Raw genomic sequence first — 72,089 nt, 5'->3', positions numbered from 1 at the left:
GCAACCCATTGAGGATTATCAACCGATGAAATTTGAGTTCCCCGATGAGGACATCATGTTTCTCAAATCGAAAGATTGTGAGGAACCTATCCCGGAGGAGGGGCCTGACCCTGAGTCCGAATGGATTCTGATGTTTGATGGGGCCGTTAACGTGAATGGTAGTGGAGTTGGTGCTGTTTTGGTTATGCCGAAGGGATCCCACATTCCTTTTGCTGCCCGACTAACATTTGAATGCACCAACAATGTGGCTGAATACGAAGCTTGTATCTTGGGTGTCGAAGAGGCGATTGACTTGCGAATTAAGAATCTTGTTATTTATGGAGATTCGGCTTTGGTTGTGAACAAGGTTAGCGGGAAATGGCATACGCATCAATCCCACTTAATTCCATACCGGGATTATACGAGGAGATTGTTGACGTTCTTCACCAAGGTGGAATTACGCCATGTGTCGAGGGAAGAAAATCCTTTAGAAAATGCCTTGGCTACTCTGGCTGCTTTGATTAAAGTGCAGTGGTGGAATCAAGTTCCTAGTGTTAAGGTGGGACGGCTGGATAAACCGACTTATGTGTTTGTTGTCGAAGCAACGCCTGTCGATGAAAAGCCGTGGTATTATGACATCAAGCGTTATCTGGAGACCCAAGAGTATCCCGAGGGAGCGTCTAAGAAGGACCGAAATACTCTGAGGACGTTGGCCATGGCGTTCTATCTGAATAAAGATGGGGTTTTATACAAGAGGAATTTTGATTGGGTTTTGCTCAAATGTGTCGATGACAAAGAAGCAAGCCAATTGATGAAAGAGGTGCACGAGGGATCGTTTGGCACCCACGCCAGCGGGAATGCGATGGTGAAAAGGTTGCTAAGGGCTGGATATTACTGGATGACAATGGAGGGTCAGTGTTTCAACTTCGTGCGGAAATGTCATAAATGCCAGATTTATGCTGACAAGGTGCACGTGCCTCCAAATCCGCTGAGTTTGATGTCGTCTCCGTGGCCGTTTGCTATGTGGGGCATTGATATGATCGGAAAGATCGAGCCTATGGCTTTGAATGGGCACCGGTTCATATTAGTGGCTATTGATTACTTCACCAAGTGGGTGGAAGCGGCGTCTTATGCAAACGTGACGAAACAGGTCATGGCCAGGTTCCTGAAAAGAGACATCATTTACAGATATGGGGTTCCCGAAAGAATCATCACTGATAATGGTTCTAATCTCAACAGCAAGATGATGGTAGAACTGTGCCGGGAGTTCAAGATCGAGCATCACAATTATTCTCCTTATCGTCCAAAGATGAATGGGGCGGTCGAGGCGGCTAATAAGAATATCAAGAAGATTGTGCAAAAAATGGTCGTGACCTATAAGGATTGGCACGAGATGTTGCCATTTGCATTGCATGGGTATCGAACCTCAGTGCGTACATCTACTGGGGCAACGCCTTTCTCGCTTGTGTATGGGATGGAAGCTGTGCTACCAGTTGAGGTCCAGATTCCGTCATTGAGAGTCCTGATGGATGTGAAATTGGAAGAGGCTGAATGGGTAAGGACTCGGTATGAGGAGTTGAGCCTGATTGAGGAAAAAAGGCTAGCGGCCATTTGTCATGGGCAGTTGTACCAGCAGCGAATGAAGCGTGCTTTTGACCGAAGGGTGCGACCTCGTGTGTACCATGTGGGAGATATGGTGTTGAAAAGGATCCTTCCTCCTCAGAACGATCGTCGGGGCAAGTGGACACCCAATTATGAAGGTCCATTCGTGGTCAAGAAGGTTTCCTCTGGCGGAGCCTTGTTGTTGACGACCATGGATGGTGAGGATTTTCCATCCCCTGTGAATGCGGACGCAGTTAAAAAATACTTCGTATAAGAGACCCGCTGGACGGAAAGAATAAAATAGTCCAGGCAAAAATGGGCATCTCGGAGAACCAAAAAAAATGAAAATGAAAAAGGTTCGGGAAAAAATTAGGGATAAAAAGAAAAAAAATATACACCCGGCAAGTCGAAAACCCCACAAGGGCGGCTTGGGCAAAAAAGGGTATCCCGGTGGACTGAAAACCTGAAAGGGCGGTCCAGGCAAAAGAGGGAGTGAAACGAACAACTGCGTCTAGCATGGTCGTTTGTACTTTGGATATGACACATGGATAATCTAAAAGCGGAGATCGGTCGGAAGCGTCTTGTTTCGGAAGGCAGAAAGCGCGGAGAGTCTTGAGGACATATGGGTTGTAACCGGGTTGGAACTTGATGAGATCACGGGTTCACATTGCCATTAGGATAGGTTTTCCTTTTATGCGCAATTACCTCTTTTCAGGGATTGCTTCCTGTATACCGCTCAGTTACGAGCCACCTTTTTCAATTAATAAAATGCATATTCAGTCAAATAATTTTGTTTTTATTTTCATTACCGCTTTGATTGCAAAAACATAAGTTTATTTTGATAAGAATCTTTACATTTTGGGATGTAGGGGTCTCTTCCAATGCATGTTTAGAGAATTGAAACTTGAAATCTTATTCGGAAGGTAGAGTGACCTGGGTGTTGAAATTTTGGCGCGCCTGGGGCACGTTTTATCTGACGATCTCTTTTGTAGGTGTTGTTGGTTATTTTCACTCACTTGCAGGTGGTGGTGCGAAGCGTTTCTTTCTGACGAAAGATTCCCTTGAGGTCCAATCAGGGACGAGGAAGTGAAGAATGGTGTAGAGACGGAGAAAGAATTGTGACGATTCTAGAGGGTTAATCAAGAAGTTTCTTCAAAGTCTGAAGACTAGAGAGTTGGCACGAATCTAAGGAGGTCGATTTTCTTGAAGTAGGGAGAAGTCGAGAATACAAGGTGATGAATCGGAAAAGATCAGATGAGTCTGGGAGTTCTCAAAGGTGGAAAGTTGACACTATGGTTAGACGGTGAATGCCAGTGTTCGACAAGTCGACGGGTGTTCCGTGTCAAATATTCCGTATCTCCCCAGCGGGTTCGAGGTCGGTGTTTCCTCAGCAGCCAGGCCTGAAGGTTGCTGTTCCCCCGACAAGGGTGTGCGTTGGTAGTTTTTTCCCCAGTGAAGTCGCCAAGCAGATCGAGTTCAGTGGAGGTCATCCCCAGTGAGGGTTACTCTTTCTTCGGCATCAGTGATATCCCAAGCAGGGTTGGAGATTGGAGCGATATCGAGTTCCTCAACAGAGTTGCTCGTGTCGTCCCCTGAGGGGGATACTTTTTATGCATTCATCATTTAGAGAAGCATAGCATATTGCATAACTAATTGCGTAGCATTTCCATGGTTATGGAGCATTACGCTGTAAAACTCATGCATCGGCATTGCAAGCATAAGCTAGTCTCAGGCCGTGGTTACCGTTTGAGAGTTGGTTTAGCTGGTTGGTGAAGATGTTACTCTGAGGAGTTGGGCATCGTGATTTTGAGTCAACGGTATTCCCCAGTAGCGCGATATTGGAGGAAGAGGTTCCATCGTGCGGAGATGGAACTGAAGATTGGAGAACGTTACGCCATCAGCGCGGAGATAGGGGTCCACCAGGAGAAAAGGAAGTGCTGCGCATTTTCTGAAGAACGGGGTTCAACTGGAGATGGAGATTGGAATTGAAGATTGTATCCGGGATGAGGTCCTCAGGATTGTCTTCTGATCATGTGTCACCTTAGACTTTGGCGAGGCCAAGAGAAGTCGGTATGGGTGTCTTCAAGGGAAGAAATGCACATGTTGCCTTCCTTTTGTGAAGGTGTACCCTCTGGTATGTCACCATCAGAGTGGTGGTTGGTGTTATTTCCGACGTTGCCAACGGAATTATCACAAGAGAATGGAGAACAGGGTTCAAATGGAGAAAGGGAGACACAGGGTGTCTTCTGGAGAATGGGGTTCACAATGACGATCGAGAGTTATCGTCAGGCGACTGGGGTTCAAATGGAGAACGGGGTTCATTGTTTGGCAGCAAGAGTGACAGGAAGTTTCTTGCGGTTCAAGAAAAGCAAAAAAAATAAAAACAAAAAAATAAAATTTCCAAGTGGAGCGCAAATTGTTCGTTTGTTCTTGGTATTCAACCACTCTTCACCCTGATCATCTGGAAGCCGAGGTTGTTCATATCGACAGGTTCATAGTGGATTGAATAGGGGTAGCTATAACACCTCAAAATTTGCCCTCCTCTTCTTGAGACTAGTTTGGGGCATTGCATTTCATGTTTTAGGGCATTAGGCATTGCATGTTGCATCTCATATGAAAATGAGAAGGTCATCCTCCAAGGTCTTTTCAAAAGATGGGGAAGTTAGGTGATTCAGGCCTGAGGGTCTCTATGAATTGATCATCAACCATCTGAGGGTATGGGATCCAATTAGGGTTTCTTTATTCTTCAAAGGTTTTGAGCATCATCTTATCTGCAAGGATATATCACCATCATCATGGTTCTATCATCATCAAGGGTTTCAGAGTTCATCCTCAAGTTCCTCTGGATTAGGGTTGTAACCTCTGGTTAACCCTAATCAATGCAGTTCTTCCAACTAGGGTTTCTCAAAGAGATGGGGTATTTTCTTGGGATGAGGATCACATGATTGTTATAAGGAGCTTACATGAGCTAGGGTTTCATTTTGAAGCAATTTCACCAAGTGGTAGAGGCTCAAGTTGATCAAGACATTTCAAGGTCATCTTAGGACCAAAAGTCAACTGTGCAGTCAACTGAGGGCTATGAGGTGGGGAAATGAGTTGAGACACCTCAATCATGTTCAAGTGGGGTCTATTCATCATTCTAAACATCCATCTTAAAGATTCAAAGGTCATGGCAAAAGTTACTAAAGATGGAAACTGACCTATAATCCAAAGTTTCCAAATTTGGCAAGTTTTTGGTCCACTTTCAACTTGACTTTTCAATATCAAAGAAGTTTCAAATGGATTTTTGGTGAAAATGAAAGTTGTAGATCTTTGTCTCCCCTTTCTAAAAAGACCTAATTCATGTCCATATGATGGATGGTTGAGGAGTTATGGTCATTTGATCACAAAGTGTGCATGGAAATTCAAAATGGCATAACTTTTGATGTAATGCTTCAAATTGGTTCATTCTTTTTGCAAAGTGCTTCTCATGTTCAAGGCATCTCAAAATGACATCATTTGACTCAATTGTGCAAGTTAAGCCTCAAGGGATCATGGTCAAAAGTCACATTGTTTCACATTTGTTCTAAGGATGATGTCATGCTACAAATCAAAATTCACAAAGAACCAAGGCAAGGCTTCACTTCAGCTTTCTTCATAGACCATATTTGAGTGAAATGAGCCCTTGCCATGCATGAAAGAGGCGTGTATGTTCATTGTTTCACACATGTTCATAATGAAGCAAATCTTCACCATTCATTCTTGGCTTAAGATGCAAGCTAAACAACCTTCAAATCCTGACCCTTGGTTGCTCTTGAGTGGATTAAGATCCTAGCATGGGGCTGAGCACGTGCATTATGGCCATGGGAGCTCAATTTGCATTTTTGCAATTTGCATTATAACTCACTAATCATGATTAATAAATGGATAAAATGATTATCAGTGTCATTAGCAAGAAGTATAAATAGAGAAACCCTAATCACAAGCTTGATAACTGCATTTTTCAGATCTAGAATTCAAGAAACTCTCTCAAAATCTCTCTCTTCGAATTTGCATTTTCTTCACACAAAACTCAAAGATTATTGCAGATTCTTGATCCTCATGCTTCACTGAGCAAGAATCATCCATCGTTTGGTGCAATTCCTCAAGAAATCAAGCAGTTCAAGTGCATTATCATGATAATCGGATTTGGAAATCGAGGTGCATTCAAGAGGTTTCATCCATTTCTGTTTGCATAAAGCTTCAAAGGAAGTTCAAAGGAGTTGATCTGGAGCAGCTGAGCTCGTGAAATCGCAATTTCAGAGATCTCCATTCCAGGTGATTCCATTTTCACTCTTTCCTTTTGCTGATTTTAGGTTATAGGATTGAAGATCTTGTTGTGTAGATCATGAATATATGATTAGAATTGAGATTGAGTGAATATTAAGGATTTCATTATGATTGGAAGTTTGGATCTGGAAACTTATTCTCTTCGAATTGCAAAACCTAGGAAGAATTAGGAGAATCTAAGGTGATATTTGGAATCAGCATGGAAAAATGAGTGGAATGGTGGTGGTCTGGTGAATTTCTGGGAATTTTTAGGGTGACGCCGTCGTGGGAGCCACCGGGGACTCGTCGGAGAAGACGACCGGAGCGGAGCTCCGGTGTCTGTGTCATGGCCTGAATGCCACAAGTTGCATCGACCTGAATGTCGGAAACTTCTTCGATCTGATCATGAAGTTTTTTCGGTATTCATGCCTGTCAGCATCGACAGAAATAGGGAAAGATAATAGAGGCGGCGCATGGGCCAATGACACTTGTTGGGGATAATAAAGGTAAGTCATGAACAATCTTCAGTCTGAGTACTGGAAACAACTTCTGGCTTATCACTTGGGATACCGAGAATGTTTTATGCTTACATGCGTATGTTTGAATTTTTCAATGGCGTAATGCTCCATGAAAATGGAAATGCTACACGATTTGGGAGGATGCAATGCAATATGATTCTACATGCAGGGATGCGAAATGCTGGGTAGAATGCCAAGCTGAGGCAAGGGGATCTGCTGGGGAAATGATCACCATCTTTTGAACCCTGGCAAGGCTGCTGGAGATGCACAGCGCAAAGAATTCTGTGGGGAAATGACCCGCCACACGGTGTTCTAGCAATGACGAAATACCGAGATTCTGACTGAGGAGAGAACGGCATTGAAAACCTGCTGTTGGGGAAAGCGATAGTGGTTCTGGCAACCACGATCTGCGAGAGATGACTCAGCAGGGGAAGCAAACACCGATACGGTACCGAGGTTCTGCTTCAAGGAAAGAAACCATGGATCTGGCATTGGGATTATCGATCTGGCCTCGAACTCTGAGGAACAGCCGCTTCTGCTGGGAAGATACAGTCTGGCACTATCAACTCCGCTAGGGGTATATAGTCTGACACTGTCAACTCTACTGGGGAGTGTATAATCTGAAACCACCGCTTTGGGGGAGGTACAGTGGTGAGAACCTGCTGGGGATTGAAGAATCCAACACTCTGATCAGCTCTGCAGGGATAAGATACCGAATTCGTCTGTTGGCGAAAAAACATTCACGATCATCTGCAGGGGATTTTAAGGAAATGCCCCGAGGGTACCTGTTCTGAATAGACGATCCAAAGCACTTAAAATTTACAGCAATTTTAAATGTTTATTAAGCATGTACCTGTAAAGCTCTTATGTGTCATGATGCAATGTTTATAAAAAAATTCGGACGTCATTTTTGCAAACAAAACAGAAAAATGAAAATGAAAACAGAGATATACTGGATAACATGATTTTATTGATTGAACGACCTCTGAATAGGCATTTACATCAGGAAGCAATCCCTGGAAAGAGGTAATCGCACAACAGATAAAAACAGACATTAATCTAATGGCAATGTGAAATGGATTTCTATTGGGTTCCAATTCTGCTATGACTTGCTCGTCTTCAAGATCCTCCAGATGATCAGCTTTCTGAAAGAGTGATTGGACTGTTTCCTATCCTTCAAAAGTTTCCAGTCATTGACACGAGATGAGATTCAGAACTACTCAGAACGCAGTCATTCGCTTAATCCCTAACTTTTGCCTGGATCGCCCTTTTCGGGTTTTCAATCCACCGGGATACCCATTTTTGCCTAAGTTACCTTTTCAGGTTTTCAACTTACCGGGTGTAAAATCTTTTCACTTTTAATCCCTAATTTTTGCCCGAACCTTTTTCATTTTCTTGGTTCGCCGGGATGCCTATTTTTGCCTGGACTACTCTTTTTATTGTCCAGCGGGTCTATTTTATGCGAAGTATTTTTTAACTGCGTCTGAGTTCACCGGGGAAGTGAAGTTTTCACCATCCATCGTTGCAAGCATTAAGGCCCCACCATCAAAAACCTTGGTGACAATATACGGTCCATCATAGTTAGGAGTTCACTTGCCCCTGTGATCTGTCTGAGGAGGAAGGATCCTTTTCAACACCAAATCTTCAACCTGGAAGCATCGAGGACGCACTTTCTGATCAAAGGCTCTCTTCATCCGACTTTGATACAACTGCCCATGACAAATGGTTGTCATTCGCTTCTCTTCGATAAGACTCTTAGAGAAGGAATCTCCACTTCAACAGGTAGGACTGCTTCCATACCATACACAAGGGAGTAAGGGGTTGCCCCGGTCGATGTACGTACTGAAGTACGGTACCCATGCAAGACGAAGGGTAGCATCTCATGCCAATCTCTGTACGTAACGAACATCTTCTGCACAATCTTCTTTATGTTCTTATTTGCCGCTTCAACAACACTGTTTATCTTAGGGCGGTAAGGGGAAGAATTGTGATGCTGAATGTTGAAGTTCTGGCACAACTCCTTCATCATTTTGTTGTTGAGATTAGAACCATTATCAATAATGATTCTTTCGGGAATCCCATAGCGACAAATGATTTCTTTCTTGATGAATCGGGCAACCACATGTCTAGTGACCTTCGCAAATGACGCTGCTTTGACCCACTTGGTGAAATAGTCGAAGGCAACAAGGATGAAGCGATGCCCATTGGAGGCGGTCGGCTCAATCTTTCCAATCATATTGATGCCCCACATAGCGAAAGGCCACGGCGAAGACATCACATTCAAAAGATTCGGCGGCACATGCACCTTATCAGCATAAATCTGGCATTTATGGCACTTCCGAGCATATTTGAAACAATCAGATTCCATGGTCATCCAGTAATAACCTGCTCTCAACAATTTCTTAGGCATTGCATGTCCGCCGGCATGAGTACTGAAGGAGCCTTCATGAACTTCCTGCATTAACATGCCTGCTTCGTGTCTGTCCACGCATCTGAGCAAAACCATGTCGAAGTTCCTCTTATACAGAACATCGTCTTTGTTCAAGAAGAAACTGCCTGCCAATCTTCTCAAAGTCTTTCTATCATTGTTGGATGCCCCTGCAGGGTACTCTTGATTCTTCAGAAAGCGCTTGATGTCGTGATACCAGGTCTTGTCATCAACTACCAGTTCAGCAGCAAACACATACGCGGCCCTATCAAGGCGCATAACATCGATCCTGGGAGCATGATTCCAACGGGTCACCGTGATCATGGAGGATAGAGTGGCAAGAGCATCTGCCATCTGGTTCTCATCACGAGGTATGTGATACAACTTTACTATTGTGAAGAAAGTCAACAGTCTTCTCGTGTAATCTCTGTAGGGGACCAGAGTAGGCTGGAGAGTGTTCCAATCACCATTCACTTGATTGATTACCAGAGCTGAATCTCCGAAGATGTCCAAAGTCTTGATTCTCAAATCAATGGCTTGCTCAATACCCAAGATACAGGCTTCATACTCAGCTTCATTATTGGTGCACTCGAAAGTCAGACGAGCGATGAAAGGCATGTGGGCACCTTTTGGAGTTGTAACGACAACACCAATTCCACTTCCTCTGGCGTTGACGGCCCCATCAAACATTAAAGTCCACTTTTCGTCTGGATCAGGTCCCTCTTCAACAACTGGCTCTTCACAGTCTTTCATCTTGAGGAACATGATGTCTTCATCCGGAAAATCAAACTTCATCGGCTCATAATCATTAATCGGCTGCTGAGCAAGATAGTCTGACAGAATACTCCCTTTGATGGCTTTCTGGGATGTATACTGGATGTCGTACTCTGTCAGTACCATTTGCCAACGAGCAACCCTTCCGGTGAGAGCTGGCTTCTCAAATATATACTTGACTGGATCCATTTTGGAGATCAGTAAGGTTGTGTGAGACAGCATGTATTGTCTCAATCGCTTAGCAGCCCATGCAAGTGCACAACATGTTTTTTCAAGCATTGAGTATCTCGACTCGCAATCTGTGAATTTCTTACTCAGGTAGTAGATGGCATGCTCTTTCCTACCTGTCTCGTCGTGTTGACCGAGAACACAACCCATGGAATTGTCTAGTACTGTCAAATACATAATTAGCGGTCTCCCTGGGACCGGAGGCACAAGGATAGGAGGATTCTGCAAATACTCTTTTATCTTCTCGAACGCCCTTTGACAATCATCATTCCACCTGATAGCCTGATCTTTTCTCAACAATTTGAATATTGGCTCACATGTGGCTGTTAGGTGAGAAATGAACCTTGCAATGTAGTTCAACCTCCCTAAGAAACCACAGACTTGTTTCTCTGTTCTTGGCTCAGGCATTTCCTGTATCGCTTTCACTTTGGCCGGATCCACCTCAATCCCTTTTCCACTAACAACAAAACCCAGTAGTTTTCCAGATCTCACCCCAAAAGTACACTTGTTCGGATTAAGCCTCAGCTTGAATTTCCTCAAACGCTCAAACAGTTTCTGCAAATTCACCAAATGTTCTTCTTCTGTCTGAGATTTGGCAATCATATCATCAATATAAACCTCGATTTCATGATGAATCATATCATGGAACAGAGTCACCATCGCTCGCTGATATGTTGCTCCGGCATTTTTCAGACCAAACGGCATCACCTTGTAGCAGAAGGTGCTCCATGGGGTTATGAATGTTGTCTTCTCCATGTCTTCTGGTGCCATCTTAATTTGATTATAGCCAGAAAAGCCATCCATGAAGGAGAATACCGAGAACTGAGCCGTGTTATCCACCAAAACGTCAATGTGAGGTAAGGGGAAATCATCTTTAGGACTAGCCCTGTTCAGATCCCGGTAGTCAACACACATCCGTACCTTGCCATCCTTCTTAGGTACCGGAACGATATTTGCAACCCATGGCGGATAATTTGTGACTGCTAGAAACCATGCATCCAACTGTTTTTGCACTTCTTCCTTTATCTTGACAGCCATCTCTGGTCTTGTTCTTCTGAGCTTCTGCTTGACCGGAGGACAACCTTCTTTGAGCGGCAAGTGATGTACCACGATGTCTGTGTCAAGCCCTGGCATGTCCTGATAAGACCAAGCGAAGATGTCAACATACTCTTGCAGCAATTCAATCAACCCCTTCTTCACATTGTCTTCCAAAGCAGCCCCTATCTTGATTTCTCTCTTGGCGTCCTCGGTGCCGAGATTAATCACTTCAACAGACTCTTGATGCGGTTGAATGACCCTTTCCTCTTGTTTTAATAACCTGGTAAGTTCTTCAGGGAGTTCACAGTCTTCATCATCCTCTTCTTCAACTTGAAAGATTGGGTTTTCAAAGTCGAAGCGAGCCACAGCAGAACCGTTATCAATAGGATCCGGTGATGTGCATCTGCATGAGTGATGGTATGTGCTTATGAGTGTGGAAAAAAGTGGAAACTAAACAAAACATTGCCATTTTTTTTTGAAAAACTGCAAAAATAGAAAGACAGCGAACGAAATATTTGAATGCAAAAAGACGTCCTTTAGTGATGATAAAAAATGCAAGTGTCACATAGATGAGCCCTACAATGAGTCATTACGCCCTGGCGGGACGTAAGACTTGGATATGCATGAATAAACAAAGAAAATTACTCCTCCAGACAAGTGGCTTGGACAATCTCCTCAGAAGACCAATTGTTGAGAACTTCACCCTGGATCCTCGGACGCACCCAGTTATCGATGTCGTAATCACTATCCCCATCTTCATTGTTGACCGCAGAGACTAATTTGACTTCTCCTTCAACCATGTTAACGTTGGCTCCACCATGCTAGGGCATGGGATTGTTGATGACATTATGAGCTGGTGCAAAGTTAACGGCCTTTGAATCAATGAGGTCCTGAACTACGTGCTTAAAAGCTTTGCAGTTCTCAATATTGTGGCCAGGTGCCCCAGAGTGGAAGCTACACCTAGCGTTGGCGTCATAACCCACCGGAAGCCTACCAACGGGAGGAGCCAGAGTGCGCAACTGCACAAGTTGTAGTTGTTGAAGACTAGAAAGCAACTGAGCGTACGACATTGGAAGAGTGTCGAAACGCCGGTCCATCGTCCTTGGCCTCGGTTGATAGGCGGGTCTGTTACCCGGTTGTTGTGGTTGGTACTGAGCTGGTTGACGTTGTGGTTGTTGTTGTTATAGTGGTGCTGCAGCTGGAATGGTCATAGCCGCAACATACGATTGCTGATGATAGTTCTGAAAGTTATTCCTCCGGTTATCCCTGTTCTGATAAGAAGATATGGCACTTACATCCCCTTCTCTCCTCTTTTGTCCCTGAATGAACGACTTCTTCACCCCTGATGAGGATCCATCTCCACTCTAGGTCTTGTATGTCCTCAGGTAATTCTCCACCCTCTCTTCGGTAGAGACTACATCAGCAAAATTGGAGGCATTGCAACCCACCAGGCGCTCCAAATAAGGTCCTGGCAAAGTGTTCATGAACATGTTAGCCATTTACTTCTCCAACATAGGAGGTTGAACACGGGAAGCTGTTTCTCTCCAGCATTGAGCGTATTCTCTGAAGCACTCATTACTTTTAAGAGACAGATTTTGAAGTTGAGTTCTGTCCAGAGCCATGTCTGCATTATACTGATACTGCTTCACGAAAGCCTCAGCCAAATCCCTCCAGCAACGGATGTGGGCTCTGTCCAGCCTCATATACCATTCCAGGGATGCCCCAACTAGGTTGTCCTGGAAAAAGTACATAAGCAACTTTTCGTCATCGGAGTATGCAACCATTTTACGGAAATAGGCTTGCACATGGGTCTTCGGGCAAGAGTTGCCATCGTATTTGTCAAATATCGGGACCTTGAATTTCGGTGGCACTCTCACACCTGGGACCAGCCCCAAGTCAGCAACATCTACTCCCAGAGGATTTTGTCCTTCCACTGCTTTCAACCTCTCTTCCAATCTTCTAAACATGGGGTCCACACCATGACCCATACCAAAGTCTTCCTGCAGCAGGGGGAACTGATCGTCCTGATCATCATGAACGGGCTGTTGACCGGAGGTGACATGTAGGATTGGGATAGGCCCCGGTCCATTGGGTCCATTAGCCTCTCCAGCTGGAGGATCAGTCACCGTCTCTGGTTGAGCAGGGGGATTCCTCTGTATCATCTGCCTGAGCTCTTGTTGTCCCTGAGCCACCCCTTGAACCACATCCATGAATTGATTCATTCGGATTTTCATCTCGGCGAACTCTGCCTGTAGGCTTTCCATTACTCTCTGTTGGTTTCTGCGGGTACCATACCGGTGAATGCCTGGGTCAGCTATCCTGCTGATGGAACACCAAACAAACTGAGAACACTATGGCGGTACCTGTTATGCAAGACATGCTAATGAATATGTAAATGCAATGACATGTTTATCAATTCCAAAGGTATTCTACCTCCTTGATTCCAGTCTCTCAATAGATAAACGATGTAAAAAAAAAGACTAAGCCGTTGATGAGAACCAAGAAAATTCCGACTAGAATCAAGTAGAAGATATAAACCCCACAGAAATGGATAAACATGTGTGAATGATTATGAATGCAAAATGATGTGATGCAAAATGATGTGAATGCAGTGCAGTGGCATGGGAATCAGGATCGATGTATCTGCTTGAACATCTGTCAGGTTGCACTGTCTGGAGAGAAATTAAGAGCACACCAAACAAAGGTCATGGGATGGATCATGTTATCCTTAATATCAACCACCCATTTTGGTGGATTATGGTTTACACCTTATCAACACCCAAGTTTCATTGATATTAAGGATACCTGATCGGATCAACCATGAATCAAGGGTTTGTTGCAAGTCACGAGTATGGAGTTTAGGTTAAGAACCACCCAAAAGGAGTGTACAAAGGTTTAAACCTGCCAAACATGTTCTACAAAAGGTTCCCATAGTCATAATCCCATCTTTCGGATATTATTGGAGGAACGACTACTCGTATTCCAAAAATATTCTCAAGAGAGACTCTTATGAGTGTAGTATCGCGTAACAATCGTATCAAATCTTACACTTGAACGACTTTCGCACTACGTCCTACGAATAGGCCAAGATGGGTTTGGTAAACTAAGGTCCTCGGCTTCTAAGGTCTATATTGGAAAAAGTAATGTCTAACCACAACTTACTTGTGTGACATTATTGATCTCAACATGACCTCCACCAAGTGAATGGGCTTGCAAGTCAACTTGTTAAGGAATAACTCCACACAAGTCGACAAGACTATGCCATTCTCCTATCCTAAGTGCACTCGAGTTCAGGTATAGAACTCATCTCACAAAGATCACCAAGCAGCCATAGCTAGCCAACAGATACAACAATGATATGTACACAATGCAATAAGGTAAAGCAGGTAAATAAATAACTATACAAAAGCATGAACACCCAATAAACAAACAAACTACAAAAGCTAGGAGGGACTCGCTTAGGGAAACCGGGTCCCCCAGTAGAGTCGCCAGCTGTCGCAACCTGAAAAATACAGTGTGCGAAAAACAACCGGCGAAAGAAAATGACAGAAGAGTCGCCACCGTGCGTTATTTATCCCAAAGGAGGGAAAGGAAACGTTCGAAGTAAACCTGAAAAGAGGAAAGGAAAAGACAAGGTCTCGCAACCAAATCTTGGGTTCGGGAGTCGGTTATGCGAAGGGAAGGTATTAGCACCCCTACACATCTGTAGTACTCTACGGGATCCATTTTTGTAGTTCTTGTCTAAAGGGTGTGAGTTTATCTTGTGCTGTTTACTAAAAAAGGGGGTCAAAAGAAAATGACTCGCGCGGATGTCGCATCCACTGCATACGTATCTCATCTGAATATGAGAATCAGAGTCTTCGTAGCTCGGCTACCTAGGGGTTAAAGGGAAGTGTGCTCGCTAAGACATCGCGTCTTATGCCTACGTATCTCATCTGGAATGAGAATCAGAGCAAAACGTAGTTCGGCTAACTACGGGGTTATGGATTGGGTTTTGGACGAACCACGTCACTACGCAATCTATCGGATGCTCGACCTTTGGAGACTTACTCACCTGTAGTAGAAGGAGTAAACGTGTGTTTAGGAGAAGAAAAATCAATGAAGGGTTAGGGTTTGGGATGCTCATGCAAAAAGACAGTCCTTGACGAAGGAACCGCGCTACATGCGGGGATACGAACACATACAAAACAAACATGTATAAAGTAAATGTGCCAACAAGGCAATCAAAATAAATCTCCCAAATGGTATCCCACAAGCAAAGTGGAATATCCAGCGAGCTATCCCTGCAAAAGTCATGTGAGCCTTCACAAAAACTCAACAAAAGGATTAGTGAAACAAGATAAGGATTAGGAGAAAACATGCTATGACAAACGTAAGTCAGATTAGAGCAAAACAGTATGGTTTTTCATGGATAACAGTATGGTTTCAGAAACCTCAAACCCTGTGGCATACACTTCAGAAATTAAACGATTAAGCATTCAAGGCATTATTTATACATTCATACATAATTATGAACCCGTGGGCAAAAACCTAATGAAATTCATCCATCATACCTCAAACATTCAGAGTATTCAACTTCAAAGCACAAAGGTAATGAGAATAAGGGCAAACCTGATTGGAGAGATCGGTTGAAATCAAATGGCACGACTGGATTTGCAAACCAATGTTAGGGTTTGCTTGAGCTGAAAGTGTGTGAGTCAGAATGAACCTTTCAGAGTTGCCTGGAGGTTGCTCTGAACTCTGTTAGCTCTTCTCTCACTATCTTTTCCCCCAGGGTTCTTCTCTCACTATCTTTTTCCCAGACAGGGTAATAGGAATAGAATCAAATTTTCTTTCACTAAAACTCTGAATTTATAACCTGATTTTTGTGGACCTGTGGGCTCAGATGAGAGAGGCCCAAGTCCAAAATTTTTCTTTTATTTATTTATTTATTTAATTTTTTTTTCAAAACACGTGGGCTTCGCCTAGCGAGCATGACAGCTCATGAACAAACCTTTGCTCCTTCAAGATTAACGTTTTGACTGACGAATAGACCCCTGTTGTAAGTAACTCAAGTCTTTCCCTTGTGTTGACTGATCATCTAAATAGAGCTCACAAAGTGTCCTGGATGATGTTCAAGCTTCTTGGATCCGATTCCGATTGCCATGATGAAATGCAAATGCTAAATGACCTAAAAATGAATGCATGCATGAGGTGTAAAGCGTATGCTTCCAGGAAAAATGAAGGGTAAATTTTGGGGTATTACACGGAGGAAAAAGGGTTTCTATATGACATTCTTGTTTGTTGGATTGCATCCCATTGGTCAGATCTTTTCAACTCTTAACTTTTAATTTTTGTCTAGGATAGTCCCTTCGTCTCCCCCCACTTCTTTAATTTCAAAATTTCTCCCTCTTTTCAAAAACCTTCTTTTCCTGTGATTTCAAACATAGACATGTTTTAATGATTAGAAACTTTGGCCTTAGGCCATTGAATTTTCAAATCTTTTCCTTAATCAAATTTGTAAATAAACTTAACCATGTTGACTTTAATTTCAAAAAGACAAAAAGAACTAAAAACCCCATTCAATCTTTGGCCTTTTGTGCCTATTCACTTAAACTTTTGTTAAAATCAATTCACCAACTTCTTTGAAATTTTTACCACGAACTACGGGGTTTTTATCCCTAATTTTTATGTTGGTACTGTCGCAACGCGAAAAACAACCGGCGGAAAAAACAAGTTTATAGAGCCGCCACCAATGCTATTCATCCTATGACGGAAAGGAAGCGCTGGACTAACCTAAGAAAAGGGAAAGGAACGGTCTTACGACCAGAGATTGCAAGGCACTAGAGTCGGTTACGCAAGGGGAAGGTATTAGCACCCCTCACGTCCGCCGTACTCGACGGGATCCACGCTCAAAAGAATAGGAAAATGTTGCTGATAAACTGCTCAAAGAATGCACACACAGGAATAATAAAACAGGTGAAAGGAGATGGAGGAAACGGACTCGGCAGGATATCGCATCCTGGGCCTACGTAGTTTGTCAGAAACAAACATCAGAGTCGACGTGGTTCGGGGAACAGGCTCGCTAGGACATCGCATCCTATGCCTACGTATCTCATCTGGAATGAGAATCAGAGTTGTCGTAGTTCGGCTAACGCACGCCGAAACAAAACACAACACAGAGACGCTGAGACGTCAAAAGAAACTCAACAAGGAAACGAAATGCCAATAGCTGGACTTATATCCGACTCTAAACAAAAGCAAACAAGGAAACGGAATGCCAATAGATGGGCTTACATCCGACTCCAAGCACACACAATAGGAAACAGAATGCCAATAGATGGGCTTACATCCGACTCCAAACAAATAAACAATCGCTAACCAGCGAACACCAAAGGTTCTCCAATTGACAAACTAAAAGGGAGTCTGGAACTCGAGCCTAATAGCTGTCACACAAACACCAAGAAGACGCTGAGACGTCAAAAGAAACAAAGAGGTTGAACACACAGACTAAAAGGGAGTCGGGAACTCGGACCTAATAGCTGTCAGGCAAAACACACTCAAAAAAAAGAAGAAGGGTGCCCGGAGAGATCTCGCACGATCTCCTGCCTACGTATCTCATCTAGTATGAGAATCAGGGCGACGTAGTTCCCCTTAACAGGGGAGAAACTCTCCTAACCAGAGATCAAGGGAATAACAACTAAAAGGGAGACTGACTCGAGCCTAATAGTCGTCATGCAAATAATAACCCTAGGTTGAGGTCTATAACAAGAGTTTGACTCACACAGGAAGTGAGTCAACTCAAGTCTATCTCTACGTACGTTCAACTTCCTCAAAAGTTGATCATACGACTCCTATAGAAAAGGAGATAAGAAGTGGAAAGCAGATAAACATATCAAAAGTAATCATCACACTCTATATACAAACAAGAGGCTCAGACAAACTGGTTGGGCTTTAGTCAAGGGGTCATATCAACCTCGACAAACAAGCCAAAACTGTATGGGTGTTCTGAAGCTCTTAACCACTAACATTGAGAGTTAGGGTGAAGTTGATGAAAGGTAATGAGGATGAGACCTCATGCTCTTAACCTTGGCCTGGGTGAGTTCAAATCCAAGAAAGCGTGGGGGTCCAGAAAGAGGGACCCTATTCCACTTGATTGACTCTACACAAGGATCTCGGTTTAGGTTCAAGAGCATCAGCACGTAGTGCGAGCATAATGAACGACTCAACGACTAATAGGGGATTGATTTCTAATCCCTTCTATCTGTCAATTTCCTCTTCACTTAGGAGGACTTAACAAGTAACATGCCTCAACAAGGAGGTCTTTGGCACAAATATAAACAAACACAGTCATTGCCTCTTAAGGAGGACTTCAGCCAAACGCCTGCCAAAAAAGCGACAGGGCTTCCAGACTACATGGAGTTAGAAGGCTAAACTACCTCAGTGGTGTACCAACCACACTCCAAAGCAAAAGCAAATCAAGCTAGAAGCGACTAATGTACCTGTGTAAAAAGCCAAACAGTTAATATTGTATTCAGAAAACCAAACAGACAACAGTGGAATCATCCAACAATTATACACAATGCAAGTCTCAAATGCAAGCACTCAAGTGAGTTCATCACATCAATGGACCTACAACATAACAAGAGTTAGTAATCAAAGCAAATGGCATCTCAAAGGATGAGGCCACACCAATCATTAGGGCTAAATACCTGAAACACAAACACAATTGGTGAGTACAAACCACTAGTACCAAGACTAGGGTCAAAGGCAAGTCAAATGACCAAAACAGAAGTCAATATTTCACATGAAGCATATTCAATAAAACAAAAAAGAGTCCTCAAAAGGACCAAAGCCAAATCAAAAGGCAAAGCCATCAATTAATCAAGATAAGGCAAAGGCAAACAATGTGATCAAAATTGGACATCAAACATAGAAAATCCACATTAAAACAGAAATGTAACCAATGATCATGAAATTTTTTATACAGGCTCCTCGTGTTAAGAATGAACATCATACAAAAACTCAACTCCAGAAGAGATCAAATGGCATATGAATGAAAATATACAAATGCACCATACAAATTGTGACACAAATTGTCACACTACATGTCCATGTGTCCAAAACAGTGGTAGAACATGATAAAAATGCCAAACCAATTCTCCAAAATCAAGACTCATGTTAGGATTAAGCATGTCAAATTTCAAGCCAATTGGATAAATCATGAGCATTTTACAATCAAATGAATGCAACATATCAACATGGCATCATGTGCAATCAAAAAACCACAAATAAAAATCCAAAACTCAAAAAATCATGAAATTAGTATCAAAAAAATACTAGACATAAAAAAAACATGTGAAAAAAAACTAGGATCAAATTGGATCATTTGGCTATTTTTTATGGATTTTTGAAGTTGCATGAAATATATGGATTAACATGAGATAATTGGAGGTGTAGGTGTTTAATTGGCTGCATTATATGGTAAAACACTAGCTGGTTACAAATGTCTTGACTGATGTCATGACATGGTATGTATGTGTGACTACATTGTAGGTTAGAATATCTAACTGTACTCTGATGTCTTGACTGATGTCATGACACACTTGAGTAGTTACTGCAGGATTAGCTAACACAGGATTTATTGAATGTCAAACTGGATGCTGTGACATTCATACCTGTCAACAGATACTAAGGAATAGAACAGCTGGTGTTCTGTTAGAACTTAGTATTTATTTCCAGTCTGGTTATCAAGGAAAGACCAGACCTAGCATAAGGCCTACTGACTGAATGTCAAATTGGATGTTATGACATTCATCATTGACAGCAGCTACTGAACATTAGACAGAGTGGTGTTCTGCTATACTTCAGCATGTAACTTAGTTTGTTCTTCAAGAGAATAACAGAACTAACTTAAGGCCAAATATGTAAATGTTAAGTTGGACACTTTAACATTTATTAATGTAAGCTGTTACTCTAGTATGGTCATTTTGATCATGTACAGGTCAGCAAAGTTGTACAGTCTGTTTTCTGGAAAAACAGACTCAGCATATGGACCTTGATGTCAAGCTGAATGTCGTGACATTCATTCCTGACAGCATATGCTATATTGTAGGTTGTTCAGTTTTCTGTTTCAGCTTTTCTTGGGCTATTCTTCAGGAAGTCAACAGCTTAGAGAAAAACCAGGAAACCAACAACCAAGTTGCATTTAATGAACCTAACAAATAGCCTATTTGTTAGTAACCTAAATGTTGAATTTATGGGAACTCGTGTGACCTTAAATTCAGGAGAATACAGGTGCAAAAGCCCAGGTACTGCAATATAAAAAGGAAGGCGTTCCTTCATTCAGTTTCGGGAATTTGAGGCGTGAAGATTAAGTGTGTCCATCATACTTCACTGCTGTATTTTTGTGAGTCTTGTATTAGACATATCTTGTAAGCCAAGCCATTGTCACGTTGATGATTGTTTTGGTATAGGGTGTTCATTGAGTTGTAAGTGTTGTGTCACTCAAAGCTTTTAAGCGTGAGTGCTGTGTATCTTGATTAAAGCTGTGAAGCACAATCAAGAGTTGTTTTGAAGTGTGACTTCAAATTGTCTTTAATATTGATTAAAGGTAGTAATCACTGAGGTGATTGAGGGGGAGTGAGTAGGAACTCTGATCTTAGTGTAAGATTGAAATTGCATTGGGTAGGGATTAAGTGATAAGTTGTAAACGGGTGAGTTTAGCTTTGAATTGATACTACTAATAGTGGATTTCCTCCCTGGCTTGGTAGCCCCCAGATGTAGGTCATGTTGGACTGAACTGGGTAAACAATTACTTGTGTTATTTATTGCACTTGCGTTTAAGTTCTGCTTAATTCCTGTCTGTGCAGAATTGGATGTCATAACAACCCGTGTGACATCTAAAGTCTGATAACTAGAATTTCAATTGGCATCAGAGCAGGCACCCTGCCTGTGAATTTCTGGGTGAGATCTAGGGAAGTTACTTTCTAGTACCATGGACAAGGATATAGGACACTCAAACAGACCACCCATGTTGGATGGCTCTAATTATGATGACTGGAAGCCTCGTATGATAGCCTTCTTAAGGTCTCTAGACAGCAAAGTCTGGAGAGCTGTCAACAAAGGATGGGAACATCCAATGAGGACAGGTGAAGATGGAGTCAGTGTGCAGATTCCTGAAGAAGAGTGGGACAAGGAGCAAGAGGCATTAGCTCTTGGAAATTCCAAGGCCTTGAATGCATTGTTCAATGGAATCAGTAAGAACATCTTCAGGCTGGTACACCAGTATGAACTAGCTAAGGAAGTTTGGGATACCCTCAAGGTAACTCATGAAGGTACTTCCAAGGTGAAGATGTCCAAACTTCAGATGCTGACCACCAAGTTTGAAAATCTGAGGATGAAAGAGGATGAGACTATTCATGACTTTCACATGAATATCCTTGAAATCGCAAACACCTCTGGTGGACTAGGTGAGAAAATGGCTGAAGAGAAACTTGTAAGAAAGATTCTCAGGTCCTTGCCTAGAAGGTTTGCTATGAAGGTCACAGCCATAGAGGAGGCACAGGACATCTGCAATATGAAGGTGGATGAGCTCATTGGTTCTCTTCAAACCTTTGAAATGGGCTTGTGTGAGAATGCTGAAAAGAAGGACAAAAGCATAGCTGTTGCATCTAATGCAGTAGAGGAGTCAGAAGCAGGATATACTGAAAGTGATGAAAGTATATCAGAAGCTTTAGCCATGCTTGGGAGACAGTTCAACAAGCTCATAAAGAAAGTTGATCAACAAGGTAGACCTAATGTCAAGAACATCCCGTCTGACATAAGGAAAAGATCAACTTCTGAAGAAAAGTTCAACCAAGGCAAGGGAATCCAGTGCCATGGATGTGAAGGATATGGTCATATTAAGACTGACTGCCCTACCTTCCTCATGAGGCAAAGGAAAGGGCTATCTGTCACCTGGTCAGAAGAAGGCACTGAGAGTGAATCTGAAGGAGAATCTGCCAAACATGTCACTGCTCTGACCAGTGTCTGTACCTCAGAAGATAACTCAAGTGGAGATGAGCTCACCTTGGATGAACTTGCTGCCTCATATAAAGAACTATGTGTTAAAAGTGCAGAAGTGTGTATCCAAGGAGAAAAGCATAAGAAACTCATCAAAGAGCTAGAAGCTGAGAAACTAGAGCAGCTGAAAGTCATAGAGAGTCTGAAGGGTGAGATTTCTTTGTTGACCTCTAAGCTAGACCAAATGACCAAATCCATCAAAATGGTGAATAAGGGATCTGACACCTTGGAAGAGATCCTGAAGATAGGACAGAAGTCTGGAACCACTTCTGGGTTAGGCTTTGGGAAAAGATCCTCAGCTGAACGCAAACGCCCAAAGGGAAAAGTTCAGAAATCCAAAGGGAAGTCACATCCAATGTCTCAACATCGAGGAACCAGAATGAGCAATCATCAGAAGAAGAAGTTCAAGAGATGGAGATGTCATTACTGTGGTAGATTCGGTCACATAAAACCCTTCTGCTATAGGCTGCATGGTTACCCAAACCAGACCCCACAAGATAGGCCTAAGAAGAAGGTGTCTATGCATAATGTCGCCATTAAGAAACAAACATGGGCGGCTAAGCAGACACCTCAGGCCAATCCTAAGCAGCAGGCATCTAAGCTTCGCTTCTCTCCTGAAAAACAACAGTGTGTTGCTAACCTTGCTCACACATCTTCAAGGGCTCATATCAGACAAGACTGGTACCTTGATAGTGGCTGCTCAAGGCATATGACTGGGATGAGCAACCTAGTGGTGAATCTACATCCTCCTACCACCAAGTTTGTAACATTTGGTGATGGAACGAAAAGAGAAGTCATGGGTGTTGGCAAGTTGGACTGTCCTGAAGCTCCAAAATTGAGTGGTGTACTGTTAGTAAAAGGACTAACTGTGAACCTCATCAGCATAAGTCAGCTGTGTGATCAAGGGTTTCGTGTTCAGTTTACTAAGGAGCTTTGCATTGTGGCTAATGGTGACAATCAGGAAGTTATGAGAGGAACCAGGTCCAAAGATAACTGTTATCTGTGGGAACCTAAAGTCTCTAACTTTTCTACAATATGCTCCTCAACCAAGGAAGAACAGGAGGTGAAGATGTGGCATAGACGTCTTGGACATCTCCACTTAAGGGGAATGAAGAAGATTATATCCAAGGAAGCAGTCAGAGGGATCCCAAAGCTGCTTATTGATGAAGGAAGAGTCTGTGGTGAATGCCAGGTGGGCAAGCAAACCAAGATGTCACATCCGAAGCTGGGACATCCTACAACTTCTAGAGTTCTGGAACTGTTGCATATGGACTTAATGGGACCTATGCAGGTTGAAAGTCTTGGTGGGAAGAGATATGCCTACGTGGTGGTTGATGACCATTCCAGATACACGTGGATAAGCTTCATCAGAGAGAAGTCAGATACATTTGATGTCTTCAAAGACCTGTGCATCAGACTTCAAAGGGAAAAGGACAGTTGTGTGGTCCGAATTAGGAGTGATCATGGTACGGAGTTCAAGAATTCCAAGTTTGATGAGTTTTGCTCGTCTGAAGGAATAAGTCATGAGTTCTCCTCCCCTATAACTCCCCAGCAGAATGGGATAGTTGAAAGAAAAAATAGAACTATTCAAGAATCTTCCAGAGCAATGATTCATGCAAAGAAGCTCCCCATGCACTTTTGGGCTGAAGCAATGAATACCACGTGCTATGTTCACAACAGAGTCACCTTGAGAAAAGGAACCTCCTCCACTTTGTATGAAATATGGAAAGGCAGAAAACCTACTGTGAAGTACTTTCATATCTTTGGAAGTAAATGCTACATTCTCACAGATCGTGAACAGAGAAGGAAGCTAGATCCGAAAAGTGATGAGGGTATATTTCTGGGATACTCCACTAACAGCAGAGCCTACAGAGTGTTCAACTACAGGACCAATGTCCTGATGGAATCCATAAATGTTATTGTGGACGATAAAGAGGAAGGAACCGATGTCATGGAGGATGTTGAAACATTCCTTGACAGTTCAACTGACATTCCAGTCAAGTCTGAAGAAGTAGAGGAACCTCCTCCTGAATGTGAAGTAGATGCAACCACCAAAGTGCCATCTATCAGAATTCAGAAAGACCACCCTAAGGATCTTATCATAGGGGATCCCAATAGTGGTGTGACTACCAGGTCACGGGGAATAAGCTCAAATTCCTGCTTTGTATCCAAGGTTGAACCAAAAAATGTGAAAGAAGCCCTGGCTGACGAATACTGGATCATTGCCATGCAAGAGGAACTTGAGCAGTTCAAAAGGAATGAAGTATGGGAGCTAGTTCCAAGACCTGAAGGGACCAACATCATTGGTACCAAGTGGATCTACAAAAACAAATCTGATGAGAAAGGAGTAATTACTAGGAATAAGGCAAGACTAGTGGCTCAACTGGCTGACATATTTACAAAGGCTCTGGATGCTACTCAGTTTGAAAACTTAAGGAGCAAACTGGGAATATGTCTCTCTGAGACCTTATAGCAACCACTGATGTTTGGGATGTATTGTTTAATATCTCTGCCTATTAAACAATTGGTACTATGCTCTGATTGTTCAACAGATCACAGCTATGCTACTTGCAACAAGTGTGGCTACAAGAGGGTAAGGAGACACCCTACCGTGAGAAGGCCAATGTACCTGCAGGAGTTCAAGGATGCTGTTCATGCAGGAGTGGTTCTGGATGTCAGAAACAAAATCATGGCATCTGATATGGTGGTACCTACTGTAAAGCAAAAGTGGGTGATTACTTGATCAAAGCTGTGAAGCAAGATCAAGTGGATGCTAACTTGGTTGAAACTGTGGAGTAAAACCAAGTCTGTAACTCCGTCATTATTCTCTGGTTTTGTTGTTGGCTTTGGCGACATTTTTGCCAAAAAGGGGGAGTAATAACCACCACCCCTGACAAACAGAGTGGGTCTCTACAACAGACTCTCGTGACAGATTCCCTCCCCTGCAGCTGCTGTGTGTTGAAGTTTAGATTTTAGATTTAACTTCTGTATGAGTGCTGCTTCCATGTGTGTAAGTGTGCTGCCACTCTGAGTGTATTAGCTAGTATTATTTCCTGCTAGGTGTGTGATTCCGCTGCTATGAACTCTGTTATGGGGATCAAAGTGTTTTAGCCAAAAATTTGCCAAAGGGGGAGTTTGTAGGTGTTTAATTGGCTGCATTATATGGTAAAACACTAGCTGGTTACAAATGTCTTGACTGATGTCATGACATGGTATGTATGTGTGACTACATTGTAGGTTAGAATATCTAACTGTACTCTGATGTCTTGACTGATGTCATGACACACTTGAGTAGTTACTGCAGGATTAGCTAACACAGGATTTATTGAATGTCAAACTGGATGCTGTGACATTCATACCTGTCAACAGATACTAAGGAATAGAACAGCTGGTGTTCTGTTAGAACTTAGTATTTATTTCCAGTCTGGTTATCAAGGAAAGACCAGACTTGGCAGAAGGCCTACTGACTGAATGTCAAATTGGATGTTATGACATTCATCATTGACAGCAGCTACTGAACATTAGACAGAGTGGTGTTCTGCTATACTTCAACATGTAACTTAGTTTGTTCTTCAAGAGAATAACAGAACTAACTTAAGGCCAAATGTGTAAATGTTAAGTTGGACACTTTAACATTTATTAATGTAAGCTGTTACTGTAGTATGGTCATTTTGATCATGTACAGGTCATCAAAATTGTACAGTCTGTTTTCTGGAAAAACAGACTCAGCATATGGACCTTGATGTCAAGCTGAATGTCGTGACATCCATTCCTGACAGCATATGCTATATTGTAGGTTGTTCAGTTTTCTGTTTCAGCTTTTCTTGGGCTATTCTTCAGGAAGTCAACAGCTTAGAGAAAAACCAGGAAACCAACAACCAAGTTGCATTTAATGAACCTAACAAATAGCCTATTTGTTAGTAACCTAAATGTTGAATTTATGGGAACTCGTGTGACCTTAAATTCAGGAGAATACAGGTGCAAAAGCCCAGGTACTGCAATATAAAAAGGAAGGCGTTCCTTCATTCAGTTTCGGGAATTTGAGGCGTGAAGATTAAGTGTGCCCATCATACTTCACTGCTGTATTTTTGTGAGTCTTGTATTAGACATATCTTGTAAGCCAAGCCATTGTCACGTTGATGATTGTTTTGGTATAGGGTGTTCATTGAGTTGTAAGTGTTGTGTCACTCAAAGCTTTTAAGCGTGAGTGCTGTGTATCTTGATTAAAGCTGTGAAGCACAATCAAGAGTTGTTTTGAAGTGTGACTTCAAATTGTCTTTAATATTGATTAAAGGTAGTAATCACTGAGGTGATTGAGGGGGAGTGAGTAGGAACTCTAATCTTAGTGTAAGATTGAAATTGCATTGGGTAGGGATTAAGTGATAAGTTGTAAACGGGTGAGTTTAGCTTTGAATTGATACTACTAATAGTGGATTTCCTCCCTGGCTTGGTAGCCCCCAGATGTAGGTCATGTTGGACTGAACTGGGTAAACAATTACTTGTGTTATTTACTGCACTTGCGTTTAAGTTATGCTTAATTCCTGTCTGTGCAGAATTGGATGTCATAACAACCCGTGTGACATCTAAAGTCTGATAACTAGAATTTCAGGAGGGAAAACAAAATTCAAATAATAAAATCCACAAAGTGCATTCAGCAGGACTCGAACTCATGCATGGCAGGTAATTAAAGGCGCTCAAAATGAAATAAAAACATATGCCAAGGCAAGGAATCGAACTCAGGCGCCTAAGGTAAAATGCGCTTCAAAAATAAAATTCACAAAAGCAATAATGCCAGGAATCGAACACAGGACTGGGATGTTCAAGCGCGCTGAAGGAAAAAAAATTGACTGGAATTCAAAAACGCTCCAAGCCAGGATCGAACGCGCGTATGCTATATCCAAGATGCGCTCAAAACGCAGCGTTTAAGCCAAACCCTAGCATTCAATACCAGGCGGCAGCGGACGGCTGAAACAACCGTCTTCTCCGGCCAGGCAGGCGGAGCGCCGCCACAAAATTTTCCAGAATCTTGCAAATTTTATATCATTGGAAAGGTCTTTTCACATAGATCATGAATCTCACACTCATTTAGCCTAATTCCTAACGAATCAACCGGATCGAAGAGAAACATTTTGAGCATACAAACTTTAATTCATCATATCTTCATCAATACTTATCCATTTTTAATTCTAAGCATATCAGAATGATTAGCATCAAGAAATCTACATGATTATGCACATAAAATAGCAAAAAGTGAAGGTCGAAAATCCACCTACTTGGAATGGCAGTGTTGAAAATCGTGTCCTCAAGCCTCCTCCAGCTCCAGATCAACCTCCTGAACCTTGATTTGAAGCTTTGAATAAGAATAAATGGTTGAAAGCACTTGGATCTTGCTCAATCTTCAAGTTCCATCACCATGTCCATGCATTTGAATAGCTTCAAAACCAACTCAATTTCCACGAATGATGAATGATTCCTGCTCCAAATTCCATGAGGATGATGAATCTACAACAATCTCGAAGAGTTGTGTGAAGAAATTTGAAATTCAAGGAGAGAGAGTTTTGGAGGGAAAAATGAATTCTAGATCTAGAATTGTGATTATCAATAAATTCTGTTATGATTTTCTATTTATATGGTCCCCTAATTACACTGAAATCAAAATTAGGCTTGTGCTAATCATGATTAATGAAATATGGAGTGAAAATGCAAAAAATGAATAATGCACCCTTATGCCCATGCAACACGTGAGTTTTCTCATGCAAAAGCTTGGATTCACTTAAAACCAATCAATAATCATCATGGAATGATCAAATTGCTTGTATAATCCACCAAATTTAAATTGTCAATTTTCCCTCCAAAATGCATATGAATGAACACATGATCATATGAACTTTTTCCATGCAAGGCAATGGTTGATTTGGAAAGTATTGGTCAAGACAAGTATTTTGCAAAAAGAGTGGACCAATTTGGAGCTTTGGATCAAAAGTTATGCCATGTTGAACTTCCATGCACACTTTGTGATCATTTAGCCATAACTTCTCAACCATTCATCAGATGAACATGATATAGGACTTTTTGAAAATAGGAGAGAAAGATCTTCAACTTTCATGTTCACCAAAAATACATTTGAAGCTTCTTTGATGTTGAAAAGTCAAGTTGAATGTGAATCAAAAACTTGCCATTTTTGGAAACTTTCAATTACAGGTCACTTTCCATTTTTGGAAACTTTTGCCCTGACTTCAAAATCCTCAAGATAGATGTTTGAAATGACAAATGGACCTCTTTTGAACATGATTGAGGTGTTGAAACTCATTTCCCCACCTCATAGCCCTCAGTTGACTGCATAGTTGACTTCTTGGTCCTCATATGACCTTGCAATGCCCTGATCAGCTTGAGCCTCTACCACTTGAGGAAATTGCTCAGAAATGAAACCCTAGCTCATATAAGCTCTTCAACATAACCATGTGATCTCCATCTCAATAAAATACCTCATCTCCTTGAGAAACCCTAGCTGGAAGAATGCCATTGATTAGGGTTGACCAGAGGTCAAAACCCTAATCCTGAAGAAACTGAGCATGAATCATGAAACCCTTGGATGATGATAGAACCATGATGATGGTAATATATCCTTGCAACCAAGATAATGCCCAACCTTTGAAGGATCAGGAAAACCCTAATGGAAGTCCATGCCCTCAGATGGTTGATCATCAATCCATGGAAACCCTCAGGCTTGAACCATGTAACTTCTCCATCTTCTGAAAAAGACTTTGGAGGATGATCTCCTTATTATTTCCACATGATATGCAAAATGCAATGCCTAATGTCCTAAAAAATGAAATGCAATTCTAAACTAGTCCCAAGAAGAGGAGGGCAAATTTTGAGGTGTTACAGGTACGTAGGCATAACACCAAATATCTTGTCAAACAAAAATATAATTAATGAATTATTTTTTCTCATCCCCCCACTCTATATTTTATCAAACATCATTTAGACCAAAAACATATGCACACAAAAAAGGGCTCCCTATGAGTACCTAGGACACTTTGGATGCTAACACATTCCCTTCGTGTAACCAACCCCCTTACTTGTAATCTCTGACATTTTATTATTTTAATTTGAAAACTTCTTATCTTTGGGTTTTGTTTGTACTTTTCCCTTTTCCTTTGGAAACAATAAAAGCGTGGTGGCGACTCTGGTTTTATTGACGTCAAGTTTATCCATAGCTTGATGTTCATGAATTTACCGCTACATTATGGCTGCTCCGACTTGTTTGATTTTGATCTTGAAGTTAAATGAACCTTACACGTACGCTGTAGAGTAAATCAGGCTAGCACTAGTTCACATCCATTAGTGATACCGATTCTGACTCTGTGTTTTCTCATTCTTTGTTTGATTCTGATTTTGAGTTTAACATGGCTGATCAAAGAACTCTGAGAGAACTTGATGCCCCTTATTTGAATTATAATGCTTTATGTATTGAATATTATGTTGTTGTTGTGCCTTTCAAATTAAATCTGGTTTAATACACTTGTTGCCAAGGTTTAATGGTATTGTAGGTAAGGATCCGCATAAGCATATGAAGGTATTCCAGGTTGTGTGCACTACATGTTTGAGACCTGAAGGAATGACAGAGGGTGATATTAAGCTCAAAGCATTCATGTTCTCAATTTAAGGAGCTGAAAAAGATTGGTTATATTATCTTGAGCCGAATTTTGTCACAAGCTAGAATGATCTAAAAAGAGTGTTACTAGAAATACATTTCCATGCCTCAAGAGCCGCTTCGATCAGAAAAGATATATGTGGTATTTGACAGGTTGACATGGAGTCATTGGCCGAATATTGGAGGAGATTCAAATAGTTAGTGTCGAGTTGTCCTCAATACCATATTTCTGAACAATTGTTAATTCAGTACTTTTATGAAGGGTTGTTATCTATACACAAAAATATCTTGGATGCTTATAGTGGAGGAGCCCTTGTTGATTAGACCCCAACTGCAACTAATACCTTAATCGAAAATATGTCACTCAACTCACAATAATTCAAGCCATAAGCAACTATGTGGCTCTAACAAAAAGAGTGCATGAAATTCAAGCTTCTTCTTCCAACAAGGCTTTAGAAACCAAAATTGATGAGCTTTCTTCATTGGTGAGACAACTAGCAGTAGGAAAAAATCAAACTGAAAGATTATGTGGCATTTACACCTCTTCTGAACACCTAACATATGCGTGTTGTATCTTGCAAGAAGGTGTAAATTCTGATTTGCCTCAAGCATATGTAGTAAACTTCTACAATCCTCAAAGCAACAACTAGTATAAGTACAACAACACTCCTGACCTATCCAGTAACAGGTACCATCCCAACTGGAGAAACCATTCAGACCTTTGGTATGGGAACCCATCCACACAAGAACCTAGTTAACAACACTTTATGCTACCGTTGCCACCACCACAAAACACCCCATAAGTAACCACCTCAGCACCTCCCGGACCTTCACTAGACGACCTTGTCAAGCAAATGACTATAAATAGTCTCCAATTTCAGCAACAAACAAATTCTAGTATTTAAAATTTGTAGACACGGATTGGACAACTTTGTGAGTGCAACTTTTCTTTTAGATAAGTTTTAAATGATGTCATAACTATCAGAAAATTTAGCATTTTTGTACATTGGACGGTATCAACTGATTCTAGGTGTGTACTGTGCATTTTAGCATTAGGAAGCATGTTAACATGTTTGGAATTGATTAGAAAGGATTCATGCATTAAGAAAAGATTTTTATGCATCAAAAATTGAGTTTTTGTGTGAAAAACACTTCATATGTTGACACATACGACTTTAGGTCGACCAATAGAAACTTTTCTTACACAAAGGTCGACATATAGAGTGTACAGGTCGAGTATGATACTGCATTATTAAAGCCTCTAAGTTATGTCTCATGTGTCGCCTTGTCAGGTCGACATATAGGGAGCACATGACCTTTACAGGTCGACCTATGCTTCAAACAGGTCGACACATGACTTGTATAGGTCGATAAATGGTTGGTATAGGTTGACCTATAAACCTTAAATCTTGAATTTTTTTTCACTCTTTTCAATTCCCCTTGCATTACTTTTTTTCCTTCAATCACTCATGCATATAAATACTACATACATGCATCATTCTCTAGTAAGATTTCTAGAGTGAGTAAACATACATGAATCCATGATTTCAAAGAATTCTCATCATCTTCAACTCCATCTATGCATTCACACAATCAAACTACACATAATTATTTTTTGATTGGGTTCCATCTAGATTAGGGTTGATAACATCTAATTAGGTTTATTGTACCGAGAATATTGGGTTGAGAACTTTGAGGGATTCAAATCAGAAAACGAAGTTGGGGTTTTCCTTCAATATCGCTTAGGGTTTGAAGTTTTGGACAAGATTGTGCAATTTGGATCCGATCGAGTGAAAACCTTGGGACAAGGGGTTTCTTGCAAGGGAGTAGCATGAGACGATGAATCGTGTTGATAAATCTTGGGTTTCAACAAGTGTGCGTTTGGTATTAATTCAACCGGGTGAAAGCCTTGGGACAAGGATTACATTGCAAGGAAGTAGCAAGAACAGGTGAATTGAAGTGATATTGTTGGATACATGATCATGCATTTTGGACTAATTCATCCAGGTGAAAGCCTTGGGACAAGGGGTTCCTTGTAAGGAAGTAGCAACAACATGTGAATTGAAGCGGCATGGTTCGTTACTTGATCAAGATTGATAAAGGGTTTTAGGTGGTAGAGTCAACATCAAACTTAGGGTTTGTAGAGTTTGATTTCTTCATCTCTTGTATACACTGTCATACCCCAAAATTTACCCTCCCCTTTTCCAACTTTTGCTCAAGTTCCTTTGCATACATGGAATCATATCATGCATCATCATAACATTAGCCTGACCATTGCATCTTGTCATTGACTCATAAGCATGGCCAATTTCTTTGGTTTGATCTTAACATTAGGATTTTTCACTTTGTTTAACTTTTAAACTAACCAGAGAATCATAAGAGATAATACTTGTTTGTTCCTTTGTCCATGTAGGTGATCATGCCTCAATTCAAGACAAACCATTGGTCATTTTGGTCAAGGAAGATGCAAGTTGTTGTTCATTGATTCAAGGGTGGTTCATATGTTTATTTCCATTCCATTTAATCCAATATTCAAGCAAAACCGTTTTGTGAGAAGTATACATCATCATGTGAACGTCTCTGTCAGTTTTAACATCCACGCAAAAACGAACTTCTCCATTTTGGTTGAACGTGGTATCAAGCAATTGAATTCTTTTGATCTTTTCACCCCCTGCAATGTCTTTATCTAATCAACGGTTCAAGGTCCTGTTAAGATGTTCGAACGTATCTACATTCCAAAGTCGGATCTTCATTGGAGGTTGCAATGTTGAAAAAATTAAACCGACATTTCTCTTGTGAATATAAGGACATATATATGAATATGAAGATATTTTAAAGAAAAATGGAAGGAGAGCGAAGAAAAATGAAATTAGATAGTAAGAAGATGTGTGAAAAATTATGGGAGGGTGATGTGTATTTATAGATGGAGTGGTTAAGCAGTACCTACATGCATTGGCGCATACATAAAGTGGACTATGCATGCACCATTGCATGTGACACCTACACATGCATGCACCACTTCTAGTGACTCCATGGTCATGAATGCGCCAATGCATGTGGTGTCAATGGATAATATTTTCATTGAATGCGTCAATGTACCTGACGCATATGTTAAATGTTTTTGAAAAAATAGTTATTTTGGTAAATATTTTCAAATAATAATTATTTTAAAATTTTAATTAAAAATTTTGATTATTTAAAAAAGAAATCCAATTTTATCGTAATTACTTTTATTGTCTTTCCCTTACCTAATAAACTAAAAAAAAATCCTAAACAATATATAGTTTCCAATTTGTCCCTAAAAAAACAAAAAAAGTAATAATCCTGTTGCAACTTGTTCACTCTCTTTTCCCAAATCTCTCTCTTCATTTTGTCATCATCTACATAACATAGTTAATGTATTCAAAACTTCAAAACCGTTTTTTCTAGAAACTCTCCCAATTCAATCCCTTCATTTTCTCATCATGTTATAACCTACAAATTCATGTGATCAATCTTCCCAAAATAATCCCAACCGAACAAACAACCTTAGCAAAACCTCAAACTTTGTTAACACAAAACACACATCTCACCTCACATAAAACACACACATATAGTTACATAGATAGATACATCTTGTCTTGTGTTGGTGAAGAAAACAAAGAAGCTTATGATTATTATATTATAAAGCTTCTTCTTCATTCATTCATAAGAGGTCAAAGATACAATTTTTTTGAAAACCCAATTGAGGTTTTGGTACAATGAAGCATCTTCCTGCCGGCGCCGCCGTGGAGAATAACTCCGGTGAAGGGAACAAGGCATGGAATTCAATTGGGTCCGGCAGCAATGTTTTTGTGAGGAGGATTATGCAAACAATTATGCTTTTTGTTGGATTTGCTGTGTTTTGGATGTTTGTTTACAACAACTCTGCTTCTCCTTTTGGTTTTCCAGCTACTATCTCACATTACTTCAATGGTATCTCAGCACAGGTTAGTCTTTCTCTCTCTACTTTCTCTCTCTAGGATTGTGAATTGCAATTGAATTTCTGGGTTTTGGCTTTTTTTTTAATCAATCAAAAAGATGAACTTTTCATTTTTGGGTATTTTTATGCTTATTTAGTTTATGTTTCTTTTTCTTTTTGTGAGTCAATTTTGATTCCCCAGGTCAAAATTGAACAGAAAATTAAATAGTTAGTCAAAAATAATTTATTTTTTTGTGTTCCTAATCATGGCACTGTTTTATTCTATTTTAATTTTTTCTCTCATAAAAATTATGATTATTAATTAGTAACTTTTTTTAATAAAGTATAAATCTAATAACATATTCAATTAAGTAAGAAAACTCAAAAAAATGATAAAAGAAAATTGAATATAAATTTGTTAAGATATTTTTGAGAGAGAAGAATTTTCATTGAGAAAATAGGATATAGTAAGCATGTGGGGCTTAATTTTAGTACTTTATAGAGAGATATGCATCTTTTCTCGCAGACTCTTAAGGGGTAAAACTTTTTTATGAATTTTCAATTTTAATTATGGAATTTGGCACTAATAAGAATCGTGTGAAAATGTCTTTTTTTCTTCTTGTGTCCACTTAATAATATTCTTTTTTTAAACAATAGTTTTTATAATATCTCTTGAAGTATAGATTGGGTTTGTGACTATCTTAAATTTTTTAATCTTGTAACAAATCATAAGCAAGTTGTGATTGGTATGTTTTGTAAAAAGTTTATTTAAATAACCTATTTTTCTAAATAAATATTTAAACTAATTTATTTTTTCATTTATTTTTTAAAATAATTCATTTTTAAATAAAAAATATTTAATATAAAGGAGACGCCAAACTCTACGTTGTTGTTAATTGGATTGACGACTTTTTTTTATGTGTTATACGTATATCAATTGAATTAATTGAATTGATGTTTTTTTTATTTAAAGATTTTTTAAAATAATTACTTTGGAAAATAAATAAATAAATATTTATTTAAAAAAATAGACAATTTGAATTAAAAATTTGTTCTTTCTTTGTATATTTGTTTTCCGAACCTATTTAAATGGAATGAAATAATCTTAATCCAAATTTACTTAAAATAGATTGAGTAAACAAATGTGTTACAATAATTTTTATTTAATTTTGCAATAATACAATTTGTTTTTTTATATATCATAATTAAAGAATTATTTTTCATATATGATTTTGGTTTTCTAAAATATTAAATCATTATTTTTATATTTTTAAAGCATCCTAATTTATTTTATTATCTTTTTCAAAAAATTACAATATTGTGTTCATTGATAAGGTAATGATGCTCTTTCTTTATATGCTAAAATTTATTTTTGTATTTCTTATTTAAAAATTATTGCTTTTAATATTTTTAATTATTTATTATTAAAAAATTATTGTATTCAAAGTGTAAGTCCACATTCAATATTATCTTATCTATAATATTTTAAAAAAATGTATAATAAAGTGATAATATCATCAAATATGTTAGACGTATTGTTCTGTAATTTTTTTAATACTATCGTGGTATTTTAATTAAAAAATAACACTACTATCATAGCTATTAAACTCAATAAAAAACATAATTGAAAACCCCAATTTAAACCATTCTAATTCTTGATAAACCCTGTTTGGGTCAATATTCCTCACTCTCTAAAATATTTGTGAATATTCCCCAACAAATTAGTATCTGTCTTGAATTCTTCAATAATTATACTAATTAATTAATCTGCATGTTCTAAAGCATAGTTGTTATGCTTCGGAGTTCCCCAACATATTCTTCATATTCTTCTGGTGAAATAATATTCTTTAGGCTAATGCTTTTAAATTTATAAATAAAAGTTTATATTGAAAAATGCAATGGAAAAGTTAATTTACTAATTTCTAATAAAATTACGTAAGAATTTTTTATATTTAACTTTTAACATATGTTTTTAATCACATATTAGTATTATCCATTTTTTTACTTGTGATTTTTTTTAATTTCCTATAACACATGTTATTCAATAATTTATTATATTTTTTACATATATTTATCTTCTAATCATATGAGTATATATATATTATTTAATTAATTCATTATATTTTTTATATATTTATCTCGTAATCATACGAGTCAAATATATATATATATATATATATATATATATATATATATATATATATATATATATATATATATATATATATATATATAAATATAAATATAATTTTTAATTTCCTGTAACAAATATTTGTTATATTTTTTATATATATTTATATCATAATCGTGCGAGTCAGACATATATATTAAACAAACATTTAAAAAAGTTAAACTCTAATTTTAAAGTCAAAATTCTATATTTTATAGGGATGGTGGACAACTCAATACTAGTCAGCTAGTTAAATAGCCTAATTTTAATTATCTATATATAAAGTTTGAGATTAGCTTTCTTGTTTGAAATTTAGCCTATATTTTTATGAACAAAAACAATTTTCTTTAAAGATTATGTGATTCTCAATTGCCATTGACATAATTTTGAACTCTTTTATTATTTTATTTTATTTTGAAATTTTGGGTAATTTAACCATTTTTTTTTGCTATTTTCAAGTTTGCATTTCTTTTATTGTTATTTTTATATGGGACACATGTTATTTAATTGTTGATGAAAGATCATTGAAAGACCTAAATTATTGAAAATGATCTGTTTTTTTGTAATTTTATTTAGCAATGAAAACTTAAATACTTGATAGATTTTGTTTCATCATACCTATTTGTGCTCATAATTGTTTTTAGTAGGAGTACTTCTGTAGTTTTATTTTTATAGGTGTCTTTACAAGAACATCATTACCTCAACTTGCATGTTTACAATTCTTTAAGGTTTTTTTTATATGTTTGTGACCCTATTGATGAACCATGTGCTAACATATAATTAACATTGATACAGATATAACCAGCTGTTCACATGGTTGTCCCAATGTTGACTAATGGTTGACTAAACTATGCTAGCTATAAATGCTAAGTTCATATTGGTTTTATTTCAAATTCTCCACACTCTTTTTAATGATAGTGTTATTGATTACAATAATAGAAAAATTTAAATGATCAATTTTATTAACTTAGATGAAAATAATTTTGAACCATGTTTATTTAAAGTCATGAATTTATCATATGTATTCGGTTCGAATTCAATACTTAGATTAATATTAGACTATTCAGATTTTTAGTTTTAGTAGTTTTTAAATTTTAAATTAAATTAAAAATAAATTTAAAATTCAGATCGTTTGATCATGATTTAATACTATGAATATGTGAGTACGATTAATTAGAATCTAATTTCAATGATTTTGTGTAAGTAGTAATATTAATTTTGGCCACTTTACTTATTTAATAGAAATTTGATTTCTTGAATACATCGATTACACTACATTTAGACATTAGGTAGGTATTAACGATAATTGGTAGATCATAATCGAGTAGGTCAAATTTTCATCTCGATTTTGAATTCTTAAAATTTTAAATACAACCTAAAATTTAAATCATCTAATTTCGATTCAAGAACTATCGATAAATACTTAGTGTGTAAATGTTTGGGAATATTTGAATTTTGTATATTGTTTGCAACTCCCACTAGTATATGAAACTTACCATAAATTTACAAGGGCAAAACCTAAATTGCATTTTTTAAGGTAAAAACACTATTATGGTCCCATGATCCAAAATTTCTACAACCCATTTTTCTATTTAGATGTATATGAATAATAGTGGGAAAAGAATAAAGGAATAAATTTTCCTTTATAAGATATTATTCTTTGAGGATGTCATACTCAATAATGGTGATCTAGTGTCACACAAATTGGTTTCCACTCTATATAATTGTACAATTATACAGGACCATAGTAAGAGTTTGAATACAACATCACATGTAAACCACTAAAAAAAATATGTAGAAATTTAACCCTAAAATAGCCTTAGGAGGGACCATCTTGTGTACATTATTTGTTTGTCTATTATATATTATTATTGACTTCAAATTTGATGACTTTTGTGTATTTTTTTTGCATACTTTTCTCTTGTGATGTTTTCTTAAATCTTAATCATATTTTGATGTCATGAATTTTAGATAAGGTTTGCTATATCTCTATCAACCATTTATAAGAAACTAGGTCTTATGAAAAGGATTGTTATTGTCTTTATTATGAGTTGTATGAATTCTTTGAGATATGTTTTGATGAATTTTTTTATATTCAATTCAATCGCTCTTAAATAAAATCAATTTTTGTCATCTCTCCAACTCAGATTAGTCTTTTCAATTACGTGTAAATGATATTCAATTTCTACTGATATTGGTTTATATGTTTATGTATCAGGAATATTATGATCCAAACCTCAAAAACATTCTTAAAAACGCATCGATGAAGGACAAAACAGTGATACTCACGACATTGAATGATGCATGGGCAGAGCCAGGTTCAATATTTGATCAATTTCTTGAGAGTTTTCAAGTTGGTGGGAACCAAACAAAGAAGCTCTTGGATCATCTTGTGGTGGTAACTTGGGACCAAAAAGCACATTCTCGTTGCGTTGATTTGCATAAATATTGCTATCAACTTCAAACTAAAGGTGATAATTTCACTAGTGAAGCTTTTTTCATGACTCCAACTTACTTGCATATGATGTGGAGAAGAATTGAGTTTCTTGGGACTGTTCTTCAATTGGGATACAGCTTTGTGTTCACGGTATGTTTTTATTTCTTTTTGCTAGATGCATACAATTTACACATTTAAATTTTGATGAATTGAATCAAGAATAACCCGAGCGTTGTGTTCAGTTAATAAACCGAGTTATGTTACACAAACAATTTTAGAATCGAACTAAATAGAAAATAAATCAAATCAAATCGATATTAAAACCGATCCGAACCGCTGAACCGAACCAAACTCAAGTTCAAATGATTTAACTATGTTACACAAACAATTCTAGAATCAAACCAAATGGTAAATAAACCGAATCAAACTAAAACCGAACCAAATCGAACCGAAGCTAATATAACTGAACTCTTGTGTTTGATTAATGAACCGAACTATGTTATACAAACAGTTTTATAACCGAATCAAATGTCAAATGAACCGAACCAAACTGAAGTTAAAATAATCAAACCGTTGTGTTTAATTAATGAACCGAACTATATTATACAAACAGTTGTAAAACCAAACCAAATAGTAAATAAACCGAACCAAAACCAAAACTAAACCTAACCGAAACTTAAAATAATAAATGTTAAAAATAATTTAAAAAAATTTTATTAAAAAAAAAAGTATAATGGTTTGGTTCGGAAAACCGTTTTCTAACATTTTGGTTCCGAACAAGTAGATTAAACTAATACTTTTAATTATATTTGGTTTTAGATATATTAAAACGATATAGTTCGATTTGAGTGATCTTTTACTATATTTTGATTCGGTTCGGTTCGATTTCATGAGAGAGTGTGAAATGAAATACTCATATATTGAATTTTCTGTTTTTTTCTCCAATGCAGGACACTGATATAATGTGGCTAAGAGATCCATTCCCACTATTTTACAAAGAAGCTGATTTCCAAATAGCTTGTGATTTTTTCAACGGAGATTCCTATGACTTACACAACTTTCCAAATGGAGGATTCACCTATGTAAGATCCAACCCAAGAACAACTTGGTTCTACAAATTTTGGTACAAGTCAAGAGAATCATATCCAACTATGCATGATCAAGATGTTCTCAACAAAATCAAAATGCACCCCTTAATCACAAATAAGAAGCTCAAGATTAGGTTCTTAAGCACTGGTTACTTTGGAGGGTTTTGTCAATCTAGCAAGGATTTTAGTAAAGCCATAACAATGCATGCTAATTGTTGTGTTGGTTTGGAGAATAAAGTTGAGGATCTTAAGATTGTGCTTAAGGATTGGAAAAAGTATATGGCTTTGCATGAAAGTGTGAGGAAAAATTCACACCCTTCTTGGAATGTGCCCAAAAGTTGCAGGTAATTCAAATTACAAAGAGTCAATTAAATGTTTATTGACTTGGTCAAAATTCTATATAAAATTTAGTTTTTCAACTTTATTTAATTGGAGTCAATTTTATGATGCTATTATAATTATTGGTGTTGTTTTCAGTCTATTTATAATTTATATATTATTGTCATTATGCAGGGGTTCTTTTGAACGTAGTAGAGAAAAGAGGAAAAAAAATAAAGGGAGGTTATAACAGTAATTATCAAGAGGTATGATAAATTATTTGTATTTATGTGATTTTCTATAAAATTAATTTTGGAATCTTGAATTTTTATATAGTTATTAACAATGTATATTATTATTTACTGACATGTTTTTATTATTTATAATTATTTTTTGGTGACACCTTTTGTGTTGATTTTATTGATTTTGAAGGTTGGAAAAATGAGTCACTTTTGGATTACAGCAAAGATGTGGTAAATAATTTTAAAAGATAGGACAGGAAGAAAATAGTAACACTCAATTTCTCAGAATTTTCAATATAAATTTGCAATTGTGAATTTAAGTGTTTTTTTTTTAATTCTGAGTTTGAATATTTAGCAATTTTACCACAATAATTTATAGTGATTTTTCACATAGTTGTTACAATTTTGAAAGTTACATGTAAAATTGTAGGATAATGGTTGAAATGTTTTATTGATTTATTATATATTATGGTCAAAAACAAAATGCACATTTTGTCAAAGAAAAGAACAAAATGAATAAATGAAAAAAATGTTTTGATTATGATAAAAAATTATGACTTTAAAAATTTATAATCGGAAAAATAGAAATTATGATTTTTTTTTAATACTTCAGTTCAATTGATATCTGTAAAGAGATATTAAATATAGAATGTGAGTTTAAATCCATGACATTTTATTTATAAAAAAAAAATTCAGCATTAAATTTTTAATACAAAATCATGAGTTGATTATTTAAAAATTCCTTCAACATTTTTGTAGAGAAATAAAATTCTTAATATTGAGTAAAAGAAACTATGGTGGATGGACTCTTTCGTTATAAAGTTGTTATTCACACTCCCCTTTTCGTTATGCTCCTCCATATCTTCAAATTATTCTTTTTTGAAAACTTAATTGTGGGGATTAGTTCCAAATATTTGGCTGTTTATGCTTTTATTTTTATTTCCAAAATTTTGATTATTTTTAAAAGCTATTATATGATTAACAAATATATTCTCATTAAATCAAGAGCAAAGACTAATTATATTTTATATGTATTAGTAACTATTTAAACTCTTTAGATTGAAGATGCATCATTAATTATTTAAACTCTTTAGGTTGAAGATGTTCATAAGTTAAGTTAAAGGTGGTAAAAGACGTAAATTTAGATAAATTGAATCTTTTAGGTTGAAGATGCATCATTAACAAGATAATGGTTTGCCACAGTTGGAATTGACACAACAAATCTAAAAAATTTAAATCAAACTTTTAAAGTGAAGTATTCTTAAAAAAAAAGAAGACATTCTTTTAGTAATTAAAACAAGGTTTTTTAAATCAAAAAGCAATGCAGTTTTTTATTTTGTTTGGAAAAGAATAAGTAATGCAGTTTTAAAGAATTGAATTTGTAATAGTATAGTATATGTTTAGTTATTCGCAAAGAAAATTGATTATGTTTGAAGTTATGATTTATAGCTTCGAAGTTATAGGTTAAGAATAGAGTCCAACTAAATCTAGTATACTCATTTATTATAATCAAGTCATAGTAATTTTAACCTAAACTCTTAATTCTCGATGGTGCAAAGAAATCTAAATAGTGAAGTTCAATAGTTTTTTTTGTTGAAACAAAATATTTTGTTTTAAAAGACACAGATGTTTGTTATCTCATTTGGAATACATCACATGGCTTCTGAAAATTTTACATTATCTTTGAATACTATCATATTAATCAAATCAAAGTAAGCATAGTCTAAATGCAATGCATATGCCACAATCATGAGTCTTCATTCTGGGAGACTAAACATTGTATCACTCATTGATACGTCATCTAAGCTAAGCATATAGACGTTTTCAACTCGAGAACTCTTAAATAACAATTTCTTATCAACCTTATGCTCAATCATACAGCCAAGGGTGACAAAAGTTATAGAAAATCCTTTGTCAAACAACTGATTATTGCTCAAGAGATTGTGTTTAAGTCCTTTAACCAAGACATAATATCAACAATAATTATGGAGGAATTTTCCACAATACCTTTTATATCACCCTGGTTTTTTTAGGTAAAATTACACCAAAAGTCCTTTAAGGTTTTTTTTGGTAAGAAATTGATCATTTTTAGGTAAAATTGATCATATTTTTGTGCAATTGTTTTGAGTGGTATGAAAATGATGAATTGCAACTAGAAATACAACAGTCACACATTTTTAAATGTTGAAAATATGAGAAAAAGGATGTAGACATCATCCTAAAGGATCAAGTTATTACAAAAAAAACTTAAAGAACCAAAATCGGTTAAAAAAACAACTTAACAAACCTCTGGTGTAATTCTGATTTTTTTATTATAATATTTTATTAATTATTATAATAATTTTTATTTAATTTAAAAATTTCTTTGAGTGATTAATTAATATTATATGGATTAATGAGTTGTTGGGTTGAATTTACTTATATAACTAAATTATGTAGAAGTAAAGAATATTGATTTTAGTATTTAATTAGAATTTAAATAAAATTTAAGAAGAATTGGTAGAATTTATTTAATTAATTTAATAAATTAATTGATAGAAATTGAGAGAATTTGTGAGTGGGGAGTGAAATAGATTTTTAAATAAAAGGAAGTAAGTGAGAAGAATTATGATGAATTAAAAGAATCAGTGTTTATCATGAAATAAAAATAGATAGGGTTTTCTATTTAAGTAGAAGAGAGAATAGAAAAAAAAAGGAGTAAGTAGAAATTTTGGGAAATAAGGAGTAAGAAGAGAGTGGGGGCAACTCTAAGAGAGCAAGTGAAGAAGAGAACCTCCATAGCTAAAGTTCAAAGCTTTTCTGTAAATTCGAGGTAACGAGGGTGAATTATTCAATATATGGGGGTTAAGTATGAGGGATAATGGGGAGTCCTTATCCTCTTTCCCTTTCTTTCTTTTACGTTTCCCTATTGATGAATGAATTGAACCTTGAAGGGGTTTGTTCAAAATCTTTTAGGGTTGTTGTTAATCCTAATTTTCATATTTTATTAATTGCTGAAATTATATGATATGTGTTAAAATGTTACGATTGATGCCACAGACTTCTCTATTGATATGGATGTTATTAATTGATATGATATCAGTTAAAATATTATGATTGATGTCATAGAGTTCTCTATTGATATTGATGTTATTAGTTAACATGATATGTGTTGAGATTTTATGATTGATGAGTTTTGAGTTGTGATGAGAAATGTTGTTGTTGATGAGCGAATGTTGATTTTTAAGTTTGATCCGCCATGAGAATGAAAATATAAAAGTCTGAAATTATTGCAGAGAGAAAAAACGCAGATAGACATAGAAGGGGATTGATTGTCTTGTTTCATGTGTATCTTGAGTTTCGTAAGTCCGTTTCAGGTGCAGTCGGTTGCGATAGAAAGCTAACGCGATAATATTTCTGTTGAAGTGGGGAAATTGGGTCGGGGAGGGCTATAACAGTAATAATTCTCTAGTTTTTATTCCAGAAGCATAGTCAAATTTTTGTCATGCGTTGGTTATCTCGTTTCACGTGTAACTGGAGTTTCGTAACTCCAATCGAGATGCAACTAATTTGCCTTTGAAAAGGGTTTAAAGAACCTTTAAACTGAGAGTTTCAAAATTTTATCCCAAGTCTATAATATTTGGTGCTATTGTGAAGTTAGATGTTCTGTTTTAGAGTTTATACAAGAAATATTGTGATGTGGTTGAATTGAACTGAATAGAATTAAAGTTAGAATACTTTGATCGAGAGATGCAATTGAGTTTGAAAGAGGTTTTAAAGATCCTTTAAACTCGATAATTTCATAATTTTATCATAAGTCTATGACATTTTGCGCTATTGTGAAGATAAATACTCTGTTTTAGAGTTAAATCAAGGGTTTAGGGACCCTAAGGGTAAACTTAGAGGGGCGAGGGTTTTGGGAAACCCTTGGAGCGATTTAAAGAAATTGAATACATTTATGAATAACTTGGATTTGAGTTACTGATATGTTTAGATTTGAGTTGGTAAGTAATTGAGTTAATTTAGGGTTGTTTTAGAGTCTTAAAGGATATGTCCGTAACCCTTAAACCTATGAATAACAAGTTGTGAGTATGAGTTATGTTGGGTGTTGTTTAATTTTTGAATGACTCTTGAATTTGCATTGTTGAATATTGAGGATTGTGTTTCAGACGAAACAATATTTATGAAAACTCGAATTGTTGGAGTTCGTGTGTTGTATGTTTAGGTTCGAAAGAACTAGTGTTGAGATGTTTAGGTTCAGGAGAACTAGTGACGTTGTTGTGCTTAGGTTTGAAGGAAACAGTGACGTGTAGGACTTATGTCTAGTGACGAGGATTGGAGTTGGAGGATTGTGGATGACAATTTGTATTTTTTGTTGCATTTGTGCATCATGTATATCGAGATAGGTAGGACTTCGGTCCAGTGACGAGTTAGGACTTTGGTCCAGTGATGAGTAGGACTTCAGTGTAATGACAAGTTAGGACTTTGGTCCAGTCACGAGTTGGATAATTCAATAAGAAACCTCTGAATATCATAATTTTGGTATCATATGCATTGGAGTAGAGAGATGAATACAATGCATACATAATTGCATTTTTGATTAATTACTCTGTTAGTGGATTTGTATGATTGACTTAACTGTGATAATATACTACATTTGTTGTTTATACACCGCTAATATATGGAATGCATTTCTCACTCATTTTCTGTTTGTTTCTGTGTTGTTCTTTATGCATGTGGTGCAAATTCTTAGGTAGTGATTGAAGAGCTTTAGTCAGTGCTTATATTAGAGGATGGCATGATTGGCCTTCTTCGTTGTTTATCTTTTTGCGTTGTTTAGTTTTCTGCATGTCGTTATGATAGTGTAACACTGGGATGGGAATACATTATTCTATTTTTTTCTGCGAGATGTTGAATTAACTATTTTATGATTAATTGAAGTTGATTTTCTAACTATGAGACAATTTGAAGTGTTATACTAAGAAATATGACACCCTTAGTATTTTTTTATTCTGCATGCTTTATAAATCATGTGTTGGGGTTTAGGGTGTTATATATTCACCTAATAGTTTACCTCAATTGTTGTATCTGTAGCGGTAAATTCATGACCATCAAGCTATGGATAAGCTTAACGTCAATAAAATCAGAGTCGCCACCACGCTTTTATTGTTTCCAAAGGAAAAGGGAAAAGTATGAACAAAACCCAAAGATAATAAGTTTTCAAATCAAAACTATTAAAATGCCAGAGATTACAGGTAAGGGGGTTGGTTACACAGAGGGAAGGTGTTAGCACCCAAAGTGTCCTAGGTACTCCTAGGGAGCCCTTTTTTTTATTTGTGCATGTGTTTTTGGTATAAATTATGTTTGAGAAAAATAGAGTGTGGGGATGAGGAAAGAATTAATTTATTATCTTTTTGTGTTTGACAAGACCTTCGGTCTTGTGCCTACGTACCAACATAAAAATGAGGGATCAAAACCTCATAGTTCATGGTAAAAATTTCAAATGAGTTGGTGAATTGCTTTTAACAAAAGTTTAATAAGAAAGGGAATAAAGGGGCAAAAGTTTGAATGGGGTTATTAGTTCTTTTTGTCTTTTGAAATTTTAAGTCAATATGATTAAGTTTATTTACCATTTTATTTTAAGAAAGAGTTTCAAAAGTTCAATGGCATAAGGCCAAAGTTTTTAATCATTAAAACAATGTCTAAATTTGAAATTACAAGCAAAGAAATGTTTTTGAAAAGAGGGAGAGATTTTGAAATTTAAGAAGTGGGAGGAGATGAAGAGGCTATCCTAAACACAAATTTAAAGTTAAGAGTTGAAAAGATCTGACCAATGGGATGCAATCCAACGGACAATAATGTCATATAGAAATCCATTTTCCTTTGGACTTTAATAAAGCCATGATCAATAAACAATGAGAAATGTCCATACATCATGAAGATCAAGGCATCAAATAAAGATGTCCACATCCAAGCAAGCACTCCAATAGCTAACAATCTTCATTGTTTTCCCATGTATCAGATGAAATATTCCTTGATCAACTCAGAACAAAACCTCGGACATAAACAATAATAACAAAATAATAATTAAGCACAAAGACATAGTAGAAGATAAATCAAAGACACTCAAGGTCTTGCATCAGATGAAGACTCAATTCAAGACAGCTTAGTCTCAAATGTTGGTATTGACCAAGTCCTTTAGCACAGGGAATGTTGCCTAATCCTAAGTCCAAAAGCTCAGATAAAGTTCCAACAGTCCTCTAAATATTTTTTAGGTTTTTTGATGTTATTAGGTGTTTTAGGGTCCTAAGACCATAAACAAAATCAAAACACATAAACAAGTATATACAATCACAAGATATGGCTCAAATGAGCAAAATGAAAAGGACTGGAACATAAATAAGTTAGATGAAATATAAATGGCAATGAATGATAAATGACTGAAAGTTAAATTGCATAAAGTAAATGACTTGAAATTAAAAGCATAATGAATAAGAGTTAGTCAAATGTTAGTCAAACGTTAATGGTGTTAGAGGTGGTTTTTAACTGATTAAGTAATTCTTTGGAGAACACTCAACCATTCATTCCCAAGTATGAATCCTTAATCCAAGACATCTTCCCTGAGAAGGGCTCCAACTTGGATAATCAAACAAGTATGCCACTAGCTCTCATGAAAGGAAAAAAGGTCAAGTCTCCACCCAATGCCATGAAGAATGGGAGACTTACAATCTCACTTACTAGAATGTTATGCCTTAATGAAGCTAGCGGAAATATACCCGAATGTATCGCACGCTCGAACATACAACAGAGTCGCCATCAAACTTTATTTATCCTAGAAGGGAAGGGAAAACATCGATAAAACTCGGGGGACAAAGATATACTAGGTAAGGAAGTCGGTTATGCAAGGGGAAGGTATTAGCACCCCAAATATCCATGGTACTCCATGGGAACCGTTTGGATTGTTCTCGCTTAAATAGGTGTTATATCTAAAGATTACTCGCAAAGAATGGGAAAGGAAAGGAAATAGATAGAGTGCTCGGTGAGGATTAGGGCCCTCATGCCTACGTATCCTCATAGTGCAATGAGGAATTCAGAGCTTCGTAGTTCAAAGAACTAGAAGTGGGAGATGACAAGAAGTGTGATAACGATATGGTTTGAACCAAAGAATTGTGTTTTGAACTCCAAAAAGGGTGAAAAGATGAACCCAAGAGTAAGGTGGCTATTACCAATACGTGGACTAGCAGGCCGCCACTATAAGATAAAGCCGAAAAGACGAAGAAATAGGTGTTTGGGCACAGTCCCAAGCATCTCTTGGTCACAAGGTGACGCAAGAAGGAGTGCAAACATATAGTGTATTTGGCTCAAAGAATAGGTATATCACATGGAGTGAAAGAAGGTAGTATACGAGTGTATCATGGAGATGGACGGAAGGAAGTGACCAAAGTCACAGAATAGAGTATTCGATGATGAGTGACTGCAGAAGTATTATTTGAAATCGAAAGGTGAAATTGTATTGGAATCCATAAGAGAAATAGGATTTCTACCATAGAGGGAAACGACGTTAACCGATACGTGGACTAGCAGGCCGCCACTATAGGGTTTTGGCTAAAAAAGGAAGGAATTAAGTGTTTGGGGTTATTTGCCCAAACAACTCTAGGTAGAAAGGCGGGCTATATTAGATGTCCTAAAAGGGTGTATATGGAATTCCAAAGAAAATGTATTTTGATGTCAAAGAGACAGTATGTCACTAGGTGAACGATTTATGATCGAAGGTAGGTAATGAATAGTGAAAGATATGGATGATGCCCTAAGGTGAAGGAGGAATAATTAGAAGTATGCTCGCTAAGGATTCGCATCCTCGTGCCTACGTATTCTCATTGTGCAATGAGAAAGTCATAGCAATCGTAGTTCAGAACTACGAGAATAGAAAGAGAGATGTTTGTCTAAGCAACATGGACTCACAAGACAAACACTAAGTCAAGGAATGATTGCAATACTGGAGTGCAAGGAATAGTGTGTCACTTGCTGGGGAATCGACAGTTCGAGATCAAATCAGGATAGTATCTTGGATCCAAGAGAAGGGTAAACTCTTAATCGAAGAGCAAGGTAGGCATTTACCAATACGTGGACTAGCAGGCCGCAAATATAAGGTAAAGCCAATAAGAAAGACTGAATTAAGTGTTTGGGGTTGTTTGCCCAAACAACTCTTGATTGAAGAGATGGACTGTCATCAGGACGTCCTAAAAGGATAGATAAGGAGTTCAAGGAGAAGCATGATTGATCTAAAAAATATGGTATGATTGAATGAATGGAGAATGATTGATTAATAAATAGGGTAGCTCGCGAAGAAACTGGATTCTCCTACCTACGTATCCTTATTGTGCAATGAGGAAATCAGAACTTTCGTAGTTCAGCCCACTAGGACCGAAAAGAAAATTGATTGGAGGTAAGAAGAAATGGATGGTTGAAATTGAAGATGCTTGAGAGAGTTTTATAGAATGGATAGACTTGATAGTTACTGTATGAAATCACACTAACTTTCAAGTGGAGGGAGAAGAGTCTTTGTAGTTGTTTCATGCATGGAAGATGAAGACTTTATCAATCGTTAGGCTCGAATTGCACTAAAGTCTATGAATGGAGGTGAATATGATGAGCGCTGGGTCATACGTCCCATACCCAAAGATACTCAGAATGGGGGTAGGAATACTCCAATCCCACTCCTTCTCCATTACTTAAGGCTCGTATCGTAAAACTTGATTCATGATTGATAAGTTGTTGATGTAGTCCTTGCTTTTGTTGTATTTTGATTTTGTAGGGAGAGACTTGTCAATCGTATGATTAGAATCGTGCTAAAGTCTATGAATAGAGGCAAATACGATGAGCGCTGGGTCATACGTCCCATACCCAAAGATACTTAGAATGGGGGTAGGAATACTCCAGTCCCACTCCTTCTCCATTACTTAAGGCTCGTGCCACACACTTCTAACTTTGATTTAACAAGTATTGAAGATTCCACCTTTGATGTTCTTGAATAATTCGCTGCTTAGTATGACTGAGGATGCCTTGATTGAAGATCTTGTCTTGAGGCCTTGAGCTCCACAGCTTGGAAAAAAAATCTTATTAAGTGACCAAGGGTCTTTTGGTCACTCAATTTAGACTGTGGGATTATAAAAGTTCAAAGGAGTTAATTAATCAAAATTGTTTTTGATCAATTTAATCATGGGTTTTGTTTTGGTTTTAGGGAACTAGGTTTGGATCTAAACAAAGTTAGTAATTGTTAGAAACTACCCTAAGGGATCATGCATTAGAAATTGATTGAAAATTCCAAGTTAGAAGTCCTAAGGGAGCATGTACATATTGGTCAAAATATTGATTAAAATCCCTATGCATAAGTATGTCATATTCTAGTTCTAAGGGATCATATCATTCTATCACAAAAATAACAAAATAAAGTCCATAAGGGCAAAATGGTCAATTACAAAATATGTCAAATTCTATGGTCTAAAATTGATTAAATCCTAATGTTGAAAATGGTATTATTCTAGATTTACTCAAAGTCTAATTGTTTCTAATTGAATCTAATCAACATTCCTAATTAAAATTCTAAGGAAAAATCCTAATTAAATTCTAATGAAAATTCTAATTAAATTCTAATGGAAATTCTAATATCCTAAACACCAAGATTGTATTCCTAATCAACAATTACTAACCTAATTAAACTAACAATGTGCTTATTAACCTAATTAAATTGTAAAAAAACAATTAAGAAGTTAAAAGAAAAACAATTAAATCAGGAGGTGTGAAATGGAAAAGGTGGTATGAACTGGATTCTGGTTATTGGGCTGCAGGATGAGTCAAATGTAGTTTTTTGTGTAGGAAGCAATGTCCAAAAAAGGGTGGTGTGTGAAGTAAAAATGAATTTGGGCTGCGTCTAAGCCCACTCCAAATTTCAAGCGCTCAGGGGGGTGCGCGTTGGAAATGCGAGGTGAATTAGAAAATAGGCTAATGGGCTTGGTTAAGCCCAGTTCAACTTCTTTCCAAGAGTACAGGGAGGTGTATTAGTAATGTGTATGATGTGAAAGGGAAATCAGTGGGCCTAATTGAACTAAGCCCAAACCTCACACCTCTGTTGACTTGTCTAAGTCAACAGAGTTCAAATGGATCTTCATGCACGCGCTCAACCTTCACCCCCTCTCAGCATCCGTCCACCGTGACTCACTGCGTCGACGTCCGTCACCGGCACCGGTGTCGGCTTATACCTAACCACCATTACTATTGGATGCGAACTGTCGAGCTAAATACGAATATAGAAATGGAATTATGAGACAGTTCCTGTACCGGTTGAATCAAACAGCTAAACGGAAGAACCCTAGCCACCTACAATTTAAATTAAATGGTGCTTGGTGTAAATCAGTCCCTAACACTCTGGGGGCTTCTACTCCCTAACCTAGATACTACGTCTTGGTGTGCTCAGAGTAAGAAAAAGACACTGGATAAGAAATGACATACCAGAGAAGATGATCAGAAAATCCACCGGTAAGTTTCCTGAACTTGATTCTTTCCTCTTCTTCTTCTTTCGCCTCCTTCTTCTTCTTTTGAACTAGAACAGTGAAAAGTAAAGATGTTGTGGCTTAGCTCAAGCAAAATTGAAGCTTCGATGTGAAGCTTCAATGGCTTCTAGGAGAAAATAGAGCTCTGAGTAGGGTGAGGGAAGAGATTGCAAGAGAGAGAATGCACAAATTCAAGCAAATTTCCAAGGCTAATGAATGTGAGTGATGAGTTTCTTAAATAGAGGCTAGGATTGGACTTGTTAGCTTTGGAATGAGGTTAGGAGTTAGTTAAGTGTGGTTAAGAGTTAGTTGGACATGACTCACTGAGTTAACTGAAAGCTCAGTTGGTTAATGAGATAGAAACTCAGTTAGTTAGGTTAGTTTGAGTTGATTAATGAGTGAGTGAAATGAAACTTGACTGACTGTTGCAGGTTAGAATTATTGACGTTATGTTGAAATGGTTTTTGTGACCTGTTGTGCATGTTGAACTTAAGTGATCTTGTATTCAATGCCCTGTTCTCATTTGTCTTTCTTGATGCAGCATGATCTTGAATGGATTTGGCCTGTCATGCTCAAACTAGGATTAGCCATGGCAGACATTGGATGCAAGCTTGGACAATGCTTGGCTTTGAGGAGTACACACCTCTGTGATGGAGATGCAATGTTGCTATGTCTTTGGCCTTGCAACGCTATGTTGGATCCTTTTCCAGTTCAGCAGGTGAGTGGCTAAGCATGGTTTTATGTGCAAAGCTCATGTTAATTTTGGCCACTGCAGGTACAATCACCATTCCATTTGCTTCCAAATTCCTGTCTCAAGGATGGCCATGAGGAGAAATCCTATGATCCCACTGTGTTGGTAATTCCAATTGGATTGTTGCAGCTAGAAGTGATGTTGCACAAGGCCAAGACCTTGAGGTATGCTTATAGTGTCATACTGTTTACTATGCCATGATGTCACCTGGTTTGAATATTGAAATTCTGGTATCAGATATGAGATGTCGAAGGTAATGTCACGACACTAATATCTGAACAATATAAATAGGATAAAAGATAAAGAATAATAGTACAAGTTACACAAGCAATTGTTAACCCAGTTCGGTGCAAACTCACCTACGTCTAGGGGCTACCAAGCCAGGAAGGAAATCCACTAAACAGAATTAGTTCAAAGACTCTCAGTAAACAACTTCAAGTTACAGTCTTTTCACCTAATCTCTACCCGTGTGACTTCTATCTAAGAACTCTTAGATAAGAGACCCTACTCACCCCCCTTAATCACAACAGTGATGTAAAAACAAATATTACAAAGAAAGAAGACACTCTTCAAGAACACATACTTGATCTTGCTTAAAAGCTTCAAGAAAGTAAACACACACTCATGCTTCAAAGCTTAGAGTGGACAAATTACAACACAAAAGTCAGTCCAATTCAATCATCAATAGGATGATAGAATGGCTCACAATACACAAGCTCACACAAGACTAAAATCCTTATTCTCTCTCACTATTTCGTTCGTTTTCTTGTGTGTTAAAACCAGGTTTTCCATGCCCTTTAAATAGAAGCTTTTGAATGGGCTTGGACATCATAAAACCCTAAATCTATTTTCCTTTCGTATCTTCTTAACAGCTGATCATATCTTATTGGAAAATAATTCGATCTGGTTTTAATTACAGCTTGAATGACGCGTTCAATCTCCACATCAATCACACACAAATTAGCATGAAAAGCGCAATCACAAAATACATAACATTCAGACTGAATGTTATGCATACACATGTCTTGATATCGGGTCTGACATCTCAGCTAAATCCTGCACAACCATATTTAAACACCCTGTAGGAAACTGATATCTCATGTCAAGACAACACTTGTGATAACTTGTGAAAACTCTAGGTTTTATCAAAATTGATGCCAACACATAGAACCAACAAACTCTCCCTTTGGCAAATTTTGGCTAAAACATACATCAGATCTTGTTTCACAAGAGAATTGTCATACCCTAAATTTTGCCCTGCCTAAAGGCATTCATTTACATTTCGAAGCATTTGTTTATTAATTTGCATCCACTCATTGACATAAATTATTCCATTTTTAAAAAAATAATTATTTCACTGACATTTATTTAATTTTCATTAGATTTTATTTTTCTATTTATCAATTCACATAAAAAACATGATCTTTATTCATAAGCATTCATAAATCATTCCATTTTTTTTATTTCATTTTAATGGCATTTATTTAAATTTCATTAGAATTTTTTCTATTTACCAATTCACATAAAAAATATGATTTTTATTCATAAACATTCATATTCATAAATTATACCATTTTAATTTTTTCTATTTATCAATTCAAAAAAAAATATATAAGATCTTCATTTTGAAAGTGTAAATAAAATACATTTTTTTTTACTTTACATGAATTACATTTTTTATATTTTTATTGAAAATACAAATCAATTTTTGTTTCACAATTTAATATTAAGACATAAATTTTAAAAATTATAGATATAGTATTTTGTGCTACAATTTGTTTTACATTTTGTTTTACAATTGGTTTTACAATTTGTTTCACAATTTTAACTTGTTTTACCATTTTTTTTCTTTCATTTGAATTTAAATAAATATTTTGTCACATTCATAATTACACTATTATTTATTTCTTATTAAAATTTTAAAAATAGTTTTTATTTTACTTTTTCTTTTCTACCTCATAAAAAACAATTAAAAAAAAAAAGAAATCTTTAGTTATATGTTTGCACTTTATTTTATAGTAACTAAATAAACAAAGCAATTTGGTTTCCAATATATTAGTTATTACAATGGAATTACAAGTTGTTTGCAGTAGCCATTACAAAATAGAGGGATTTCAGTTAAGTAGTAACTAGTACAGTCAAAGAAAAAACTTAAAAAAATAATTAATTATATCAGTTACATATTTGTCCAATTTTGCAATAACCCCAAAAAGTAACACAATAAGTTGATCCTTCCATTTGCATTTTAATTATTTAACATTTGAACCAAAGAGTCAAAACTAGAAAGATAAAGATTTCTTTTCAAGATATCACAACACCAGTGTTACAACAGAGACAATAGAGACAGTTTACACAAAAATGTTAAAAATTTCTGTTTGATATAAAAGTTGTTGAAGCTCAATTCTTTTTACGTCATTGGTACCATAAAAGTCTAACATAAGAGGGAGTGGGGGAAAGCCTGAAATTGAAAAAAAATCCCAAAACATTCATACACATCAAAATAAAAAAAACATCCCCCAAAAGTTCTAATTGAAAATCACAACAAACCAGTAACTTTGTTTTTAGCTCAGGAAGGAAGAAGAACAAAATATCATATTTAAAAAAAAGATTTGGATACAGACAGAGGAACCACCAAGCATTACAAGTTTTCGTTTCAAAGAACAACCTCAAAGAGAATTGCAGAGATAAGCATAAAAGACTTTACCTGAGCTTTTTTGGGGTAAGAAGACCTTCTTCCATAAAACGTTATTGTTTCCTTTTGCTGCTAGTTTTTTTTTCTTTGTGTTTTTTTGGTATATGTGGTCGAGGCTTCTTTTTCGCCGACGTGGAGGTTTTTTTGCCGGCCATTTCGGCCGCGTGAGGCTGAGGGCGTTTCGCCGCCATGGAGATGTGGGTCGGCCGTTTCGACCATGTGAGGCGGAAAGCGGTTCACCACCGTGGAGGTTGGGGCCGACCATTTCGGTTGCGTGAGACTGAGAGAGATTCACCACCATGGAGAGTAAGGACGATCGGTCGCGTGAGAGTGAAGCAGATCATGTGAAACGAGAGGGATAGGTCGTGAGGTAACACATTTCCATGGTTGGGAGAGTTTCATTGGTGATTTGGTTTTTGAGCGTTGAAGGGAGAAATTCAGAAAGAAGGGCGCCGTTTGCATTTTTAGGTTTTCTAAAGTGTATTAACTGTTTTGACAATTTGGGGTTGGGTCGGGTCCGACCCGCCTCAAGGCCTGGCCCATCTTTTTTTTTCTTCGTTTTTTTGATAAATTTGTATGTATATTAATGGTTGAATATATCATTCAACTAATCATTCCTAGTCTGGTGGTTGAGACTTCTTCTGTTTCCCACCAGTTCCCTAATTCGATCCTTGGCCTTGGTAGTTTTTGGTTTCATTAATTTATTTTTATTAGAATCGTCATTCTTTATTTTCCTTTCGTAACTATTTGATTTATATTAATCTTTTTTTCATATCCCCTATTTAATTTAAAAAACATTGTTGTTTTATTCTATTTTCGTTTATTTTGATTTTGATTTTTAAATGCATAAAAAAGGGGAAACTTATTTATTTGTTTATTTATATATTTATTTATTTATATGTTTGTTTATTTATATGTTTGTTTATTCATTTGTAATCGACTTCTTCCGGGGTCCTTTTATATCAAGTCTTTGGGAGGGCATCCATTCAATTTCCCTAGAATTCAAACTTCCGTACCTCGAACATTTGAGTCCTAAACCTTCACTCTCCAATATTCAAACCCCTTTTCTCATTAAAATATGAAGAAAACAGATTACCTGGATGGAATATCCAATCGTAATCCCGAATAGTAGGCCCAAGTTGTAAGAGCTTGTAAGCCATAAATATTCGTCTCCTCTTCCCCACACCCCATTATTCAAATCATTTTCATAAGTAAGTTGGAAAAAAGATTACCTGGATGGAATATCCAGTCGTAATCCCGAATGCTAGGCCCAAGTTGTAAGAGCTTGTAAGCCATGAGTGTTCGTCTTCCCTCCAAAATATTTGTAAATATTTAAACCATTTTCTTAATAAAATCTGAAGAAAAAGATTACCCTGGATGAGATATCCAATCTTAATCCCGAATATTAGGCACAAGTTGTAAGAGCTTGCAAGCCATAAGTGTTTGTCTTCCCTCCAAAACATTCGTAAATATTTGAACCATTTCCTTAAGCAAATTTGGAAGAAAAAGATTACCTGGGTGAAATATCCATACGTAGTCCCGAGTATTAGACCTAAGCTGTAAGAGCTTGCAAGTCATAAGTACTTGTCTTTCAAACTCCAAAATACTTAATTCCTATCTTAACCCTTTTCAATAAAGATGGAAATGGAACACGGTGGATACCGTGCACTCCTAAGATTAAGATTCGAGGTGGATGCCTCGCCTATCTTGACTCTCGCCGTCATTGTCAATGCGGTTTCTTCAAACCCCTTTCTCAATCAAATTCAAAACACTTAATCTTTATTAAACACTTTTTCCAGTAAGATGGAAATGGAACGTGGTGGATACCATGCACTTCTGAGACTAGGATTCGAGATGGATGTCTCGCTCATCTAAGTTCTCGCCATTACTCAAAACGCATTCAACCAATCAAACTCTTTTTTTGCCGCCGTGCGATTGATCAGAAAAACCTTTTCAAAACGAAAGACATCTTGTTTTAAGGTGATGTAAAGCAATGCTTCGGCCACAATTGTTGAGTTGAGATAAGTGACGTTTTTCCGAATGTTGATTCGTAAATCCATTCGATGTGTGGTATACGTCCTCTCCTCATCTGTTTTAGGTAAAGCAATGTCTTTGTCGATTAATACAATATAGCTTTCGCTAAAATCGACCAACAAACAAACATTTTCTACCTAGAACTACGTAAGTCTTGAGTTCTCTATTAAGATACGTAGGAGCAGGATTGTGAAATCTTGTCAGGCTCATTAATAAAAAACTTAGGTTTAGTCCCCTTCGTTGCCAAAATCTAAAAATATTCTTCTCTTTCCTACTCTTTATTTCCCACTTAATAACTTGAGAAGCCTAACATTTCAAACTAACCCTAACGCGCACAATTAACCTAATGGTTCCCGTTGAGTACAACAGACGTGAGGGGTGCTAATACATTCCCCTTGCGTAATCGACTCCCGAACCTTGATTTGGTTGCGATGACCATAATCATTGTCGCTCTTTCTTGGGTTTTATCGATATTTCCCCTTTCCTTTTTAGGGATAAATAAAGTTCGGTGGAGACTCTGTTCAGTCCATCATTGCAAGCGTGCAATTGCGCCTCGCTTAGTCGTGTTCTCATTTTTCGAGGTGCGACAAGAATAATCACAGTATCAGTTCAGCAGCAGAAGTAATAAAACACACATTACTAGCCAAAACAGCAACTAGTAAACACATATTAAACACACATGCGCTTGTGCTCCACCCCCTCCAGCTAGCACTTGTCTGCTCAACACAGACAGAACACTTCTCCCTCTAACAACACCTTCAACGTCACCTATAATAAACAAATTATCTCCAACATACATCTGTAACATCATCTGTATCATATAGATTATCTCCAACATCATCTGTAACATCATCTTCAACATCATCTGTATCATACAGATTATCTCCAACATCATTTGTAACATCATCTTCAACATCATCTATGTATAGTATAACATAGCTACTTTAGCTACTTCTCCCCCTTTTTAGCCAAAAGAGACCAAAGAGACAAAATAAATGTCTATTTAGTCAAACAAATAGAATGTCAAACAAAATGTTAAGTGTTACAGATCCAAGAACATATACAACTTTATACAAGCTGGGATAAAATCCATAAAATCCAAAGAAACCCAGAAAAATACACATCAAGGTAGAAGAACATGACTGCCAAAAGAAACATCCATCACAGTAGGGAGAAAAAGGGCTAATCAGAGGAGCTAGAGCTTGCATCTTCATCAGCATCAGAACCAGAATTGCCACTTGTTTCATCTTTAGTTGCAGACCTCTCACTAGAGGTTTGGGCTTCTGCTTTCTTGGCCTGTCCAATATTCTCTCTTTTAGCTTGATCCAAGCTTGCAATCAGAGCCTCCAAAGCTTCTTTCCTAGCAGTTGCTACCCTTATCCCTGTATCCAATTCTTTACAAGTTTCTTTCAGCTCAGTAATAAGACCACCTTTTGAGGTTGGCTTTTTCACAGCAGATGTCATGACAATGTCTTCAACATGACTGCCTTCAAACAATTTGTAGTGAACTGATAGAGGAGGTTTTCTTCTACTAGGAAGGTCATTTATACTCAGAATTCTAGGGTGTTGGCTCAGGATAATCCTACAAATCATTGAGGGAAAAGCTATGGGCAGCTTTACTGCATTTGTAGAAGCATGTTTGACAATTTCTTCAAACATAAATCTACCATAATCAAATTTCAGCTTGGTTCCAACAGCAAAGATGAACCTTCCAAGGGCATTTGAAATTGTGGAAATGTGGTTGGTAGGTACCCAATTTGCAGACCCTATCTTATGCAAGATGGCATACTTCACAGTCAGCTTCCCAGCAGGGAGATGCTTCTTACTAGACCACTCCTTCACCTATCTTGTTGTAATTTCCCTACAGACCTCATTGTCTGTGGCTTCCAGTTCACATGCACCTTTTATACCTCTTCCTAGAAACTTGTTAATCACAGTGGGAGAAAACGTGATACACTTCCCTCTTACAAACACTTTACAAAACTCCTTGCTGTTTTTATCAGCAATATCTTCAGGAATATTGACAACAAATTCCTTCACCAATCCTTCATAGCACTGAGATAACCCAGCCACAGTCTTCATTAATCCAACATTTTTAATTAGGTCCATGACCTCTTTGACCTCCACATCATTCTTGCCTAACTCTCTCTCTACAACCACCCTTCTTTGGATCACAAACTTCCATTTTGCTGCTCCATCTTCAAGATGGAAAGAAATATTGTCCAAGTGTACAACAACGACTTTTACAGGGGACTTCCTAACAGTTGTCCTCTTGACAGGGGAGATGTCAGGGACATCTTCTTCAACATCTTCACCAGACTCAGAAACTTCTCTCACTTTCCTCTTCTTCACCTCAACTTTGCTCCAAGATTTTGAGGGACCTACACTTGTAGTCTTCTTAGCAGTTTTGGCTGACATCATTTCAGCCACAGACCTACCTTTTCTAGTATTCATCCTCTTAGCCACACTAGGCTTTAAGTGATGAAGCAAGATATCATCTTGATCATCCGAACTATCATCCTTTAGGTCAATCACCTTGGTTTCAGAATCCTGCTTCTTAGACTGTGAAGCATTGGCAGTAGTAGATGCCACAGATTTCTTACCAGACACAGTTTGCCCTAAAGAGCACAAACCTTCAGCAGCCATATCCTTTTCAGACCTAGAGGAATAATCATCCTTCTCATTATGAGGTCCAACCTCGGGAGAGGGGTCCCCTCTTGATAGAGGAGTAGAAACTCCCTTTACAGAATGTCCTTCATTGAGGATTCTAGTGACTAAGTTTCTTATGACACGATCAGTGTGATGCATGTCGTCCTTAGAACTAGTGGCATGAGTAGAGCTAGAAGGGATACTAGAGCTGTTACCTTGAGTAGGGCATGCAGTGGAAGATGCATCCATGGGATGGTTTGAGTCAGGAGCTTCACCTGGAATGACAGACAGGGGAATCACATCTAAAATATCTTCATCAAGAAAGTCCATTGAAGTCGTTCTATCCTTGTGAGTAGGTGTAGCGGTGTATTCGTCGCTATATGATTTATTGATTAAACCATAAGCAAAGCATACAAAGAATCGAGTCGCCACCGCACTTTTATTTATCCAAAGGACTGGCTAAAAAGCGAACAAAAGCCTAAGAAGTTTTGCACATAGAAAACTAATGAAAATATCAGAGAATCTGGGTAAGGGGTAAATTACGCAATGGGAAGGTGTTAGGCACCTATCACGTCCTAGGTACTCCTAGGGAGCCCTTTTCACACTTGTTGTATAAGAAAGTTTATTTGTTTATGACATATTGTGCAAACATGAATGGGAAGATGAGAAAAGAACGTACATTTTATTATTTTTGTGTTTGAACGGATGAACCCGTTGCCTACGTACCTTCCATCAAAGGTAAGGATCAAAACGCCGTAGTTCGGCTAAAAGATTTCCAAAAATTAATGAGTTCATTTTAAAACAAGATCTCTAAGGCTTTTCATTACCAATGGGAGAAAACTCAACCTGAATCAACAATCCACCATGCGAGGACGGCTTCGCCGTACTAGAGGGGTTAACCCTGTTTTCAGTACGGAAGTCTTACAATCGACTCACTAAGGACAAGGTAAGATTTACATCAACCACTATGGTAATTGAAACCTATGGCTAATGTGTGAAAACATATTAACAATGGACAAAGCCACAAAACAATTGAATGGGTGAAGTTAATTGATTATGAGTATTCACAAAATGTGGTCAAGGTATGATTAGGATTGATTCAAAGAAGTGTTATGAAATGGAGTTTGAAAAGTCAAGGACTTAGGGTCCAGGTTTCTAATTTGAAAAGACATGAGAATGTTTGCACAACAGTCAAAGTTTTAAAAGCAAAGTGTGAAAAAGTTTAGGACAAAGAGGGTGAATGGATGATGGAGTGTAAAACTTCTCAGAAAAGTTCACCTCTTGAGATCATATAGAAGATGATTCAAGTGTGTCCTTAGGAATAGGCAAATGAGCAATAACAAATAAGCAAACTAATGATACCGGAGGCCAATTGCTGGGCTTATACCAATCTCACAACAAAGGTGGATACCGGATACCAATAGATGGATTTACACCAGTCTCCTAAAACAAACAGGGATGTCAGATGCCAATAAATGGACTTACTCCAACCTCCTAAAGCAAAACAAAAACCTGGATATCAGATGCCAAGCTATCTGGACTTACTCTAATCTCCAACAGATGATCATAGGAATACAAATGCCAACAACATGGTCTTACAATTGCATCCTCACATACAACAAACAAACAAGCACTAGGCAATGGACATGAGTGGCCAAATGAAATGGTCTTACACTCCTTCCCTTCCAAATCATAGGAACAATGGCCAATGAATGGACTTACAGTTGTCCTCAATGGGTAAACCAAAGATGGATCACAAAGATATGAGATGATGATCATGCAATAATGAACCATTAATGATGATAAATGCACAAAGGCAACCAAGCAAACATGTACAAATGAACCAAGCAATCAATCAAACAAAGTCATTTAGCACATACTATAACCAAGCAATTAGGCTCAAACAAGGGTTAGACTTTAAAGTCAACTGGAATGGGGTAAGTGGTGCTCTTAACCTTGACATTGAGAGCCAAGGTGAAGCAGATGAAAGGATATGAGGGGTGTGCCTCATTGCTCTTATCCCTGGTCAGGGAGAGCATTGAATATCAGAAGGTGTGGGAGTTCAGAAAGTTGGAACTCTCTCCACAAGTTAATGACTCGATAGATCTTGGGTTAGGATCCACAATGCTACAAACATGTAATGTGAGCAATGGGAAGACACACAGAATAGTAGGAGATAGGCTACATATCTCTTCTATCTACCAATTGCCTCATATGAGGTCTTTTCCTGCTTGGGGACAAAGTTAAACAATCACAAACATTGCCTCTTAAGGAGGACTTCAGACAGGTGCCTGGCCAAGTAACAGGCCAGGTCTTCCAGACTACATGAAGAAGAGATGTTATACCTCAATGCTTAAGCTATCAAGCAAAGCAATAGCAAGTTCACAATGAACTATAGCAACTAAATGTACCTGTGGAAACATCAAACAAATTAGTATGCTATACAGACAAACAACCAATAGTTAATGCAACAGACACCCAATATAGGCAAAGGCATAAGCCACAAGTCAATCCCAATTGAATCAACTTCAACCTACAAAACACACATTAGTAATCAAAAGCCAATATCAAATGCTCTCAAGATGAGGCATCACCAATTGTGTAACTTGTATGTGCAACCTGAAACAAAGCTTCAAACATGAGATGTAAACCCTTAGGCCAAAGCCTAGGGTCCAAGATAGGGAAAAATTTAAAACAGAACATGAAAATTAACCAAAATCAAGATTAGTCAATTAAGAACCAAGTCCAATTGGTCTCATGTCAAAACTATGCACCAATTCCATTTCATAAGCAAATCATGTCAAACTATGCAAATTGAAACACATTGGAGTAAACAGAATGAACACAAGAATATCCATAACAAAATGGCTCAATAAATTCCAAGAAAAATTAGGCCTAAACAGAACACATTGAATGAGCAACACACCAAAAATCATGTCATTTGGATATGTGGAAGTATGTCAATTAAAATCAACAAGTCAAGGCATGTTCAAACAAGCTCATACAAGGCACTAAATCATGCATCAACTTCATGCAAGCATAAAACAGGAACCAAACATGATAAATGAATGAAACCAAATCCATGGCAAACCTCAAGATGTCTATAATACACATGCCAAAATTTAGGTCCATCCAATAAACACCAAGAATTTCACAAATCATATGATATCATGACTCACAAAAGGTCCACAATTGGTCAAACAGAGGGAAAATTCTCAAACAAATAGAAAATGCATTCAAAAGTCCCAGAAAAAATCACAAGCAAACTTAACATCCATAAGTATCGACATGTAAAAATCCAGAGCAGTTGGCATAGCATAAGCATGGTAAAGAAATTCCACAAAATGGACAAGAAATGGTGTGACATACATTGTCACACCTTGAAAGATCACATCATATCTCACAATCCAGAAAGGCAAAAATCACAAACCATATACCAAAATGACCAGGAATGAGTCTAGATTACACATGTAAAATTTCAAGAATTTTGGATCAACCATCATGATTTCATAAAAGAAATGGTAGGCAATGTGCAAGAAATGACATGTGAGAACAAACCCTAGGCAATTATTTTTTCCAGCCGAGCACAAATTTATTAAAAATCATCAAAAAATAAAGGACATTACAAGGATCATGGCATAAAAAATTTCATGTGAAATGGATTATTATTTTGAGAGAGTTATGGATTTTTCATGTGGAAGAAAAAATAAAAAATGTGAAAGGCAAGCATGTAAACATGATAAGCAAATGTGAAAAAAATGCAAAAAGGAAAATATGTGGATGCTGTGGAGCGGAATCGAACCGCTGAGGATTTTAAAGTTGGCGCTCACTTAATGAAACGCTGCGTTTCATTAAGTGAGGTGGCACGCTACCACTGGTCACATAGCGCACAAACACGAAAAAAGCATGCAAACATGGATTATGAAGATCAAAGGAAGTTCTGGAAACAAAATTTAAGCATTCAACGCGTGTTCATCATGTTCTTCATCACCAAGATCCAAACCTCACAGAAATGGATAAAAATTATATCACTCGAATCATCTCATCATGCACAACACTAATCCAGCTTCAATTTGTTCTAATTTTACTCATATCAAAAGGATCGATCAAAATAAGTTCTAACATCCAAATGTTCAAATCAGCATAACTTCCTTAATATCTAATGAAATTGCACGATTCAAATTGCAGAATGCTCTACATGCTAAGATCTACAAAAGCCACATGATAATGGTGAGAATTGGAGCATTCGAGTTCTTACCTCTATGAAGATGCAGATCTTGATTCGTGCTCCTCAAGGCCTCAATTGTGGAAACAGATGCTCAATGAAGTTTGGATGAATGTTTGGAAGCAAAACTTCAGCTCAAAACAACTTGAATTCGAAGAAATTATCAACTGCCATGTGAATATGCAAGTTCCAACAACCACGATCTTCAAGGATTCTCCAATATTTTTCTTCAACAGATCTTCAATAATATATGCAGATGATGATTAGCATAAGAACAAGCAAAATAATCAAGAATTTCGATGGAAAAAAGTTGAAAAAAGCTTGAGCAAATTTGAGAGATTTTGAGTTTGGATCTGAGATTGTGATTGTTTATTTCAGAATTCTGTTAGGATTAGTGCTTTATACCACCTGTTAATCCAGCTAGTTAAACATGATTAGCAACAATGCAATGAATTAGTGAATTAAGCATGTTATGCAATTTGGCAAAAATGCCCTTATGCATATGCAACCAATGGAACAGTAAAATTTCACTTGCAGCAAGTCACAAATTCTATTTTGAAGCAATGGCAATTGGTTTGGCATGAAAATTGTGCATACTTTTCAAATTCACCTTTTTTCCCACCAAAATTCAAATTGATTCACTTGAAAAATGCACTTTTTATGTGATGATTTTTGATGAAATTTGATGATGGATTATGATAGAGCATGTCAAATGGAGTTTGCTTAAAAAAGAATCACATGAATTGGCCTTTTGGTTCAAAAGTTATGCCTCCTTGAAGTTCAAAAATTCTTGGCAATGATTTGATCATAACTTGCCAACCACAAATGAGAAATGGATGTTATTGGACTTTTTGGAAAGGTAAGAGCAAGATCTTCAACTTTCATGTTGGACAAAATTTTATTTGAAGCTTGATTGATGATTTAAATTTGAGGAGAAGACCTTTCCATTTTTGGCAGTTTGAAATTACAGGTCACTTACTATTTTTGGAAACTTTTTGTCTGACCTCCAATTCCTCAATGTTGATGTTTGACATGTTATATGAGGCTTGTATGGACATGAATGAGGTCTCTCAAACCATTTCACACCTTCAAATCCCTGATTAAATGCACAGTTGACCACAGTTGACTTTGCTAGGGTTTCAGCTGATCTAGCTATGCTCTGATGAATTTCAAGCCTCTACCACTTGAGACTTTGATTCCAAATGATATCACAACTCATATGACTCTTATGAATGATCATGGTGCCCAAATTCTTCAAGAATGGCCACCATCCATGGCTCAAGGAATGCATTTGACTGTCTTGACCTAATTGCTTCATCTGCAAGTAACAAGGTTAGATGACAATATTTTTGTACTTTTGGTTAGTAAACAAATGAAAAGCAATGATATACAAATGCTATACATGCTTGGTGATCAAGAACCACACTCAAGATAACCCACCCACAAGGAAGGAAGCAAAGGTGCACAAAGATCCTTGAGGCAATGATGTGATATGATATGATGCCATGAGGGATCTTAGGGACAAAATTGGGGTCTTACAGTAGGCTTAGGAGTTTTTGAACCAGATGGTGTTTGATGTTGTGACATCTTGTTGTTTTTGTGGAAAGGTTTCAGTTGCCCTAGAAGAGAAGTTTGAGGGAGTCGTAGGGAGTTGGGAATGTTTGAGAAGAGGTTGCGTGTGAAAAGGTAATATATGGAATTTCCAATACTAGGTGATGATTTACCATAAATGGGGCACTTGATTTTAAGTAAGCAGACAATAAGTTTATTACCTTTTCCCCAAATTAATTGCTACAAATTCTCATAAATAGAAATCCCTAATTTCCCTCTTAGAAATTCAAGTTGATTTGCATTCAAGGCCTTTGTAAAAATATCAACTAACTGCATTTTAGTAGCAACATGCTCTAGGGATATGGTTTTATCTTCCACTAGTTCTCTAATAAAATGATGACGGATATCAATATGTTTTGTCCTGCTGTGCTGAATAGGATTCTTAGAAATATTTATAACACTCAGGTTGTCACAGTACAATGTCATGACATCTTGCGTGACATTGTATTCAGTCAGCATTTGTTTCATCCATACCAGTTGAGAACAACTACTTCTAGCTGCTATGTATTCAACTTTAGTAGTAGGCAGAGACACACAATATTGTTTCTTACTAAACCATGATATTAAGTTGTTCCCCAAGAAGAAGCATCCTCCTGATGTGCTTTTCCTATCATCAGCACTTCCAGCCCAATCAACATCATAGTATCCAGTCAGCACATATCCAGATCCAGGAGTGTACAACATCTTATAGTCACTAGTGCCATTGACATATTTCAGGATCCTTTTCACTTGGTTTATGTGACTTACTTTTGGTTCAACTTGGTATCTAGCACATACACCTACTGCAAAAGCAATGTCAGGTCTGCTTGCCGTGAGATATAGCAGACTCCCTATCATGCTTCTGTAGAGACTTTGATCTACACTAACACCATTTTCATCTTTAGAGACTTTTAGATGAGTAGGAGCAGGTGTCCTTTTGTGACTTGCATTCTCCATGCCAAACTTCTTAACAATATTTTTGGCATATTTGCTTTGAGATAAAAAGATAGAATCTTCCATCTGCTTGACTTGTAGCCCAAGAAAATAGGTCAGCTCTCCAACAAGGCTCATTTCAAATTTAGACTGCATTTGTTTATCAAAATGTTCGACCATCTTAGTTGACATCCCACCAAACACAATATCATCCACATATATCTGAGCCACCATGATTTTTCTTCCTTCATTTTTGACAAATAAGGTCTTATGAATGCCTCCTTTTCTGTATCCATTGTCAATGAGAAACATTGTGAGTCTATCATACCAAGCTCTAGGAGCTTGTTTCAGCCCATAGAGGGCTTTCCTCAACTTATACATATGCTTTGGAAGATTTGGGTCTGTAAACCCTTTAGGTTGTTCAACATACACTTCCTCATTTAAGTAACCATTCAAGAAGACACTTTTTACATCCATTTGGAACAGTTTAAACTTCAGAATACATGCCACTCCAAGCAATAGTCTAATGGGCTCCAGGCGAGCTACATGGGCAAATGTTTCATCAAAGTCAACTCCTTCAACTTGAGTGTATCCTTGTGCTACCAATCTTGCTTTATTTTTAGTAACCACCCCTTGTTCATCAGATTTATTCTTGTAAACCCACTTTGTTCCAATAACATTTATTCCTTCAGGTCTTGGAACCAGTTCCCATACTTCATTTCTCTTGAATTGGCCTAACTCTTCCTGCATGGAATTGATCCAGAATTCACCAGTTAAGGCTTCTTTGACATTTTTGGGCTCAATCTTGGACACAAAGCAGCCATGTGAGATCACTTCCCTTGATCTAGTGGTGACCCCTTTATCTGGGTCTCCTATAATGAGATCTTTCGGATGATCCTTCTGAATTCTGATGGAGGGTCCCTTATTAAGTTTATCAGCTTCAAGTTCAGCTTGAGTGGATTCACTCTCATTACTTTTGTCTAGGAGATCAGCTGGGGCATCATTTAGAGATGTCTCAACATCGTCATTGACATCAGTTTGTTGATCATCAACAACAACATTGATAGATTCTATCATCACTTTTATTCTGGAATTAAAGACCCTAAATGCTCTGCTGTTTGTTGAGTAACCCAAAAATATTCCTTCATCACTATTGGGATCCATCTTCCTTCTTTGTTCACGATCAGTCGGGATATAACATTTACTACCAAACATATGGAAGTATTTGACAGTAGGTCTTCTTCCTTTCCAGACTTCATATAAAGTAGTTGGAGTCCCTTTCTTTAAGGTTACTTTGTTGTGAACATCGCAGACTGTGTTCATAGCTTTTGTCCAGAAGTGGTAGGGCAATTTCTTAGCATGAATCATAGCTCTAGCAGATTCTTGGAGAGTTCTATTTTTCCTTTCTACCACACCATTTTGCTGAGGGGTAATGGGAGATGAGAACTCATGACTAATTCCTTCAGATGAACAGAATCCAGCAAATTCACTGTTCTTGAATTCTTTCCCATGATCACTTCAGATTCTGATAACTTGACTTTCTTTTTCTCTTTGAAGTCTTAGGCAAAGATCTTTGAATACCTCAAATACATCAGATTTTTCCCTTATAAAATGTACCCAGGTGTATCTGGAGAAGTCATCCACCACCACATAAGCATACTTTTTCCCACCAAGACTTTCCACCTGCATAGGTCCCATCAAGTCCATGTGGAGAAGTTCCAGCACTCTGGATGTGGTGTCATGTTTGATCTTCTGATGTGACATCTTTGTCTGCTTTCCAATCTGACACTCCCCACAAACTCTTCCTTCATCAATCTTTAATTTTGGGATTCCTCTGATAGCTTCAACAGATATAATCCTCTTCATTCCTTTAAGATGCAGATGGCCCAGTTTTTGATGCCATAGTTTCACTTCTTCTTCTTTGGCTAGAGTACATATTGATGAATAACCAGTTTCTTAAGAACTCCACATATAGCAGTTGTCCTTAGACCTGACTCCTTTCATGATCACTTCATTTTCTTTATTAGTAATCAGACATTCAATTTTTGTGAAGTTTACATTTAGACCTTGGTCACACAGTTGACTGATGCTGATTAGGTTTGCAGTCAGTCCTTTAACAAGTAGCACATTACCAAGGTTAGGGACTTCAGGGCAGTTTAGCTTTCCAATCCCCTTGATTTCACCCTTTTCTCCATCACCAAAGATTACATAGCTAGTGGCATGAGGATGAATGTCAATTAGAAGGTTTTTGCTTCCAGTCATGTGTTTGGAGCATCCACTATCAAAATACCAGTCTTCTTTGGCTGAAACTTTGAAGGAAGTGTGAGCTATCAAGTTAGTAGCACCATTCCTAGGGACCCATTATTTTCTGTTGACAAGGATGTGGTGTTTGGGTCTAGGTTGATGATGAGAAGGACTAGGATAGCCATACAACTTAAAGCAGAATGGTTTTATGTGGCCAAATTTTCCACAGTAATAACATTTCCATCTTTGGAGTTTTCCTTTATGTTGTCTTTCCTTGTGATGTTGTGACACATGAAGTGACATCTTTAGTTTGCTACCAGTGTGACTACACTCAGGAGTGGATTCATTGAACCCAAGGCCAAACTTGTCTCCTGCCATTTTTCCAGTCTGGAGGATTTTGTCTAAGGTGTCAGATCCACTATTTAGCATTCTAACATACTTTGTCATCTCATCCAGTTTGGAGTTCAAGAACGCGACTTCAATCTTCAACTTAGAGATGGTTTCCAAGTGTTTTGTCTTCTCATCCTCTAGTTGTGTTATCAATTTCTTCTGATTTTCCACTTGTTAACACACTTCTTCACTTCTATAACACAACTTTCTGTAGGTAGTGGCTAACTCATCAAAGGTTGCTTCATCACCACTTGAGTCTTCATCAGAACCCCATCTTCCAGTCAAGGCAGTCACAAGATTGGTAGACTCTCCTTCTGTTTCACTTTTATCAGACCAAGTAGCAGCAAGACTCTTCTTCTATTTCTTGAGGTAGGTCCCACATTCAGCTCTAATATGTCCATACCCATCACATTCATGGCACTGAACTCCTTTTCCTTGTTTGGACTTTTCATCATATTTTGTTCTTCTTCCAGCATCATTGGACCTACTGATGTCAAATGAGTTGTTCTTGACATTAGACTTTGACCTTGCATCCATCTTTTTCAGGAGTTTGTTAAACTGTCTCCCCAGTAATGCTACATCATTTGCCAGATCTTCATCAGTATCTTGACCACTTTCTTCCTCTTTCTCTTTAGTGTTTGACATGAAGGCTATGCTTTTGACTTTCTTTTCAGATCCATTACTCATTCCCAACTCAAATGTTTGGAGGAATCCAATTAGCTCATCCACTCTCATATTGCAGATGTCTTGCGATTCTTCTATGGCTGTCACTTTCATGGCAAATATCTTAGGAAGTAACCTGAGAATTTTCCTCACTAGTTTTTCATCTGACATTTTCTCACCCAGGGATCCTGAGGAATTAGCAATTTCAAGGATATTCATATGAAAGTCATGTATATTTTCATCTTCTTTCATCCTCATATTTTCAAACTTGGTAGTAAGCAGCTGCAATCTAGACATCTTTACTCTAGAGGTACCTTTATGAGTGGTTTTGAGAATATTCTAAGCATCTTTAGCCACCTCACAGTTGTTCACCAGTCTGAAGATGTTCTTATCAACCCCATTGAATATAGCATTCAATGCTTTAGAGTTTCCAAGGGCTAGTTCATCCTCCTCCTTGGTCCATTGTTCCTCAGCCTTCTTCTCAGTTGTAACTTCTCCTTCCTTAGTAATAACGGGATGTTCCCAGCCTGTTAGAACAAACTTCCAAGCCTTATTATCCAAAGATTTCAGGAAGGCTACCATTCGAGGCTTCCAGTAGTCATAGTTAGATCCATCCAGAATTGGTGGTCTGTGAACAGATCCTCTGTCTCTATCCATAGTACTAGAAAGTAACGTCCCAAGATCTCACCCAGAACCAGAGCAGGATGCCTGCTCTGATACCAATTAAAATTCTGGTATCAGATATGAGATGTCGAAGGTAATGTCACGACACTAATATCTGAACAATATAAATAGGATAAAAGATAAAGAACAATAGTACAAGTGACACAAGCAATTGTTAACCCAATTCGATGCAAACTCACATACGTTTGAGGGCTACCAAGCCAGGAAGGAAATCTACTAAACATAATTAGTTCAAGGACTCTCAGTAAACAACTTCAAGTTACAATCTTTTCACCTAATCTCTACCCGTGTGACTTCTATCGAAGAACTCTTAGATAAGAGACCCTACTCACCCCCCCTCAATCACAACAGTGATGTAAAAACAAATATTACAAAGAAAGAGGACACTCTTCAAGAACACATACTTGATCTTTCTTAAAAGCTTCAACCAAGTAAATACACACTCATGCTTCAAAGCTTAGAGTGGACAAATTACAACACAAAAGTCAGTCCAATTCAATCATCAATAGGATGAATGAATGGCTCACAATACACAAGCTCACACAAGACTAAAACCCTTATTCTCTCTCACTATTTCGTTTGTTTTCTTGTGTGTTAAAACCAGGTTTTCCATGCCCTTTAAATAGAAGCTTTTGAATGGGCTTGGACATCATAAAAACATAAATCTATTTTCCTCTCGTATCTTCTTAACAGCTGATCATATCTTATTGGAAAATAATACAATCTGGTTTTAATTACTGCTTGAATGGCGCGTTCAATCTCCATATCAATCACACACAAATTAGCATGAAAAGCGCAATCACAAAATACATAACATTCAGACTGAATGTTCTGTATACACATGTCTTGACATCGGGTCTGACATCTCAGCTAAATCCTGCACAACCATATTTGAACACCCTGCAGGAAACTGATATCTCATGTCAAGACAACACTTGTGACAACTTGTGAAAACTCTAGGTTTTACCAAAATTGATGCCAACACATAGAACCAACAAATATGATGTTATGATCTTGTATGCACATCTTTGTCACAATGGTTCTTTGCATTTCATTAGTGTCATGGTGACTCTTCCACTTGACATGTCCAAGTATTGCTGTAGGTTCACCTTGCAGGTTGTTTTGGTCTTGGTATTTATTGATGATGGCAAGAGTGCATTCTGTGGCAAGGTTGTTGTAGCAGTAGGCTCTTATGGATTTACAACAGGGTTCCATAATGTTTAGCTTGGGATATACTGCCAGATGGTCTTGATGTACAATTTTGGTAGTGGTTTTGTTGGTGCAGGACTGAGTCTGCAGCAGGATGTTTTGCAATGCATTAACAAGATTTTGGATGCACATCTGTTGCTGGAAACCTCATGCTGCAGGACCTTGATACCTTGGTCAAGTTCAGATGTGTGCTTAGTCTCGTAGCAGGGTTCTTGTCCTAGTTCAAATTCATGTGCTGCAGAACTAAACTACAGGAGTATTGATGGCTATGGTTTGCTAGGATTTGGCTGAACTGGCCTTTGAATTGACTGTGTTATAGGTTTCTGTGTTAGGTTCATTATGAAAAGTTTCATTGCATGTGTCATGACTGTTGTGTTGGACTGTGAGCAAGGGGTTTCCAGGTTGCAGCTTCCATGAGCCATCACCATTATCACAAATCCAAGGCCTACTGCATGTGAGAATGGTACGATGGGCATGCAAACATCATGGTGCTACTGCAAGGCTTAAGGCAAGGCAATGTGTGTGCAGCAGGATTGGTGTTGTGGATTGTTTCAAGGCATTATAGCAAGTGTGCTGCAAGTATGTTGTAGCAGGCCTTGCAAAGTACAGGTTATAGCATATGGATGCACACACCATGGTATGTTTTTTGGATGCCAGTACCATGTTTTATTTGTCATTTATGTGTTGTGTGGTGTTGGATCTATGGACCAGTTAATGGTATGTTGCTCAAAGCTCCAACTTGGCAAATGTTCCTGCAGTAGTTTCTGCAGCATGTGTGATACTTATGAGTTGTTAGCTTCAATTCTGGCCTTATATCGTTCTTACCTTGGTTTTTCTCCAGGTTATGTGTAGTTGAGTTTGTCATATGTGCTGCATGACAGGAGTTTGTGTTCAGTGGCTTGCATCAATGCTCTTTTGCAATTGGTAGGTGGGCTTCATGTTGTAGCACATGGCTGGTTGGTTGGACAAACAAAGTGGCATCAAAAACTTCCTCATGAAGCAACAAGCAAATGGGTAACAAATGATCAATATGGGATATAGGATATAAGAATTAGGGTTAGGCATGGGAGGTTTAGAATTTTAGGAGGAAAATAGGTTGAGTTGACTTTGGTCAAAGTTGACCAAAAAGTCAACTGTTGACCAAAGTCAACAATTGGTCAAAATTCATTTTTCTTTGCATTTCTGTTGTAAATGGACATTGAATCAATGGTTATGATGGAATTTAGGGTTGAATTTGGTCAAAGTTGACCAAAAAGTCAATTATTGACCAAAGTCAACAATTGGTCAAAAATGTCAAGACTTGTATTTTCTTATGTAGAATCAATTGTAATGGCTTAAAATGACAAGAAATAGATTGAAATGGACTAAAAATGATTTGAAATTTGTTTTATAAGTGGTTTTTTATTTGACTTGAATGCTTGTTTTTGAAAAAGAAAATAACTTGACTGACAATATATGTTAACAAGGCCATGAAATGAGGGTATAAGACTAGGGTTTGAATGGGATATCCATGAATCAAATGGCATGATTAGCAATGGCTTGTGACACAAGAAGACTGGTTGTTTGAATGACCAAGACCATAGGTGTATCAATAATCACATGAGCAATACCATGGCTTTAGGCCAAGACCCATGCCCATAGAAGACCAAAGTAGGGTTAGGCCAAACATATTGATAAGAGGTGAAGATTAAGGGGTCATGGATGCATATTTAGGCCACCAAGTTCATATGATTCACCATCTCCCAGA

The 72,089-nt window shown here is 37.4% G+C and overlaps 1 protein-coding gene across 1 annotated transcript; it reads left to right on the top strand.

The window, feature by feature from the left end:
- Positions 1-32,871: 32,871 nt before the first annotated feature.
- On the top strand, positions 32,872-40,138 carry LOC127132823 (uncharacterized protein At4g15970). Its single transcript, XM_051061698.1, has 5 exons — positions 32,872-33,522; positions 37,883-38,251; positions 39,052-39,533; positions 39,703-39,773; positions 39,940-40,138. Exons 1-4 carry the CDS (start codon positions 33,295-33,297, stop codon positions 39,755-39,757), a joined length of 1,134 nt encoding a protein of 377 aa, XP_050917655.1. The 5' UTR covers positions 32,872-33,294; the 3' UTR covers positions 39,758-39,773; positions 39,940-40,138.
- The last annotated feature ends 31,951 nt before the right edge of the window (positions 40,139-72,089 follow it).

The sequence above is a fragment of the Lathyrus oleraceus genome, chromosome 1, assembly GCF_024323335.1.
Source record: "Lathyrus oleraceus cultivar Zhongwan6 chromosome 1, CAAS_Psat_ZW6_1.0, whole genome shotgun sequence".
In the NCBI taxonomy this organism is placed as follows: Eukaryota; Viridiplantae; Streptophyta; class Magnoliopsida; order Fabales; family Fabaceae; genus Lathyrus; species Lathyrus oleraceus.
Note: the sequence above shows the minus strand (reverse complement) of the source record. Positions and strands in the feature narration are given on the sequence as shown.

Excerpts from the sequence above, each read along its gene's own strand:
- LOC127132823 (XM_051061698.1), top strand. The coding sequence starts at position 33,295 with ATGAAGCATCTTCCTGCCGGCGCCGCCGTGGAGAATAACTCCGGTGAA. Across the intron at positions 33,523-37,882 it reads TCAATGGTATCTCAGCACAG|GAATATTATGATCCAAACCT; the intron begins GTTAGTCTTTCT and ends TTTATGTATCAG. Across the intron at positions 38,252-39,051 it reads GATACAGCTTTGTGTTCACG|GACACTGATATAATGTGGCT; the intron begins GTATGTTTTTAT and ends TCTCCAATGCAG.